General features: G+C 38.3%; 1 long non-coding RNA gene and 1 pseudogene across 1 annotated transcript in view; both read left to right on the top strand.

Annotated features, from left to right (window-relative positions):
- The window catches only part of LOC144252914 (uncharacterized), a 3,444-nt gene extending 176 nt beyond the window's left edge, over positions 1-3,268 (top strand). The window contains exons 2-3 of the long non-coding RNA XR_013343079.1: positions 2,242-2,376; positions 3,225-3,268. This is a non-coding gene — a long non-coding RNA (uncharacterized LOC144252914). The remainder of the gene's footprint in view (positions 1-2,241; positions 2,377-3,224) is intronic.
- Positions 3,269-11,575: 8,307 nt separating this feature from the next.
- On the top strand, positions 11,576-59,620 carry LOC144252903 (transport and Golgi organization protein 1 homolog; annotated as a pseudogene).
- Positions 59,621-72,089: the final 12,469 nt, after the last annotated feature.

Consider the following 72,089-nt stretch of genomic DNA (forward strand, 5'->3'; position numbering starts at 1 on the left):
TCAAAAATTGTTACCCAGAGATTTAACCAGTGGTTAGAACTGTAGAATTTCTTGCCAAAGATTTAATAGTAATACTAACTTTAAATATTTTTCAAAGATTTGGATAATTTAAAAAGATTTAAACATATGCAGTTTCATTATGCCTACTTTAACAATAAACTTGGTAAATTCTTTTTGTTATTTAGTGATGAAAATTTATATCATGGAATAGGATAATTGCTTCAAAATTTATGTGTCATTTAAAATTAAATTAATTATTTAAGTCTATATAACATCTTACAAAGGACTGAAACAGATTTCTAATTATTTGAATAAAAGCAGTTTTAGAATTTGTTAACAGTTGGAGATTTTTTAATTATATGTTTTTATATTTTTACTGACTCTAAAAACCCTGAAGGACTTAAAAAAAAGCCTGTGAAGGTAAAAAGATTATTTATGATAATTGTTTGTGAACCCATTCAATACGTTTTTATTGGGCCCCTCCCAGATGTTTCAGACAGAGGGAGTCGGCATTGACAGTGTCCAACCTGCTCTGATGAAACTTACAGTACAGATATCCTATGTTAAGTTATGTTAAGGGAAATAATTTCCAAGGCTATGTGGATCTGTTCCTAGAATAAGAAAGGAGATTAAAACAGCATATTTGGGATGGGGTGGAAGCTCAATGGAAGAGTGCTTGCCTAGCATGTGTGAGGCACTAGGTTCAATTCTCAGCACCACATATAAATAAATAAAATAAAGATCCATTGACAACTAAAAATATTTTTAAAAAATATTTTTAAAAAAGGCGAATAACTAGTGATTGACAGGACAGCACTTCATGCTCTGTAATCTCAAATTCATATCTTAAAATAAATGTGGCTCTCATGTGTGTTTTACTATAGTGGATTGTCGCGACCCCTTGCCCGCAAGGAAGACGCAACTCAGGAATCTTCTTTCAGCAGTTTATTCAGGTCCTTGATACTTTTTCTTCTTTCAGCTGTTTATTCAGGCCTTTGTATTGACATGTCTTTTAGCTTCTACTGCTACTCCTACTACTACTTCTACTGCTACTCCTACTGCCACTACTACTACTGCTACTACTACTGCCACTACTACTACTCCCGTGTGCCCCAGCCTTAATAAAGCAGATAAAGCCCCAATGCACAACTGCCACGTGGACTTTTCTCATAGGGTGCCAAGTCACAGCGTGCCAAATCATTCTGATAAGGAGTTGTTTGTCACAGACTACAGGGGAAACCAGCGCCATCTTGTAATGGCGGCCACAGTTCACAGAAACGGCTCACCACAGTGGATAACCAGGTTAATATGAGAATTGTTCTTTTCCATCATATTTTGGGGGAAAGTTGCCCTATATTTTGGTTCATTGGCTAGAAACCATCAGGAATCTTTTGTTAATCTGTGACTAAACTCTACAGTTTACCTTTTGAGTCTGTATTGTTAGGAACAGTGAGGAGTATATTGTTTAGATTAGTATTTTCTGTTCTCTGAATGGTGTACACATGTATGGCAAGGATGACGAGACTTTATCTTAATGTCTTACCTCTGTCATCTTTGTGGAACTTTTGTAACTTAAGGCTATTGCCATGTAACTAAAATCTGAATTCACAGTATAATGTTTGTGTACATATGTTTTCAACTTGTAAAGTGTTTATCACTTTATTTGAGTATATTATGTCAATTTTGTTTTTATTTTTTATGTTTTTCCTTTTATTTAATATTGTACTCTGTCAATAATTTTTTTCTGGTTACATTTAAGTACATGTGAAGTAGGAGTATTTAACGATTGAAATATGTATTTCTTGCATAAAATTAATGTTTGTTTCAGCACAGGATGACAGTTGTTAAAATCTGATTGTTTGGGTACATAGGTCCTGTGTCTAATTGTTGTAGTCCCAGACAATTTACTTATTTAGTGATGTTTGGTATTCTTCTTACATTGTTAAAACTCCAAAATATTATTGGTATAGACTGAAAAAGTAAGCAAAGCTTTGCACTGTATAGAATAAAATGAATCAAACTTTCCTCTCATGGGCAGTGGCAGAGGAATGAAGATAATGAGGCAGTACTGTGCTGAGAAAGGAATATGATGAATAAAGCATAGTTTGAGTATTTATTTAAATACTTATTATCATTTATAAAGTGTTATTGTGAACTTAACATCGTAAGTTTTAAACTAAAAAAGCTGTAGATTTGCACTAGTGAAATAAAATTTCTTTTTCTTTTTTTTTCTTTTTGCAGGATTTTGCTAATATAATGAAAATGCTAAGAAGCTTAATTCAAGATGGTTACACAGCCTTATTGGAGCAGCGTTGCCGAAGTGCTGCGCAGGCCTTTACAGAGTTGCTAAATGGTTTAGATCCTCAAAAAATAAAGGTAAAATTGCCAAATCATAGCTTGTTTATCAATACCAGTGCACTTCAGATGAATTTAGAAAAAATCAAGGCTTTAACTCGAAGTTATATACCTTATACCTGGGCTGGGAGCAGGTGAATCTCCTCCAGGTTGTGGGGCAGGGCACAGGTGATGATCCCAATTCAGAGTTTGTGATTACATTCAATGTATGATCCATACTTATGTTCTCTTTTTGACCATTGTTTGGGTTATCAGAACCTTCTGGCCTTTCCTTTTATGAAAAGGAGTCTTTTAATAAAGCAAAAATTTGGACTAACTTTTAGGTTGCATTTTTTTTTATCCAGCAAGAAGGAATTAACTAGATAAATGAGTAGCTTAAGCAAGATTGTGAAAGAGCAGATATCTTACTTAATCTGTTACTAACACATGCAAAAGCACATGATTTTAATTAAAAATTATTCTAATTTATTATGAACTATGCCTTAAACAACTGACACATCGATTCTGTGTGTTATTTTTTTAAAATTTTTTTTAGTTGTAGTTGGACACAATACCTTTATTTTATTTATTTATTTTATGCGGTGCTGAGGATGGAACCCAGGGCCTCGCTCATGCTAGGCGAGCACTCTACCGCTGAGCCACAACCCCAGCACTGATTTTGTGTTTTAAATACTTGATATGAATATAACAGTTTTGTATTTGCAAAATATATTTTCTAATTCTATTTGATCTTTAATTCAATCATACTGATGAATGATGTTATTACACTTGTTTAGTGATGCTATTACACTGTTGTGGCTAGAAGGTTAATGTGATGTAAACTGGCAGATTTATGTTTAGATTTTTAACTAAAGCCTTTTTATTGACAGCAATTGAACCTGGCCATGATTAACTATGTATTAGTAGTATATGGATTTGCCATTTCTCTGCTTGGAATAGGACAGCCTGAGGTAAGATTGTAACACAGAGAACTAACAAATAAAATAGGATATTGGTTTTGTAAGATATATAAAAACTGTTTTTTCCATTTTGGCTCATTTCCTTCTGTGTACTTTCTTGAAAGGCTGAAATAGCTAAATTTAAATAGTTTGTGCTTTTTTTTTTCTTTTTTTTTAAAGAAAACTTTGTATTCCTATTAGAAAAAATAATGCTTGCAATACTGGGATTCTACATCTTACTTACATAAAAAATAAAGAATCTAATATATCATGGTAGGCAAATTGCAAAAACATAAATTTGAAGGAAAAGAGCAGATTGGAGAACACAAACATTGTGATAACACTCGTGTATCATTTCATATAGAACAATATTAAATATTGTTTATGGATATCTCTGCATTTTGTAAAACTGAGAAAAAAATATCATGGACTACCCGTTTATCATATTTAAGATGACAACATTTATTGATAAAAGAGAGAATGGGCCTGAGGAAGTTAGAAAGGAGATCTCAACTTTGTGTTATGCTGTTTTATTAGAAAACTGAAGTGAACATGACCATGCTTAATAGCTCTTAGTTCTGGGTGATGAGTAGTTTGGTGTTTGGTTAATTCTTAAGTGGAGGATTCAGATAATAACATATTGTCTGCATGTAGGTGTGAGCTCTAGTGGTCCCCATTACTCATGCTCTTCTTTTACTTTCCTGGGATGCTTACTTACCTGTGCTATTCAGTGTTATAACCTTGTTTGAGGTTCTCTAGAATGATTTCAAGTATTATAACATATCCTTTCTGCCAACTTGGATGCTAAACTTACCTGATGAAATGAAAGTTCAACTCTAAATTGCTACCTAGTTAAGATCAACCTTGACGTTCATGTTTTACTCACTTCTGAGAATCTACAGTGCCTGAGGTTCATTTTCCTTGTTCTTGATGTGACAGATGGAATGCCTTCTATTAATGCCTGTCTAATTCTGTTTTATAATATATCAATGGAAACAGGACTTCATGATTTTAATTCTATCTTCACAGAATAATAAATTTCATGCTTTCCCTTATTGGAATTGAAGAAATAGTTTGTTATACTCATGATTTACTGTAAAATAGTCAATTTTTTAAAAAAAACTATGAATATGGTAGAATTTATGCATTTAAAAGATTTTCATCAGCATAGACCCTTAAGGAAGTCATGAGTTGACCACAGTCCAGCCCTTGTTTCAGACATTCTTGGAATGCCTCTAAAGGGCTTTTTTTTTTGAGGGGGGGCTATTTTTAAGATAGCTTTTGTCTAAGAGAGCAGTACTTAGTAGGATGTAGATTACAATGTGTGTGCATGTGTGTATTTGTATTTGTGTGTTTTTTTTATCATGAATTTACATCTTATAGTATTAGCCAGCATAGGCCATCACTTTGTGTGTACAAAGAAACGTTTATATAGTTGGCTGTCTTATATTTTTGGCAAGGTTGGATTTGTTGAATTCCTGGGTTTCCATATGTTCATCTGATTAGCTATAGGAAATTTGTATAACTTCTAAGAAAATGAAATGCAGACAGTGTAATTTTTCCATAAGAATTTTTTAATATGCAGTTTTTTTAATATTACACGAAAGGAATCAACTTTGAGGTGAAGTCTGTTTTAACATTTTTCTTCTTGCATAAGTGATTATTGTTCTCACCTTTATTAAAGGAATTATCTGAAGCTTAAAACCAGTTTAAAAGGATTATTGAACACTACCCCAATGAGGGACTTGATTGCTTGGCCTATTGTGGAATTGGAAAAGTATATTTAAAAAAAAAAACAGGTTAGTAGAAATGACATTAATTTCCAGGCTGATAAATAGTCTTAATGTAATGATGATCCTTTTTCTGGAATTATTTTGTTACCTTATGTGTGGCACACTATTATGATTGGATTTACTTTGAGGAGCTGACATCTTAGTATCAATATTAAGTATTAAAGCAAGATCAATCAGTGCAATTCTTGATGATTCTTAATTTTGTAATTCATAAGAAAGTGAGTAATATTTAACATGAAGAATTTAATATCCATTTGTACATTTCATCTATAAATGGTGACTGAATTGATATAAATTAGTACTTTAAAATATGGTTTATACATTTTGATGTTAAGCACCTATTTCCAAAAAAATTGTATGAAAGTGTTTTTAATAAAAGGTACATGTTAACATGATGTTAAATACATCATAAGTTAAGCATAAAAACCTTTCTAAATTTCTATTATAGTAGAAATCTTTATTCCAGGTTCAAAATACAACTTTTCTCTAAATGTTGCATTGTTCTTAGTCTTGTCTCCCCAGATTGTCTGTATGACCCTTAGGGAACAGTATTGTGTCTTGGGCTTTAAAAAAAGAAATCTGTGTTTCCAACCACTTGCATTCAATATACATAGGTTACATTATAAAGAAATAATTGTTCACTGATTGAAATATCTCTTATAATTTTTAATTTTCCTCATATTTTCTTCTAACATTTTAGGGAAAGTTTTATGAGATTCTTGGGAACCCAATCTTAGAGTGTGCCTGGAACCTCTTTGTAGATTTTTAAAGATTAAAGAAAATTCTTTTACTTCATGAAGTTACTTTTGAATCGGTCTGTAAGGATCAAGTAGTTACAAGGGAAATAGGATTTAGCAATCACCTTTATAGTAATAGCAAATGAAATTAATTTCAAAGTGTAGTGTAAATTGTTAGGACATACTTGTTTAATGCAACGGTGATATGCTGGTATTCACAAGGTCCAGGAAAGAAACATAAATGTGTAAAATCATGGAAATGTGGTAAACTGAAAAGTCTTTGCCATGTTGAAAGGCATTTACATTTTAATTCCTAAGTAATATGATGTGGGTAAAAGTCTAATAGCTGTTTTTTGGCATTGTAATGTACCATTTGTATCCTGCTATTGATAATTGTCTTATGGTGGATGGTAGTCTAGCTTTCCTACATATAAATATTTTTTTTCAATTTTTTGTCAGTGAGTTATTGGCTTTTTTTAAAACTTTATTTTTATTTGTTTATTTTTATATGGTGCTGAGGATCGAACCTAGTGCCTCACATGTGCAAGGCAAGCACTCTACTACCACTGAGCTACAACCCCAGCCCTACATATGAATCTTTACATATGTATAGGCAAAAATAAGTTTTTAAATTAGAAAATAGTTTCAAGATTAGAGAAAGCAGGGAATCTCTTTTTTTAGTCTAAAGAGAATAAAGCCCTCATTAACTTCATAATCCAATACTTCAGTATCTTTTTTTTGAATGGAACAAAGTTGCATTTTAAAAGGACTAGCACACACCTTACCATGATAAAGCCAAAGGCCAGGACACAGTTATATTTAGTTTATTTAACTGTAATAGCAAGCGGCAATAAACTTTAGTTTTATTTAAAGGAAATTTAGTGTTCATTGAATGCTTCCATCTGATGTTTTATTGAAGGTACTCCTACCAAGAAGCTCTAGGTCTTTCGAACTCTTGTAGTAAATGAAAATATCATATCACATCTTCAGTATCTTTTTTTTTCCTAATTCTGATTTTAGATTCCTAGAAGCTCTCAATCATTTTGAGAAAGCAAAAACTTTGATTTGTCGTCTTCCAGGAGTGTTAACTTGGCCCACCAGTAATGTGATTATTGAAGAGTCTCAGCCAGAGAAAATAAAGGTAACAGTTTGTTTTTGAGAATGTTCCCTGATAGCTATATTAAGTGATGCAGGTGTTGAAAGACAGACAGTAGTACTCTCCTCAAAGTCCCTGACATGCATTCTCCCTTGAAAGAGAAACAATGACTTTCAATGCACGTTTCCTAGGTACTAGTGACACACCTTCCATTCATCATTACATTTTCCTTACAGCAGCCTTGAGAATTGTGTAGTATGATCATTTCCATTTTACAATTTAGATAGGTGAAGTGATGAGCTCATGGTTAAGCATCATGGAAGTGGTAGAGCTGGAACTTGAGTTCAGGCATTCTGACATTATAGCATGTGTTATTAAGCAGGATGCTGTACTGGTTGTACTTAGAGGAAGGTACAGTATTACTGTTTTATTATATTAATATCATTATTGAGATGGTACCTGAGTTTATGAATTGAATTATGAATTTAGTGTCATTTCTGGAGCCATATGGATGCTTTACCAATTCTAGAAAAACTAATAAATTTTGTCCCATATACCAGAACTTGCTTTTGTATGAAGCTTTTAAAAGTACAGGGGCCAACTTTTACAACTTAATAGTAAAAAGACAAATAATCAAATTTACAAGTATATAATAGACATATCTGCAAAGAAAATATAGTGATAACCCATTAGTACAATATTGTTAACCATTAAGGAAATGCAAATAAAAACACAGTGAGATACTGGTTCACACTCTGAGGATATGCATTGATATTAAGTGTTGGCAAGGTTATGGAAATATTATAACATTCATACTTTGCTGGTTGTAATGTAAAATGGTGCAGCTGCTTTGGGACAACAAGACTGGCAATTCCTCAAATAGTTAAACATAGGGTTACCATGTGACACAGCATTTCCACTCCTAGATTTGTACAAAAAAAGGAAAACATGTTCTCCCCAAAACTTGTACATGAATGTTTATAGCAGCACAATTCATAATAGCCCCAAAGGGGGAACAACCCAAATATCCACTGATGAATAGATAAACAATAAGTACTGATATATGATACAACATGCATGAATCTTGCCAACACTGTACGAAATAAAAGAAGCCAGACACAAAGGTCACATGCTGTATGATTCTGTATATATGAAATATCCAGAATAGGCAAATCTGTATACAAAGACAGAAAATAGATTGTCTAGGTCTGGGCATTAGGGGAAAAAGATGAGGAACTGCTAATGGTATTGAGTTCCTTGTTGGATGATGAAAATGAGCTAAATTTAGATTGGTGATGGTTGTACAACATTTTGGATATATTAAAAGCCACTGAACTGTACTCTTATGTAAGTTTTATTATATTTATATCAACAAAGCTGATACAGAAAAATAAAGCACAGAGATTATTAGATTTTCCTCTCATTATACCATATTGGGATGGAGATATACAAGTTATTGACAACAAAAAACCAGTACTGAAAGCATGGTGTTAGTCTCTTGGGGGCTTCTAATTCTCTAGAGTATTAACAAATACATGTGGCAGAGATAGATGAATGGGAGTGTTAGGATTTTAGGTCAAGTTACATTGAGAAAGAGATGAATCATAGGATTTTCAGGCTTGCCCTAAGGCTTATTTTATCTTAATTGTTTGATTTCTCTTAATTCTTTCCTTTTTTTTTTCCTGGTTTCTGGGCAGTGAACCCAGAGATATTTTACCACTGAGCCATTCCCAGCCCTTTTTGTGTATTATCTTGAGACAGGTTCTTGCTAAATTGCTTAGGGCCTAAGATGATAAGACTAGCCTTGAACTTGTGATTCTCCTGCCCCAACCTCCTAAATCACTGGGATTACAGGCATGCGCCATTATACCCAGCTTCCCTCTTGATTCTTAAAGGAGATTTCTAAAAACTATAAATTACAAAACCAGTTTTGATGATAACAGAGGACAAGATTTTGATTCTGACTGAAATTCTAAAAACAAGAATTTTTTTCATTTCTCTTTGTTTACATATCTTTGTATCAGCTTCCTTTTAAAAGGAAAATCTTTAAAAGTTGTATACATATAATTTGTCCTGGGTAAAAACATTCATTTCTATGCTGAAAATGTTTTGATGGCAAGAGGAATCACAAGCATTTTTTATTGACAAATCAGTTTTGTGATACTATCAGATTTGCTTATTTTGCTTTAGATGCTGTTAGAGAAATTTGTTGAAGAATGCAGGTTCCCTCCAGTGCCAGATGCTATTTGTTGCTATCAGAAGTGTTGTGGATATTCCAAAATCCAGATATACATATATGATCCAGACATTAAGGTAAAAAATGAAATGTAAAATGGAACAGTAACTTGCAAAGTCATGCCTTAAAAATGAATCCAGAATAAATTCTGTAATTGGAGGCACCCAAGTTGTCACCTTGCCTGCCCCTTACCCTGGATTTTTTTAGGTCATCTCACATGGGAAGCCAGGGCCACTGAAATAAATGTTTAGGGCTGGAGTGGTGACCATAGATGACAGGCTAGCTAATTTCATTTCCTCCTCTAGCCATGTTTCATGTAACTGCCTCTTCCTTAGGAACATAGGAAACAAAGTGAGATTGTTACCTATGATTTGTTGGATTTCTAATGCCTTGTAAAAATTGAGTCCAAGAATATAAAGGCCAGTGCAATCACTGAATTAAACCCAAAAAACTAACTTGTGCTTAATTAAGTGATTAAGTTTTTGGTTTATTCAAGAAGATAACTGTCCTACTCTTAGATTAGTAGATCAGATGAAATGTTTGTTAAGATATTTGATATTCTGTAAAGGATAATGCAGATGTCAGCTGTGGAAATGAAGATTTTTGCCAAGTTCTGTATCTATAGAACTCAGCATTTTGTAGTACAGAGTATTTTATCCCTCTTCAAGGAGATAGATTATCTAGTTATATCTGCCAAGTGAATGCAACAGTTCTTTTTATCTTAATATGTGTGCTATGAGGGAATGAGTAAGTGTATGTGCATAGACATCTTTAAAATGTGAATTAAAATGTTTTGAAATCCAGGGTTTTATACGAATCAGCTGTTGCCAGTATTGTAAAATAGAATTTCACATGAACTGCTGGAAGAAGTTAAAAACAACCACCTTTAATGATAAAATTGACAAGGTAAGCCGCAATAAAGATTGTCTGGATTTTTAAAATATGTATATTGAATGTTTAAAAAAACATTCAATATACATATTTAAAAAGTCTTCAAGTGAATATAAATCCCTTCTTGAGGATTCTAGACTTCATTAGAAAGTTTTAAGTTATGATTTTAACAATAAAGTGGAAAATGAGTTTTTAAATTTTATACAAGTATGAAGGGAGTAACTTTAGAGGCCTTTAAAAAATTATTTAACTTTTGTATTGTGATGTTATAATCAGAAATAAAAATTTAATTTTTTCTTGTTTTAAAATACAAATCTTAAATTATGCACTGACAATTTAGCTCATCATTGATTGAAAGCGTTGATGTAGAATTAAGGTTCCAACATTTTAGTTTTTTACCAAAATTGGTTAAGGTAATTTGTCCTAATAAATTAACTTAAATTTTATACTGCCATTTCTCAGGGGTTTATTCTTATTATCAATATAATGATTAGTTTTAATCCATTAGTTAGAATACTTTGGAAGAGGGCACAATTTTACAGTCTTACTTTCTTGTTACAATGTTTATTTCTGATCTATATAATCTGTGGACTTAAAAAAAAGCCTTTTTTAATACTATATAGCCCTATGCAAACCATTATCCCTAGTGGGAAAAAATGTGATTATATTAGGTGTCTTTTAGCAGTTGGAATTATTTAAGTTTGGTAGAAACTAATTTTCACATAGATAGCTAGAGATATAACTGTAACCCTGGAGCCACTTCTACTGTCTGTTTACTTACATTGAGTGTTGTAAGCTATGTACTCTCCATTAGTTGTCTTAACCATTTTCAGAATTCTAAATACCTTCTATTAATTAGTCAGCTTTCACTATGATATGCTGAAGTAATATACAACCAAAATATTTTGTGGCTAACAATGAGAAGGTCTTTTCTTGGTTATATTACTTGTCCTGAAGTTTTGTAGTTGTTGGCCAGGGTTGAGCTGCAGCTGGGTCTATTCTCTGTGGCCATGTTCTTTATTTCCAAATCCAAGTTGTACTTTTTTGGAACATGTTTCTGTAACAGAGGGAAAAGAACAATAGCCAGTTCACACTGTGTTTCCTAGAGTGCTCATTTAGACCTGGTGTATGCTATGGCAGTTTGACTTCCTTTACCACAAAGCAAGTCACAGGGACAGGTCTGCCTCATACGTGTGGATACAGTCTTATAAGAAGGCTCTGAAATGGCAGCAATCAGGCACTTTCATTGCCTCCCTAAAGGAAATTTCATAGTATGTTTTGAATGTACTTTGTGGTTAAAATAGTACATGTGTTGGGGCTGGGATTGTGCCTCAGTGGTAGAGTACCCACCTAGCATGTGTAAGACACTGGGTTCGATCCTCAGCACCACACAAAAATAAATAAATAAATAAAATAAAGGTATTGTGTCCATCTACAGCTAAAAACGAAGTTTAAAAAAATGGTATACATGCATAGATTTATCCCTCCTACACATAACATTCTTCTTCTTTTAAATCAAATAGGATTTTCTACAAGGAGTTTGTCTTACCCCTGACTGTGAAGGTATCATTTCTAAGATTATCATCTTCAGCAGTGGTGGTCAAGTTAAATGTGAAGTAAGTACCTAATAAAGGAGAAATTTTATTAAGTTTGTAACCAAAATGTTTACACCTGTTAAAATGTTTTAAGGTTGAGGAAGTTGTGTGATTTGAATCTTGTCTTTTGTAAGAAAAAAAAGTTATATCATTTAAGAAAATAAATATTAGGACATGCATTGCAGTGAAGCATTTTCACATTCTTTTATTTCCTCCTAGGAAAAGCACACTTTTTATATTTTGGTTTTACTCTTTTTGATAACTTCCATTTTATTAATACCCCAAAAGGGGTAGTGGTGGAGGTGTGGGTTTTAGAGAAGGGGAAGAGTGCCTTGAGGGATTACCTTTAACTTCACCATCTGAATGTGGCAGGAGTGGGTAATTATAATATATATAATTTATTGGATCTTCTGCTTACCCTTAATTATTTAAAGTTTCTTCATAAAGCGGTGTCTACTCTCTTGTTCCTCTTTTCAGTAAATTATTTTGCTAAAGCTTTCTGGGCTTTTGTCTGGGTCAAAACATCATCACTGTTCTATCAAATTGAACATTGTGTGTGCTTCTGAAATATTTGTTATTTGTGGTTTTGTGCTTTATGTCATGGGAGTATGAGACAAATTTTGGATGTCTTTGTTTTATTTAAAGTTTGAACACAAGGTCATAAAAGAAAAGGTTCCTCCAAGACCTATTCTGAAACAGAAATGTTCTAGGTAAGATTTTTAACAATCAATCAGTAGTTTTTATATTGTCTCTTAGTCTATAACTCTGTTAAATCCAGATTTCTAAATTGTGCTATTTAAAAAAATTGGCTGTGCACACATATATAAATAAGTATTTTAAAAATTATTTTTATGGATATTTAAAACAGAACTAGCTTTAGAATGATTAAATACTGAAAATTAGAAAAAGTCACTATTTAGTGGTTGAACTTGTAAGTAAAATTATAACATTTCATGTTGTGAAATTACTTATCAACAGATTTGGCATTTAACAAAAATTATATAGTTAGCTTTTGGCTTTTAATTTCAAAAGCATTTTTGCTTTTTTATGTTTCTCCACCAAACGTTTTGAACCAATGACTATTTCTTACCTTGAAATACTTAGTGTATTGTCAAAATTATTCACCTCTGTTTCTTTCTGTTCAGATCAAATAATTCCAATCCTTTTTTCTTTTTGGTCCTGCTTCTTGTTTTTCATCCTAAAAAGTGATTTTTTTTCTTATAATTTGTGACCATGAAAACCAAAAGAAAAGATGTATAGAATTATTTGTTGAAAAAGAATCAGTGTAACCAAATCAACCAAATTCTCATATTGTTATTGGGGTGAAAATAATATTTTATCATGGGATCTTGCTTGCAGAGTACGTGCACTATTCTTATTTACCCTACACAGCAATTTATATACATTATATATGTGGAAATAATTTATATATGTTATATACATGGAAGTAATTTATATACATTATGTACATGGAAATAACATCTATACAAATTATACATAGCTTTCTTAATTAAAAGTCACAGCCTATTGCTTGGAGAATGTTTTCTATAGTAGGCAACAGAAAGTAGTTCATTGAGCAATTAACAAAGGTAAATTATCACTAATTGTAAATGTTTATCAGCCTAGTGAAGCTAAGACTGAAAGAAGACAAAAAATTGAAAAGAAAGATCCAAAAACAAGAAGCAAAAAAATTAGCACAAGAAAGAATGGAAGAGGACTTAAGAGAAAGTAATCCACCAAAAAAACGAAGAACAGAAAGATATGCAGAAGTCCAAACATGATAAGAATAGTATGCATTTGCTTAACCGTACAAATACAGAATTATAAGGCTCATATTATTATTTAATTGAAGTATAGATTTCAGTTAGTATTTTCATACTATCACTAAAATATAGAATTAAGTTAGCATCTTTGTCTTCTATTATTCTTAGATAGTGAAGGGATTGGTGTGAAGAATATCATTTTAGAAGCAGTACACAGTGATTCACATGCTGTCCTGCTGCTAACTCTAGGCAAACTGTGTCTGTTTCCTCTTCTTCAAACTGAATTGGAACATAATATCTGACCTGCATATTGTATGTTTGACAGTGCATTGTACAGTCTGCTATGTGAATTTAAGTTCCAAAATTTTGAACTGTAAATTAACTACTAGTTGTCTGGAATAGTTCAAATAAAGAGGCAGTTCATAAAAGGTATCATAGAGATTGCCTTGCCCAGCTTGTATTTTCATTCTCTAATAACATGGGGATGTCTCATAGGTGATTTTACTATTCCTGTATACATCTTAACCAGTATATTTATTTTTAGTTTTAAGTTGAAGTAAGTTTTCTCAGTTTTCTACATTGTGCCTGGATTTCCAAAATGAAATAGTTACCACTTGCTGACTTTTTTTTATCTAATATACCAGTACTGTTTTACAGATTGATCATAATTATCTTTGCTACTGAAAAATGTATTTTAACTTTGTGAATGTATTTTAACTTTGCATGTTTAAGAACTAAAAATATTTTGGAGTTGATGAGATTGGGTTGGGATTGTTGAGGGAAAAAAACTATTTTAGAGGAAATAAAATTTTAGATGCTATTACATGAATGGTGTGAAATGAAGAGAATATAGAAGTATTGTTAAATATTTATATTCCTAATTTAAAGTTTCTTGAGTTGTCTATGTAAAATAAAGCAATCAATCTTAATTGTATCTTATGATTTAATATGTTACGTTATTTCTTTATAAGTTATGCCATTGCAAATTAGTATAATTTATCACTTTAACCTTTGTTATTTATTCCTAGAAACTGTAGACAGTAGTCAGAATTGTCAGTTCATTGATGACAGAATGCTGCAGTGCATAAAGCAGTATGCTGACAAGATTAAATCGGGTATACTGAACCCTTCCAAGCTTCTCAAAGAATTGCTCTCTTGGAAAGTTCTGAGCACAGAAGACTATACAACGTGTTTTTCTAGCAGAAATTTCCTCAATGAAGCAGTGGACTATGTCATTCGTCACTTGATTCAAGAAAAGAATAAAGACAAGGGTATTTCTTCATGTTTTGAGTGAGCTTAAAGAAGTGGAACCCAAATTAGCTACCTGGATCCAGAAACTTAATAGCTTTGGTATGTCCCTTTATATTCTAGTCTGGTAGGAAGGATAAATGTAGGTCTCTGATTTCTTTTTATCTTCCTATCTTATCGTTTATGATATTTTAAATGTGGAATACACGTGTATGGTGAAAAATACTACCATCCACACATCATTTTTAGGTTATTCTATAGAAGGGAACGGTATGTTTTTTAAAAAGATCTAAACAAAATAAAAATCAGTCAGTAGGGAAATCTAGACTTGTATTATACTAAACATTTGTGAGTACTAGACACTACCCTGTGTAACCAACACACCCTCGAACCTAGGAGCTATTGAGTACCTTCTGGGATTGTGCACCTCAATAGCCTTGTTGAGAAAGATTAAGATTCTGTGAAGAAAAATTAGGACAAGCAGATGGGACTCATTGTTTAGGAGCACGTCAGGCAAATCTATGTTGAAGGATAAGAAGAAATGCACTGCCGCGTCCCCTCACCAGCAAAGGAAACACGACACAGGATTCTTCCTTCAGCAGTTTATTCAGGCCTTTGTTTAGACATGTCTTTTAGCTTGTTTCTCTCTCGAACACTCCTCCCGTGTGCCCCAGCCTTAATAAAGCAGATAAAGCCCCAATGCACAACTGCCACGTGGACTTTTCTCATAGGGTGCCAAGTCACAGCGTGCTAACTCATTCTGATAAGGAGTTGTTTGTCACAGACTACAGGGGAAACCAGCGCCATCTTGTAATGGAGGCCACAGTTCACAGAAACGGCTCACCACAATGTACCCTGGGGTTCAAGTAGCAGACATGTAAACAAAGCTATTTTGTCAGTTCTACCTTTGGTTAAACAATCCCTGCTAAAGGAAACCACATAAGCAGTAATAAATACCTAGAGCAAAGGACCCATCAGGTTGTGTAAAGCCAAATCATAGAATAAGGAGAAATAACAAAGAATTTTAATTTTAAACCATTAAGTTTATTACACAGTGAACTAAAACACACAGTGCATCTGTTTCTACCTGATGGATCATCTCCTTTTATCCTGAAGAGGTTCTTTTAGCATTGTTAATAGTAAAAATCTATTGGTATTGAATTTTCTTACTTTTTATTTATTTGAAAATGTCTATTCTGCTTTCGGTTTTGAAGAGTATTTATCCTGGATTAGCAGTTTTTGTCTTCTAGCACCTTAAACCTTTCCATTAACTTTAACCTCTCATTTCTGATAAGAAGTCAGCTATCATTTTAGTCATTTTTACCAATGCATAACACACCACTTTTTTCTAATTGCCTTCAAGACCTTTTTCCTCCTAATTGATTATTTACAGTTGACTCCGATGCATCTAGATGTGATGAACTGATTTGTGTTTATTTAATTACAATTATCATGCTGATGACTCTACATATTAATTCTCCACCTATAGTCCCCTAGGTGCTAATTTTAAAAACATGAGTTTTCATTAAAAATAAGAAAAGAAACCCCTCCATATGCATTTCAATAATTCAAATTGTATCATAATTTGACTATTAAGACAAGGGAAAATCAATGCAACTAATTCAGATTTAAATTCAAGATTACACAGTGCAAAATAGGAAATAGTCTTGGAAAGGGAAGTAGAAAAATGTAAGATCCCTCTTAGAGGTCAGAAAAAATAAATTCAAAAATGTGATTTTTTTTAAAGGTAGTGTTAACTTGAAGTGGAAAACAAAAAGCAAAAAACCTTTGAAGCAAATTCAGTTGTGTTTACAAGGGCCTTTGAGTTTCTTTGATGTTTTAGTGATTGTGGTTTTTAAAATGTTGATTTGTGGAGGATGGGCACAGGGGATTGAATCTAGGTGCTTAACCACTGATCCACATCACCAGCCCTTTTTTACATTTTTTTTTATTTTGAGATAGGAAATCCATAAATTACTTAAGGCCTTGCTAAATTGCTGAGGGTGACTCTGAACTCAAGATCCTCCTGCCTCAGCCTCCAGAGCCACTGGGATCACAGTGTGCATCATGAAGCCTGGCCTTAAATGTTGATTTTATAATCCTTTCTTTTTAGCTGATAAGAGAAATTACAAAATACAGAATACTTGCAAACTACAAAATATAGGATACTTACAACTAAAGGTGCTTTGTTCAATGATCAGAGTTTAACTAACGTTTCAACCAGTGACTCTCAAACTGGGAGAGTGATACTAGTCTTATCAAGAGAAGTTTAGAAATTCCTGGGGGCATTTTGTTGTTGTTTCACCATGACTGAGGAAACTACTAACATTTTTTGGCCAGGCCCATAGATAGTATATAACCTTCAGCTAGTAGGAACAGTCCAAACCAAAGTACCAATAGAGTTCTATCAAGAAACCCTGGTGCAAAGAAGTAATCTACCAAGGAAAACACAGTTGCAGTTAAGTAAGAGAACAGAGCAGGTGCCGGGTGCAGTGCTGCATGCCTGTAATCCCAGTGGCTCTGGAGGCTGAGGCAGGAGGATCGTGAGTTCAAAGCCAGCCTCAGCAAAAGTAAGGCCCTAAACAATTCAGTGAGACCTTATCTCTAAATAAAATACAAAATAGGGCTGGAGATGTGACTCAGTGGTCTAGAGCCCTTGAGTTCAATCCCTGTTACCAAAGAAAAATAGACCACCCAGGTGACTTGTTTGTACCAGTAGGTCTACCTAAAACGAAAAGGGATTTTATGCAGTCAAATTGTTTTATTATCCATTTAAATATAATTCTTTATTTCTTTATGTTTGTCAAGAAGTAAATATATTTAAGATAACAACGAAAAATAATAAAAGAATGACAAGTGTAGGAACCTAATGATGACTTACACTTTTTGATTACAGACTTGAGATTCATCTGAAATGACAATGCAATCCCTAGCTATTGCAACAGAAATCTTAACCTCTGAGTGAAAAAAAAAAAGAGGGATGTTGAGATACCTTCAATCATCTTTTCTCACTTCTGCGTAAGTACCAACAGAGGTTGGCCAAAAATATTTTAAAACCTAAAACATACTATTAAAGTTGGCTTTTCTTTAAAATAAGTGCAAGTATATGATATGGCCTAGTGTTAATTTACAATCCCTACTTTCTTATGCTGCGACTGTCTTTAAATGTGCCCAGTTTGAACTGAGATGTGCCATAAGTCAGATATCAAAGACTTATTATGAAGAATGTAAAATAACAGTTATGTTTTTATTTTGATTACAAGTTAAAAGGATGACATTTTGAATATATTGAATTATGTAAAATGTATTATTAAATGAAGCTCATCTGTCCTATTTTTTAAAATATAACTTCTAGAAAATTTAATTTACATGTAGAGTTAATATTATATTTCTATTGGTGGTTCTAAGGGATCAGTGAGAAATAAGAGAAAGATCATGTTCAGATTCTCTATTTCATCATTTGCATTTGATGTCATTCACTGATCCTCTTATGTATTCCAAACCATTTCAAATTTCATGTGGATTTGGGTAAGACTGAGCTTTCATACTAATCACAGAGAACTTACTTTCCCATATATGTTTGTTCAGTGTCCCCCACTGAGTATACTCTTCATAATAGTGTTTATGGTCCTGTTTCTAATTTTACACTGCATGCATCAGTTAAAATGCTGAAGATTCAGGAGGGTTTGCTTTGCTTCAGTGTATGCTCTGGAAGACTATATGTTATCGCGAAGAACATATTTTCTCCTCCACTCTCCCTGTCTCCTCCAAGAGGTGCATGTGATCTTCCAAGCACACTTTGGGAGGATGTTATCAGCCTTACTTTGTTTCAGTGAGAAGAGAACAGTTTCCAGAGTAGGCACTATCTAAAAATGTCTCCTTAGTGATGAAAGCATTTATTGCCAAGACTTTTGTTGCTTTGTCAATTGTCTATATTGGCTGTAACCGCCAGGGTTTTGCTGTTTAATTATTTAAACCACATAAATGGGCAATCTTTCATATATTATTTCATTTTCTTCTTAAAAAATGAATTATAAAATTTTAACTTTGACCCATATTTGTATAGATGAAATATCTGAGACTCAGAAAAGTTAATGATTTCCCTATAGTCACACAATTAGACTTCTGACTCTTACTACAATCTTTTTGGCTATATTCCTTACTTCTGCTGCTGTTCTGGTAAGGAAGTAATTTATATTTCTGAAAACTAAATGGATAAAGCTCAACAGAGCACTGTGGAAATTGAGATGTGCAGGCCACAAGTCCCCAATATCTGTTCTGCATTTATTTCAACACACCAAATATTTGACCTCCGTGAAAAGAATGCCAAGGTAAATTAGGCAGAACCAGAAACAGGAACTCATATACATGCCATATATTAGTGGCAATTTCAGATGTTTGAGTTTCTTTCTTTGTACAGTTGAAAGTGGAATAATATTTGTCAGGGCTAGACAAACAGTAGATGCTGGCAGAAGACCTTGCCTTGTATATGACTCACTTCCATTAGTACAGTACACTTCAACATGACTTTTTAATTGTGGGGAGTGCCTCAGCCCTACTGGTCATGCCCAGCCTAAACCTCCATCTTCCCTGGATTTAAGGACAAGATACTTGTTTAAATTCCACTTAAGTTATATGATCCCTTTACTTAAAGTCTAATATTATATGCATTTTTATTGTATTAAGTCTAAATCTTTATGCTTGATTTTCAAGGAATTTCATAATCTGACCTAAGCACACAAATATGTCATCCTTTATAGAATCCTTTCCTCTTAGCAAAATGAGGTGTCCTTACTTTCTTTAAACATACTTCTTTCTGCTGAGTCTTTCTTATGCTGTTTAATTCACTTGCCTTTTATTCTCTTTTTAGAATCTGAATCCTATGTACTTATCCAGGTCTAGCTCAAATCCCAAGACTCATCTTTTACTTTTAACTCTTTAGTGTTTACAATTTGTACCAAAATACATTTTAGCATTTATTTTGTGGCAGGGTAGGGCCCTTGCCACCCTCCCACTACACTAACTTTTACCAAGGAGGAAACTGGTATTACCAAGAAAGACCTGTTTATTTTTTAGGAGTTCCCATTCTCGAGATTATAATGAGGATCTAGAGTCACCTCCACCCTTGGAGATAGATCCAAGATTGGGGTCCTTCGGCACAGGTGTAAAGGTTGATCCATTGCCTAAACCTCTTACACTGGCACAGAAGACGATGTACACACACACACACACACACACACACACACATACACATACACACACACACACACACACATACACGCCAAAACTCAGAAAGGAAGGAAGGAAGGAAGGGAGGGAGGGAAGGAGGGAGGGCAGGGAAAGAAGGAAGGAGACCCTTTGAAATCCATTGAGAAATGATACTGTTCTGGTCAACCTGACAGAAAATGGATATTTGTTGTCATTTTCTGACTTACCATATTGTGACCAAGCATAGTGCTTTTATTTTTATTATTTTTTTACTAAGACCTTTACTAGGATTCACCTGGTTTATAACTTTTTCATTTAAATATAACTGAATCTGCTGGAAGGTGGTGGCAGAGTCTGTAATCCCAGATATTCAGGAGGCTGAGGCTGGAGGATCGAAAGTTTGAGGTAAACTTGGGGAACTGAGCCAGACTCTGTTTCAAAATAAAAACTAATCTGGGCATGGTGGCACACACCTGTAATCCCAGCAGCTCAGAATGCTGAAACAGGAGAATTGGGATTTCAAAGCCAACCTTAGCAACTTAACGAGGCCCTGAGTAACTCATTGGTACCTATCTCTAAATAAAATACAAAAGAGGGCTGGGGATGTGGCTCAGTGGTTGAGTTCCCAAGAGTTCCATCTCTGATAGCAAAAAAAAAAAATTAATAATAAATGAATAAATAAAATAAAAAGGGCTGGGGATGTAGCTCAGCAGTGGAGCACCCCTGGATATTTGTACTAGGGAATACAAAAAAAAAAAAAAGAATTTTCAATGCATATTACTTTTTGTCTAGTTTATTTCATTCAGAATCTCTCTGTTTTTGCTATTATCAATAGTTCTTTATTCTTGCTAAGTATGTTTCCAAAATTTATTATCTATTTTCCTATTGATATACATTGGGGATTTTTTTAAGTAAACCAGGTTATATTTATACAGTGGAAAATTATTAAGCAATGAAAATAAGAAGTAAATTCACATTCAACAACTTGGATAAATCTTATAAAAATACATATGGAGCTAAAAAAGCCGCATACCAAAGAACACATGTGTATGATTACACTATATAAAGTAACAAAACAGGCAAAACTAATCCTTGTTATTAGAAGTTAAAATAGTGCCTAACTCTGGGGGAGCGGAGGGAATAATTAGGGGAGCAATGAGAAAGGGCTCATGAAGGTGCATTTGATGTCCAATTTCTTGACCTGGGTTAGGGTTCAGTGGATATGTTTACTTTGTGATAATTCATTGTGCTATACGTGATTTTCTTTTGTCTGTTATATTTAATAAAAGAGAAGCTCTATTAACAGTAAAAAAAATCAATCTCTACATTCATGTAATAGTTAGTAATCCAATGCCTACTATATGGTTAATATGAGTATAAGGGTTCTGATGCATGTAAGACAGACATGTTCCCACAGTCCAACACTGGGTATTTTTTGACTATTACAAATAAAACCACCATGAATAGTTGTGCACAAGTCCCAGTGTGGATGTATGCTTTTATTTCTCTGGAGTAAATATCTCGGCAGATGTGATTTAATTTTTAAAGCAACTGCCAAACAGTTTTCTAACAGTTTGTGCCATTGTTTATACTACATGTTATAGTCTGTAGTTCTAAGAGAGATACCATAGTCTTCATCTTTGTCAACATTTGTTATGATCAGTCTTAAATTTTGTCTATCTTACTGTATGTGTAATAACATTGCAGTTTTGATTTACATTTCAACTTATGTTGGATATCCTTTCATGTGCACATTCACCATATTTGTATCTACTTTGGTGAAGAAAAAAAATCTTCTGCCCATCTTTTCAAATTGGGTGATTTTTCTTATTAATAAGTTGTAAGAATCATTTGTATATCCTAGATATCATTCTCTTGAGAGATATATGTTTTGCCAATACTTTGTCCTAGTCGGTCAGCTTACCTTTCCATTTCCATAACAATGAATATAGAATAGACAAAGTTTGTTGTTGTTGTTGTTGTTGTTGTTGGTACTGGGGATTGAACTCAGGGACATACCACCACTGAGCCACATCCCCAGTCCTATTTAGTATTTTATTTAGAGACAGGGTCTCACTGAGTTGCTTAGTGCCTCACTTTTGCTGAGGCTGGCTTTGAACTTGCAATCCCCCTGCCTCAGCCTCTTGAGCCACTGGTATTACAGGTATGCACCACCACGCCCAGCATGAGACAAAGTTTTTAAGTCTGATTTATTTCTGAGAGGAGAGAGAGAAAAAAAGAGAGCATGAGGCAGAAAGAGCTAGTTAGTTTTAAAAGTCTCTGCCAAGCAGCTTTTTATATTTTCTTCCAGAAGTTGTATAGGTTTAGCTGCTACATTTAGGTCTGTAGTCTATTCCTACCAGGAGTGTGTGAGGGCTCCCATTGATCCACATCCTTGCCAACTTATTATTATCTTTTTGATTATAACCATCTTAATAGATGTGAAGTAGTATCTCACTGAGGTTGTACATTTCCCTAATGGTGCTGGGTATCCTTTCATTTGCTTATTTGCTTTTGCATATTATCTTTGGAGAAATGCCTATCCTAATTTCTTGCCATTTGTCTTTTCATATTGAACAATAAGAATTGCTTGTATATTCTAGGTAGTTATATTCTAACTACATGAATTGTAAACATTTTCTTCTATGATTGTGTTTTCACTTTCTTCGATGGTAGCCTTTAAAAGTTTTAAATTTGATGAAGTTCATTACTTTATTATTTTTTTCTTTTGGTACTTGGGCATTTGGTGTCTTAACTACAAAGTCATTGTCTACTCCAAGATTTACCTATGCTTTCTTACATTTAGTTTTGGTTCTTACATATATATGTGTTGTCCATTTTGAATTCTTACATTTATGTCTGTGGTCCATTTTGAGGTAATTTTTATGTGGGGTAGGGTTTAACTTAATTCTTTTGCATTAAAGACTACATCATTTTGAAATATATTTTCATTTGGAATGCAATTCTAGGATGTCAGTGTTTTTTTTTTTTTTTTTCTTTCAGAACTTGAAAATGTTGATGTACTATTTTCTGGTTTGCATGGTTCTTGAATGAATTTTGACATTTTACTTTCACTCCTTTGTACATAATGGTATCTGTTTTCTGTAGATGCTTTTCAATTTTTTTCTTAGCACTGGTTTTAAGCATTTAGTGTATATTTGTGTCATCCTTATCATTTTTCTTATTCATTGAGCTTTTTGAATCTGAGTGTTCATCAGATATAGAACATTTTTATTTATTATTTCTTCAAATGTGTTTTTCCCATCTCTTTTAGGAACTACCATAACATATATATTGGACTTGTTGAAGCTGTGCATACTGATGCTTTGTTAATTTCAGTCTCTTTCTCCGTGTTTGATTTTGGAGTCTTTATCACTGCATATTCAGTTTGCTGATATTGACTTCTTCAATGTCTTTATCACTGCATATTCAGTTTGCTGATATTGACTTCTTCAATGTCGAATCTGCTGTTAATCTCATTCAGTGTAATTTTCACCTTAGCCATTGTTTTATCTGATTTTATCTAATTTTGTCTGTTGTGTCTTCCATAAATGTTTAACACTATTCTCTGGCACATCATTTACAATAGATGAGGTTCTTCCTGGTAACAGCAGCGTTAGGCCTACTGAATGCTCCTAGGCAAGTGCCTTCACAAATTTCCAATGGTATATGTTATTATGCTGCCAATTATTTGTTTCAGATATGTTTTTCTTGTCTCATTTAGATTGTACTCTGACATTAGGAACCCTTCATATCTTAGAATTTTATGTCCCCTCCACCCAAACTGGTCACATTTACCTTTAACAATTACTCAACCCTTACCCCGTAAGAATTCCCTTTGAGGTATTAAAGAATAATGCACTTGAGATTATTTATCTCCATGCCAGTAATCACCACCACATTCTATCCTGTTCCTTTTCTGAAGGTTTTTAATATAACCTTATATTAAACATCATGTTAAATATCAATGCCACATATTTAAATGCTATGAGTAAAAGTGAATTCTGATTCATCCACTAATTGTATGTATCCTGGTAGAAAGAACTACCACTACCTTATTGTGGCCAGTTGAGAAATTTTCTTCTCATTATCCACCAGACTAGTTAATATGTCTTTAAGGCAATAAGTTTAAAAAATAATACTGATAAATCAAAATATTGAAAACTCTACAAACTAAGCAGCTAGTTCTTCAGTAACAGGAAGCACTGACTATGCATATAAAAGTATATCTGATTATGAGTCAAAGTAAATATCAAGAAGATAATATGCAATTAGATAATTTTGCTCTTCTGATTTTTCCACCAATGAATTATCATTAATTTCTATTCTACAATAAGAAAAATTCTACAACATACCATACTCTATAATAAGAAAAATAAGAAAAAAGTAAAACTAGTTTTAAAAGATCTACTTAAATATTCCAGTATCATGTAACCAAACAACTACTCTCCACACAAGTATGTTTTTATTCAACAACAGACACATTCAGGGTACATTCCTGGAGTTGAGGATGCATGCTGCTGAGAGGTGGACCTTAAATGCCTTGTTCTCATAGCTTATTTCCTCTCAGTACTATTTATATATGGGGGCTTAATAGTTAATATATGTGTTTAATAGTGTAGTATATTTATAATATTATTGGAACCATGAGTTTATCCAACAAATCATTTGTTAACTCTCTCATACATTCTAGGCATTTCCCTAGTCACCGATGTAACAGTAGTGAACAAAACAACTAATTTCCTGCTCCTGTTGGAAATTGTGTTTGAGGTTGGGTCAGAGCAGTCAAGTAGATAAACAAATGTAAGGCAAGTGGTAAGAGAAGTCTAAAGTGGTAAGGCAAGTCTGAAGAGAAAGAAAGGCAGGGTAATGGGCTTGATAGTCATGGCAAGAGGCTCTATTTTGTGTAGGGTGGCCAGGGAAGGCCTTTATCACATGAAATGCCACTGTTAGAGAGACATGATAAAGTGAGGGGGTAGTTAGCTAGTCAGATGATTTGGGGAGTTAAGGTTGAGGCAAAGTTGCAAGTGTAAATGCTCTGAAGCAGGGGTGGGATTGGTGTATTTAAATGGAACTAACAGACAAGAGAAGAATGTTAGGAAATGGGGAGAAAAGGATGAGGGGAGTCACATTGAATAAGAACAGTCCATACTAAGGCAGGGCAGTCCATAATAAAGTCATGGCTTTTTTTCCTGATAACAGAGATTGAACCCCCAGGGGCACTTAAACAATGAGCAACACCCACAGTCCTTTTTAAAATATTTTATTTAGAGATAGGGTCTAACTGAGTTCCTTAGGGACTCACTACATTTCTGAGGCTGGCTTTGAACTCAGGATCCTCCTGACAGCCTCCTGAGCTGCTGGGATTACAGATGAGTATGACCAGGCCTGGCTAAAGTCATTGCCTTTTATTTGGAAATGGGAAGCTATAGGAAGATTTTGAGCAGAGAGACACGATCAAATTTATATTTAAGAATATCACTCTAGTTGCCATCAGGACAATAGATATTGGGGAAAATGAGGGCAGAAGCAAGGACAGAAGAAGGCTATGGGAATCATTAAGGTGACTTATGATGTGGGTTTGGCCTGTATATTGGCTTAGCAGTTGCAGAGGTGTGGTCAGATTCTGGGCATGTTTCAAATGCTTATTTGGAAAGAAGGAAGTCAGAAAAATAAATAAATAAAATGCTATATAATTTATATCAAATTCTAGAAAATGCAAAACAATCTATAACGACAGGAGATGTTTGGAGACAGCCCAGAAAAGGAGAGGGGAGGGATTACAAAGAAGGATGAAATACTCTTTTGATTTTGGTGTTAGTCTCATAGGTATATTCATGTCAAAACTTATCAATTTGTACACCTTAAATGTGCAATTTATTGTAGGTCAACTATATCTCAATAAAATTGTAAAAATAAAGACATAATATTGTCTAATGGAATGGAGTTGGAATGTGAGAGAAAAGAGATCAAAGATGGTTTGTAAGTTTTGGGCTTTGAGCACCTGGATAATGGGAATAAATTGTCATTCTTATTTCTGAGATAGGGAAGACTGAAAGGAGCAGATTTTGAGAGAAAAATGAGTTCAGTTTTCAACATGTTGTTAGAGATGCCTAGTAGATACATTTTATAACATAATAAATACATGGTAGAAAAGAAATGAAGAATGACTCAGATAGACAGTTTCTCTCTATGATCCACTGGTTCTCCAGAAAGCGCAGAAGTACACTGGACCAATGGGGACCTCTCATGGCCCCTGTAGACAAATGTTTGTGCACACCTTTTTTCCATCGTTTTCTTTATTTAACATTATGAACATGGTGGACTAGATTTTTTTCTCTAAATTTTAAAGATTCAGTTAATTTGGGGAAACAACTGATGGGTTCATTGTTGGAGGTTGATGAATAACCTTAGCAGAGACTATAGTAACAAGCCCTTGGTCACAGACAAACGAGAATGGCTCCACCCAGGATGGGAGCATTACAGACACTCTTCCTTGGGCTGGCTAGCTTGTGCCTTCCCCCTGTTAACTGTACATATCAGTAATTCAGCTATATTATGATTTAAATCAGATTTTTCTCCTCTTGTCAGAAAGTACAACAATTGCTTGTTAGTTGATAGGTTGTGATGAAAAGGAGTCTACTCCTTTGGCTTGAAACTTAGCTCCATTACTCACTGGATGTGTGACTGCCTCAATTTACTCTAAAATAAGGATTGGAATAGGACCTACTACTACTGTAAGGTACTATTGTTATGAAGATTAAATTAATTGATATGTATAAAACCTTCAGAATAACAACTGGACATAAAGAAAGCGTTCAAGAAATGTTAGCTACTAGCTTTCTTCTCTGACAATCAGTTTTGTCAGTTGGTTCCCACTACGTTGTGGACATTTTTGGACCAGGACCAGATATCTTGTCTTTTGATTTTCATCCACTCCCACACCATGCTAGGACTTTGTCCAGCGTCTGGCATGAATGGTAGCACAAAATGAAAGTTAAAAATATGCTGTTGAATTAAATGATTTCTTCCCTTATGGATAAAGATAAGAATCTTAAGATCTTAGCCCAAAGACTAATGTCCATCTCTCTGCCCCCATCTGTCCCTGCCTTAAAAAATAAAGCAGGCCACTGTCTCCAGTTTACACCCTCACTCACAGTTCCATTCACCTTCCCCTTTCCTAATCAGAGGGATCTTGGGGTGGGGCTTCAAGGAACCTCTAGGAGTTTGAAGGGGAGGGAGCCTGGAACCATAGATTAGCTGTGACAAGTCATGGGTGGGATTTGGTAGTTCAGAAAAGGAGGTACCAGACCAGGAATGAGGGATGGGAGTGATGGTGGAGTGGGCTAGTTCAGGATGGACCAGAAATGAGACATTGAGGAAAGCCAGAAAGGGCCAGTTGGCGGAGGGGGGGGGATGGGTGGGTGATAACTAGAATCATGCGGAGGGTCGCTTGTGAGGGCACAGAAGCAAAGGCAGGTGATTGGACGAGAAGGAGAGTCCTAGTTGCCAAGGCAGCGACTAGAGGAGAAGGTCTTCAGTTGAGGAGAAGGTCTCCACTAGAGAAGGACGGAGCTCCAGCTCCGTGCAGTTCTCCAGTAGAGTCTGTGGATCGACCCCCAGATATCCCTGCTGACGGGTCACCCGGGAAAGGCTTAAGCCTTCCCGGGCACCACCCCTCCGTGCTTTGCTACCCTCCGGCCCCCTGAGCCCCGCCTCCGGCGCCTCCGGCTGCAAACTACTCCACCGTGTCACCGGCTCCCCGAGGTGACCACAACATGGTTGTGGCGCCACTGCTGCTCTTCTGGCTGTTCATGGTGCTCTTCTGTCTGTTCGTGCTGTGGCCGGCCTGGCGAGTGCCGGGCCAACCGGACCTGATCACCGGCCAGCGCTTGTCGAAGCACAAACTCTGTGCAGATGAGGAATGCAGCAGTGAGTGCGCAGGCGGTCGGGCCCACCCGGGTCTCCTCGGGGGCTCCGATCCCCTGGTCCCCAGCCCCGTGGGCTGGGCTAGGGGGTCCCAGGATGACGGGTGGGGCGCAGGAGTGATAGAGCCTCGGGACCCTGCTGTGTGTCCCCTCCAGCTCTGCCGGAGCCCCAGCCAGCCCACTCAGGTTGGGGGGGGCTTCCACTCCCACTAGTTGCCAGCGTTTTATTTTTCTCTACTGACTGAGGCGGGGGTTGGAAAACAGGATTCCCCAGGGACAGCTCTCAGTTTCTTCCCTTCCAGGATTCGCCTAGGATCTCAGTGGGTGATCTGGTTGTGTGCTGCGCGCCCGGGGCTCCCCACGCTGTAGCAGAGCGCTTTTCTGCCCCCTCCACAGGGACCTGGGCTGGTGTGGTATAAGGGCAGATGCTCTCCAGGGCTCGGTGGCCCTAATCCCAGCGGCAGGTTGATGGTGGGGCTCCTTGGGAAAGGCTCACTGGCCCCTTCGTCCTTTTGCTGCACTGGGGATTGGGCTGGTTTTGCCTTTTAACAGGGACTAGAGTTTAGGCTTGGGAAGAGCACTGAGTCCAGGCATGCAATGTGTTCCAAGGTCTCGGCCCCGACTCTGCTTCAGTCCTGTCATTTCTGTGCATAGAAGCCTCCCTTCATATTTGAGGTAGGGTAGCAGGTGGGCCAATAATCTTTTGCTTTTGAAAGAGGCCAAGCATCTGCACCGGCCACCTGGGAACTGCAGCCTCTTCTGTGTGCAGGAAGCTGACAGAATTGCTTCCTAGTCCTGGATTGGAGGTGGGTGGTGGGAAGGATGTAGCCATTCAGATTCAGATGAAGAGGTTTGTTGCAATAACAATAATAAATACTCCAAGATTTTATAAGCCAATTCAGTTTTAGACTCAGTCGCTAGTGTTGTTGGAACCTCTTTCCTCTATATATTTACTGGCCCAGAATACTTCTTATGGCCTCCCGCTTGGTTTCTAGTAACCTTGCAACTTGATGACCGTGTTGTCCATAAATTGTAAGCAGTACATATTTTAAAATATTCATGCTAAAAAGGCCAAGAAGTTTACCATTGAGCTCTTTATGCCTAAATTGGTGTTACCAAAAACAAATTTTATAATTTGAATTGTTTCTTCCACTCCAATAAAGAAAAAAGATGTCTCCAATATATGTTAAGCAGTTCCTAGAGGTAACCCTAAGGCTGGAGTAAATAAACACTCAGAGAAGCAAAGCAGCTGCCATGATATTTCCTTTCAGTTTTGCTATTCTTTGCTATCGAGCGCTATCCTACGTGGGCTACCTGGACAATCTCATCACTGATGCTTACTCAGTACTAAGACATGGTGTTGGTAAGGTTCAGTGGGGTAACATAACTTGAGAAATGGCCTGTGTCCAAACAGATGTGACCAAACACAACAGGTGGGTCTGTGTTGTGTTGTAGGAAGTAGTGAGGTGTGTATGTCAGGTGTCCTTGTGTGCCTTCCAAATAAGTGCTCCAAAAAAAAAGAACTAAATAGGTGCTCCATAGTATGCATTATGATGTCACCTAATATATTGCTGATATGTAAATCCTCTATGACCTAAGGGGGAACAAGAGAAACATTGCCATTTCCACTTGTGATGAGAATTCCCCACCTTAGAGTGTCTCTCACCTTCAACTAGGCCTCTTAATTATATATGAATTAGGATGCTGATAGTTCTGAAAATAGTCCTATTTTAGCTTCAAAAAAACAAGTTACCCTCTCCAAATCTGTGTTTGTTCCTCAGACATACATTTTTATAAAACACACATTCTTGTGTATTTTATTGCTAATTGGCTTTTAGAAAAAGTGTTATTTCCATTTCTTTGTGCTTTTTACATACATCTATTGTCCATTTCGTCTTAAATCAGAAACTGTGTATTTGGTCAACCAAAAGAAAAATGTTGCTTCTACCAGTTTCTAGATCAATTGTGATTCTAGTCCTGCATTTTAAGCATGAAGGTATTGCCTGACCTTTTCTCGTGGTTAAACTTGTTCCTTGTCAGATAGGATACCCACTTTTGATTTTGTTTATTAAACAAAATACGAATGAGGATGTTTTGAAACAATCTTAATGTTGGATATAGTCAACAATATTTGCTCAGAGAAAATACATTTCCTGGTAATTTACCCAGATCCTGAACACAGAGACAGCAACTCTGCTGCAAATGAAACTGACAGTGTTTATGGCTGCATGGTAGCACTTGCAGCCACTTAAAGGTAATGTCTTTTAGCAGTTAGTTCAAGTTAATTAACCCCTTGGGGGTTCCTGGATATTCTAACCTCTTCCCTATTACCTCTGCATGAAGCCATACTTAAGCCTGTCCGTGTCTACATTTGGATTTACATATTTGCAAAATGAAGCTTTTTATGATTATGAAACAGAAAAAAATTGAGGCCTGCAAGAACCAGGAGTTTCACTGAAACCAGCCATGGTTGGTGGTAGCCACTTTGCTTTTTATTTCTCAGCACAGAGAAAAATAGAGAAGCTTCCTTTTCCCTTGTCTAATTGCAGGGAATATTGTATTTTATAGCAATAAAATCTCTAAGGATTTTAGATACTTTGAGCAGGTGAATTAAAAATGATTCCAGAGAGTACTGGAAAAACTTGATTTTTGTTCATATTGGGATTCATATTTCCTGATTAGTCAATATGGACTGTGAAAAATCAAATCCTAATGTTTTTCTTTTTTCAATGTTTATATACAGTGTTAATGTATCGAGGTGAAGCTCTTGAAGATTTCATAGGACCAGATTGTCGTTTTGTGAATTTTAAAAAAGGTGACCCTGTATATGTCTACTATAAACTTGCAGAGGTATCACCAGAACTTTGGGCCGGAAGTGTAAGTAAAAGTTTGACAGGTGTTATATTCTTACTTTTGATGGGTTTTTTAGCAGTGTAGATTTAAATGACTGATTTCTTGGGGTCTTTGTAGAGTTAACCTGACCTCTTTGCCAGGCCCTGTGCTCCTAACACGCCTTAGGCCTGGCACAGCATAGAATGTCAGGAGACTTTCTGAAACAGAACTGAACTGGTTGTGGTTGCTACCCCTCACATCAAGTTCCAGAAGGCTCTACACATCATAAAGGTTGTCATGGTGAAAACCTGACAATTCTTAGCTTTGCTGCTTCGAAAGGGAAGGATTCATGGACATTAGAGTTAATCCTGTAAATAAGTCTGAGATAGTAACTCAGGCATGCATATTTAAAGTTGATTTTTTGTGTATTTTACCTAATCATTTGTGCTGTTTTTACTCTAAAAAAGCAGAATATTATGTTCATTATGTGCTTTTTCCCCCCCTTTTTTTTTTCTTTTTTGCAACTTCTGGGTCATCCATTTCCTGCTTTTCCTATATTCTATGCCTGAAGGTTCCCCCAGGGGTTCTACTTCCAGCCAGTTGTATGGATCTTCTGATGAAAGACATGACATTGTTTATATCATGCTTTGATATTTTAAATGGGGAGATTCACTAGGAGTGACCTCATTGAGAGGCTTATGAGTATTGTCCTTTTCGTTTAAAAAATGTGATATATGGATTGTTTACTTAAAATAGTAGCAAGGGTCTTTGATGACTGTAGGAATGTTCCAGTTTAGAGACATTCCGGGTTGCATCCTTGAAAGTTCTCACCCTAAATAAAACACCACACAGCAGATAATAAGAGTATCCCTATGGGAAAACTAGTTTCATTTTGCTGCCATTTCTGATTCTTAGGGAATGATCTTGAAACATGGTGCCTCTAGGTACAAACTTTATATTTAGACAGAGTCCCAGTTGCAGTACTCCATATAAAGAACCATCTGTTGTTTCTTTCAAGTATACCAAATAGGATTGGTAACCTTTAAACTTGGAACTGTTTTTCCATGTACCTAAGTGGCATTTTTCATATAGTAGTCGCCTTTCTCCCCTTCTTTGAGCTTTTGGATAAATGGGCTTGATTTACATTTTCTCCTGTCACATTGTAGCCTGTTAACTATATTCATCCCTAGGACTCTTGTCATTCTGGGTGGCAGCACTCATCCTGTCTTCCTGAGGAGCCCTGCTTTCAGCACCTGACCAGAAAGGATCTTTGCCGACTGATGAGTGTTTGGGTGGCACTTTGTTTGCATTGCTCCTGTGGCATTCATTTGTCTTCTTTGCCTTCAGTCAGGTTGTGTTTTATCTTAGCTCCCTATAAAGTGAAAAACTCAGTTAGGAAAGGACCCCTGTCTAATCCATCTTCCTTTTGAATATTTCCTTTCAGGGCAGTGGCACTTAAGTGCATTTGTTCTGATAGTAGCTTATGCAGAATTTGTTCTCTTGTGGCAGTTCTTTGCTCCCCACCCACAAATCAAATCAACAGCACCTTGGCAGGGATGATGTATGGAAGCAAAATTAGATACAAAAATTATTTCCAGTCATGAGCCTCCATGATTCTGCATCATTTTTTTTTCATATCACAAGAAATGGGATACCACCCAGTGTGTAATTATGGAGCTTTATATAATCTATGGTCTCAACTGACACAGATTAAGAAGAGATAAATGTGTTTCCTTTCTCCATACATCTCTGGTTTCTTTCCCTTTTCCAAATTTAACCTTAATAGAATTTTCATCACAAGGGAAAAGTGTATTTCCCCTCAGACTCTCCTCTCATGTCATGAGTGTTATACTTAAGAAATTAAAAACTCTTTAGTTTTCAAAATGATTCTCCTTTCGAGTTTTTAGTTTTCATTCTGCAATGTTGTTGGTTTTCTAGAGTCTCAGACTTTATCTGCAGTGATGAAGCTTTTAATTGCTCCGTCTTATCTAATCTTCATGGCAGTATTCTACCACTAATTCTGGCTCTCAGATGGTTTCTAGATGTAACAAGAACATTCATGAATGGGGATATTTTAGAGGTAGTGATAAGATGTCTTTTTTAATTTTCTTTTTTGGGCATTTGATTTGCCTATCAGTTTCCTTTAATTATTGGCAAGAATTTTCTGTTCCTTTTAGTCAGTAGTTAGTAATAAGAGTGTCTTTCTCAAGGGGAACTTTATATACCTTTTGTACACTTTATGTAACTTCATATAATTTAGCTGTTGGTGCTGAAAATAAATGGGGTTCTTTTCTGCAGAGGATTTATTTTGGGTGAAACTGAAGCTTGATATGTGGTTTCATATGCATTATATTGTAATTTTATTTTCTCCCCAAGTACTTGTAAAAGTAGATTTGGAAAAAGCTAGGAAAGCATATACTATCAATACATTTGCTATAGTGGTAATACATTTTAGAGATTTTGTATTGTTTTTACTTATTAATTTTTATGACTGTTGTGTATTGGTTAAGAAAGACATAAATATTGGTTTATGAGCAATGCTACAAAATGTACAGGTAAATTCTTGCTAGAGGGTATTTGGAATTGCATTTATAACCAGCTTTGATTTACATTTATAATATACAATAATCTCCTATGCAGATCTTTTATTTACTTCAGAAGTCTTAACTTTATATGCTCTGTGTTGAGAATTAAGCTAAATGTAAATAAGAAAACTTCAGTGGTTGGAAATGTTTTAACTGTTCCGTACTTCATTTTTATTTGGAATAATAATCTCAGTGTAATTTTTATAGCAACTTTCTTTCTTGGTTATGCCATATACCTATCTCTTATGTGTATATTTCCTGCCACTTCTGATAAATCTCTTATTTATATTCCTTGTACAGAATTTATTTGATATTTGTCTCTTTTGCACTATAGGTTGGCCGTATTTTTGGATTCTTTCCAAAAGATTTCATCAAGGTAGTTCGTGAATATACTAAAGAAGAGCTACAAATTCCAACAGATGTAAGTTATGGATTTCTTTTTTGTTCTCAATTGTAAACTGGCTTATAAATCCATCAGTTATATTCAGTTAACTGCTTCTGAAAGTTTTATAATGTGTTTGGGGGGCAATCTAACATTTGTGTATCAGATTTTCATTTGAAATCAGACTACCTGTAAAAAAAAAAGTTTGAAAGGCATTCAAGGGTGATTATATTATAATCTGAGAGTTGTCTAATATATTGAAACAGATATTCTTGTAGAAGGCTGTTTACTCAACTATAGGGCTTTTCTCTTCTGTTTTATATGTGAAAAATAAATGATTTAATATATTTGCCCTTGGCTATTAAATTTAAGGGGTAAATAATTTCATTTTACAGGCAAAACTCATTGGACAGTTATTAGACATTTTAAGTACATTTAGGTTAAATTAATAAACTCTAACTTTTATACTAGGCTAGAAATATGTACTTACAAAGGTTTTCTTATTCTTAGTCATATATGGGTTCATAGTCATGTTATAGATGTGGAAAAGGGGACCTGAGCGTTTCAGGTGATGTTCAGTCTCAGATCTTTTAAGGCCCCAACTGCTTCCTTTATACAACATTCCTGTATGGTGCTCTGACTTAAATGGATTTTGTGACTGAAAGGACTTCCTGTTCTAGAATTCTCACTTCAGCTGATTATTTTCTAGAGTTTTAAATTGTATAGTAATTGATGCCCACCAACACTGAAACATCTTTGGACAGCTCTTTGTAGAATATGCAAGCTGCTAGGCTAGGACAGTTCTTAGATTAGATGGGCTGAATGGATAAAGTCATCCTGTTTGTTGTTGCTGTTCCTAAAATTTCTTCATAATCTCAGGGGTCATAAAATCACTTCTGTTGCTTGTTGGACTTCATTGTTGGTAAAGAGAGTTCTTGGGATTTAAGCTGTGACAGCAGTTCACTGATTACAGAGAACTCATTTGTTTTGAACTCTGCCTTCTCATTATATTTCCCATTACATGCATCCCTCATGGCTTAGAAATGCATGTGATGAGGAGAGGAAATCACTCATCCCTACTACATTGAACTGCCTCCCCCACCCCCGGAACCCCTGCAGAATATTATGAAGATTTAATTAGGAGATGGAAATTTAAAAAAAAAATCCATTCATACTATGGCTCCTTTTATATCAATTTGCTTACTAGTGGCAAGAAGGAAGACTAGATAAATATATAGATAGTCCTGAGAGAGATCTTAGTGACTGTGAAACCCTGATGAAGAGAAAGGTGTATACCTTGTTGAATCTTGTTTTCAGTTTGTTCTTGTGGTAATAATAATGTGAGGAGCCTCCTTAATATCATTCTTCATTCCATCAAATGTACTTGTATCTCAGTAAGATACTTTAAAACTGATTCATCTTTCTCAATGCTGCAGGATCTTCCAGCTTCTCCTGAGCAAATGATTAAGAGTTAAATTTCTGAAAGATAGGTGTAGATATTAAGAGCTGGAGGATCCTATAAGTGATCCCTTGCCTTTCCCTACTTACGTTCAGAGCAAATTGAGAGAGACCCAAGAGTCAGGCAGTTGGAGACCAAGTTGTCACCATTTTTACTCATTATGCTTTTTAAAGAATATGACCCATGTTAAAAAAAGAAAGAAAGAAAGAAAGACTAAACTTTCTAACACTGTAGTCTAGAAAAAGACAGATTTACTCAGCCATAGATGGAGTTAGCCAATGGGGGTTGGAGAAAGGTAATCTGGTTGACCCCAAAGATTCTTTAGAACCAATCCTGAATTTGGGAGCGTGGATGAGTTTTCTTTTGTGACACTTTGTTATTGACACACTAATGGTTTTCTTTTCCTTACAGGAGACAGATTTTGTGTGTTTTGATGTTGGAATAGATGATTTTGATAATTATAACGTAAAAGAACTTCTAGGATTTTTGGAATTGTATGATTCTGCAAATGAAGATTCTGAGAAAGCTATAGAAAAAGTGGAACAATTTCCTGAAGTCTCCCAGGATGTTGAACCTGAACCTAAACCAGTAGAAGCGAACTCACAACAAATTGAAAGTGCATTCTCAGAAAACACTTTGGATCTGGAGGAACAATTTTTGGCTCCGAAGAACCATCCTCATGCAGATAGTCAAACAGATAATGCTCAGGGTGAACAAACCTCATTTGAGCTTTTTGAAGAAATACTACCAGATAAATTGAAAGTGCCAGAAAGTGAAAAAAACAAAACCAGCAACATTTCTCAGAAAGATTAAATGAGAAACTAATGCACAAAAGTAGACCTGTTAACAGTACACATTTTATGTTAAAATTATAAAAGGGCTTTATTAAACATAATTTCTTAATCATAAAATACCTGTACTAGATCATGTGCGTGTGGAGTGACTAGCATAACCTTTTTTTTTTAGTATTTAATCTCTTTTTATGTGGTGCTGAGGATCGAACCCAGTGCCTTACCTGTACTAGGCAAGTGCTCTACCACTCAACCCTAGCCCTAGAATAACTTTTAATGGATAGCTTGCCTGAATTCCCCTCCCCAGCATTTATCTTTCGTGGATACCATGCTATTTCCAGTCTCTTGGGGGAGAGGTCACTTATTCTGGTTTTACTCCACTGGGTTCTAAGGTCCTTACATTCATATTAATCAAGGATGGAACCAGGATGACAAGCCTTGTAATGTAGTGCTTGACACATAGAAGCCTTTCAATTAAATATTTGTCAAACTGACAATGAGCCAATATCCTGATAAAAGCTTTGTTTCCTGGTTTCATATTTGATCATCTCTATCCATTGTTTTTCAAAATGAAATATTTCAACTGAGAGTATATGATAAGAATTCCAGAAGGACATAAAGCCATTGGAAAATTTACTTCCCAAGAGTGCTAATTTTACCTGATAATTGGGGGAAGAAAACAGTTGTACATTTAATCAAAGCAGATATATTTTGGATAAGAATGCAAAGTGCAAGTGAATGTTCAGGGTAGAATATGAAGCTGTAAAGAGATAATCTTTGCTCTGGATCCTATTGGTCTATGTCCTGAGCTCAGGAAGGAGATAGGTTCACCATTTGGCTCCTAGGTCACTTTGAACATATTTGAAAGGCACATTAAGCAAGCTAGACTTATGGAATTCCATTCTCTATACTGGTTCGTTGAGACCAGCACACTTGTAGATGAAAGAGTTCCTGTTATTTCTGAGCAGAATAGACATTTCACACTTTTGTTCTGGACCAGAATTCTCTTCTCCACATTTATTCATGTGGGTGTATGTTGGTTTGCCAAGGGAAGGTAAGTTATTGAAGCCTCTATCATAAATGTATTTGTTTATGAAATACTTTGGATTAAAGGCTTCTTTATAAATTTGACTGTATAGTTCAGTCATCCTTTAAATGGGATGAAAACAATTAACCCTCCCGTATCCTTGCCCAGTTGTTCTCGTGGGCGCATGCCAGGACATGGAGGGCAGTGTTGAGGTATCTGGAGCTGTGTGCTGAGGGGGAGTGCTGATCATTGGGCTTAAGTGGGGGTAGATAGTGTCATCCATCTGGCTCAATGCATTCTTCTCCCTTGTAGAGATGCAGACACCCCATGAAGATGATTTTCCTAAAGAGAACACAAATCGTCTTAATAGAAATCTTCATGAAGAGCCTCCCCTCCTGAGTCATCATTTTAATATGAACCATCCTGAAGAGCCCAGCCACTTGAGTCAACCTGTGACTGAGGACATGGGTGTTTCAGAAGTGTCTAAGATCCCAAATACTGAGAAAGTAGACCCAGGTAAAGCTTGCCAATTTTTCTCTACAAAGCAGAGGCATTATCATAATGAAGGCTTTCAAGGACATTTGTTGCCAAAGGTACGAAATAGAGCAGAGCGTGATATAGGTACATGTGAGTTCAAAAAAAAATCTCTTAAGTGAGAGAAAAGCAAGAATAAAGATGAACAGAAATCAAAAATAGGCCAGAGACTGTAACTGACCTAAAAGCAAATGTTTAGCTATGACTAGCTTGTGTAAACCATTTACAACTAAAATATTATTCTTCAAAGGCCTTATGCTCTAAAACTGTAGTTTTCAACCAGACCAACAGCACCAGAAACTCTGGGGGTGGGACCCACAATCTGTGTTTAGCAGGCCTTCCAGGAAAGTCTGGCCTGGTACAAGTTAGCTTGAATAATCACTGTTCATAGTCTCATAAATTCTGTGTTTTTTCTCTTTTCTTCTAAATGGAATATAATATAGCTCAAGTCCTGTTTTGACTTGCTTCCTGGACATGGTAATTAAACTTTTTCAAATGCAGTCAATGGTCCAGATCTTTATACTATATACTTACAGGAAACAGTACAGAACTGCAATCCATTTTAGATTTACACTTATGAATACTTCATCATAGTGCACAGTATCCAGTGGGAGATGAGAAACAATTTTTCAAAAAAAATCCCCAATAATGGCATCAACAGAATTCTACTTTTGTGTTGCTCACTCTCATTTTATCAGTAAATTAGATGATGACTAATTGTTTTATTTTATCCATCCAGTATGGTGCTATGAAGCCGTAATTACTGTATTTTGTGTTTTTAAAGGTTCTGGTCTGTAAGCATAGCTATAAGCATTATCCTGCACCAGTGCAGGGCTTGGCAGCACTGATCTGAACCCCCCCACCATTTGCACACACAGAGTGTAGGAGAACTCATAGTAGGGGGGGGATTCAGTTAATGTGAGAAGGAATAACATATCAGTTCTCCCATTTTCCAGAAGACATTGCATCCATATATGAACACTACTGACTTCTGAACTGTCTTTAACTCCATAAGGTTCTGAAAATGAATCACGCACCATTAAGATTTGTTATTTTCATGCTCCAAAACTTTCAAGATTAGGGATAACTTGGCTTACAAAATTAAGAATGAATTATTTCCCTGGCCTTTTAGGTTCCACCACAAAATGATGTCAATGACCTTTAATAGGTAAAATCTTCCCAAATGTCATTTAATGTGTCTCAGGTGCTGAGATGCTGAGCCAATGGGGCAGACTTCACCAGCAGTCAAATTCATAGACCAATAGTGAATGGAGGGTCTGGGGTTGTAGCTCAGTGGTAGAGCGCTTGTCTAACATATGAGGCACTGGGTTTGATTCTCTGCACTGCATACAAATAAATAAAATAAAGGTCCATCAAAAACTAAATAAAAATTAGGCAAAAGCTTAAAAATATAGTAGTGAATAGAATCTCAGGGTTGAGAAAGACCTTAGAGGCAACTGGTCCAACTTCTTAATAACTGCATGTTGGACTCCTGCTGTTTTATCAAACATACCCCAGGCTCATGTAACTCATACTGAAATTCCACCCCTACAAGCTCTCAGGTCTAACTGGAATTCTACCTCATTCACAGAGCCTCAATGCAGGTCTGTACCCAATTCCCTTTAGTCTCTCTTGGTATTACTGTGTTCTTTTTAAATAGCTGTCATCTGTCCATTCAATAAATAATTGTTGAGTATCTCTGCCAGGTGCCAGATACTGTGTTAAGCCTTGGCTCATTCCACCTGCAAATCTGCAAACCAAGATTCCCTCTCTTTCAGCTTTCCTAAAATTTTAAACACAAGTTTCACCAGCACTAAATCCATGTTTTTTGAATGTGACCCTGTCTATATATCTCTGGTTTAAAAATTTTCCTTGAGTAAATATTGTTCTGGTAGCAGTTGTATGGCCATGGAAGTAGTGGAGAGTAGACTGGAGATTGTTCATTTTATAATTGAAGGGTCTGACAGCTCTAATTAGGATTTTGAAGTTTTCTTCTCTGTGTTAATTGTCTTTAGGAGAGCCACATATTCCAGGCACTGTGACTCATATATTTAGTGAAATACTCAATGAATATTGAAACTGAAGAGAGACAATTCTTATTCTATAGCATAAAATAAAATAGCCATTTCCCCTTTCAATTTTAGAGCTACTTATAACAGAAGGTACTCCTGTTGATGCTGCTGATACAGAAAACCAACTAGAGATAAATGTGGAAGAGCCAGAAGATGCCACCCTTTTGGACAGCATACTTTTCTTGTTACATTCATTCTTGCTTTATTTGTCTAAGATGGTAAGTTTGACATAGTTTCTTCAATTAGAATGTTGATTATTTATTAGTTTTTAAGTGGCTTCTGGTCATGAAGTGAAGAACTTAAAATGTCTTTATGAAAATGACTCCTGACCCTTTGAGTAGATAGCTCCTGGAACAAAAGCCATAGGGGTGTGGCTTTAATGGCTACTTGGTTTAGCACATGAGGAAGATTTGCTGTCTACCAAGGCTGGACATTTGCACACCTGTAAAAACTTGGTTCTTCCCCTCAGAACCTTTCATTCTGGCAGGGAGATAACAGCATTCACTTGAAACACAGTAAGATAATGGCAGAAAGAGAGGTATTTATTTGATGGTAGAACATTATTGTCCATAAATGCATTTATTATGGTTGGAAGGGTGAACAATAAGGTCAGAAAGTAGTTGAGATGTGTTTGAAGCACAGGCAAAGGGCAAACAGGAGTCTGACATGTGGTTTGTTGTTGATTAGACAGGCTGGGGTGGAGGACGGTGGGGGAAGCTGGCAGTCAGAAGAAATGTGTTCAGAGAAATGGAAACATGAAGAAAAGGATATTCTCGGAGGGCAGGAGAATGTGAATAGTTGGTGTTGTAAAGTGTGAAGTTGGAGGGGGATGGGCCTGTTGGAGAGGCCAGCAAATCTTAAAGGAAGTCATGAGCCAAAGTAGCATTAGACCATTAATAGTGGGGATCCTTAGAAAGTTTTAAGAATGAAAGGAATTAGGTTAGATCTGTTTCTTAGAAAGAGTCACTTAAGGCTGATCTTTCTAAAGAAAATCATGATCCAAACAAGACATTTAATCTGTCTAGAAGCTTATCTAAGCATTTTAGGACTTACCTCCCCCCCATTGGTATTTGTTGATATTGGACTTTTAGAATTTAATTATAGGAATGAGAAAGCTTTTAGAGGTTGGAGAATTTAATTATAGGAATTATAGGAATGAGAAAGCTTTTAGAGGTTGGAGAATTTAATTATAGGAATTATAGGAATGAGAAAGCTTTTAGAGGTTGGAGGGCCATTGTGACAGTAATCCTCCTCAACTGAAGTTGTTTCCTGTAGGTTGTGTTATTTCAAGGCTTGTGTAATAAATATGATGTTGTTGTTTTCCTTGTAAAATGTATAGATTTTGAAGCCAGGTAGATCTGATTTCAAATCCCAAGGTTATCATTTAGAAGTTTGGGCAAATAACTAAACTTTTGAAAAAAGTTCTCCTCATCTGAAAAATGTAGATAATGCTTACTCCAATCATAAGAATTAAATGATTTGACAAGGTAAAATGTCTGGTGAGGTGTCTGGCACTTTGAAGGGTTTTACCCCCACACACCCCCTAATTCTCATGTAGGCAGTCAGAAGGTGTTTATATAAGAGTGGAATGGAAGTAAGATTTAAAATCTTATACATATATCATCATTGTTTTTATTTGTTGCCATAAAATTAATTAGTTCTTTCATATAGTTAAGTTTTTGTCTTAAATGAATTTTTTAAATTCTAAAAACCAGGTTATCAGAGAAAGGAATGATCCAGAGGGATTCTAGCCAGGTGTTAGACAATGTGATGTTACAAACTGGAAATGTATGCTCAATTTAAAGTATTTAGATTCGGGCTGGGGTTGTGGTTCAGTGGTAGAGCGCTTGCCTAGCATACATGAGGCACTGGGTTCGATCCTCAGCACCATATAAAAACAAAACAATGTGTCCACCCTAAAACTAAAGATACATAAATAAATATTTTTTTAAAAGTATTTAGATTCATTATACTTGAAAACACTGCAAGAGAACAAAAAATATGAGACTGCCAGTATCCTCTCTCTTGAAGAAGCTATTGGAAAATATTGAGGAGGTGGTTTTCTGATGAGGAGGTTGGTTTAGAATTGCCATGATTCTTTGTGACTGTTTTGTTATAAATTTAAGGTTTCCCATTTTTTCTAATTTGTCTGTTTCAGCTGTTTACTACATTGCCTGATGATACTCAACCTGGGCCTGATTTTTATGGACTACCATGGAAGCCTGTAGTTTTCACTGTTTTCTTTGGGATTGTATCCTTTCTCATTTTCTTTTGGAGAACTGTTGTTGTTGTGAGTAAATTGACCTACTTATACCTTAGCACATAAGCACAAGGATTATTTTATATAGTCACTGCCCCCCCCCCTTTTTTTTTCTTTTTCAGTTGCTAAAACACAAATTAGTGGTTTAAGTCAAACTAACCTTATAAAATAATTTAGTGTGGGTGCAGTTGGTAGAACTGGTAATTCTTACAGCCATCCTAACCAGTAGTTTCATATGTATCAGAAGTCTTAAAAGTGGGATAAAAGATGGGATAGGTTAGATAAATATCCTTTTATGTAGCATATATGTCTAGTAGTCTATCTTAAAGAAATAACTATGCTTTGAAGATTTTGGTAATGTTTTTCAATGGAACAGTGTATTAGATTGAAGACTTAGCACAACATAATTTATTTAGGGGTTATTGTATGTTTGATTAATGGAATAGTAGGCAGATTTATTTATTTCAAAGCTTTGAGGTACAGAAAATGCTCACAATTAAATGTGAAGTGGGGAAAAAAGCAGAAACTAAGATTTAAATGTTGATGAACTGTATGTTAATATAAACACATATAAACAGGGGGAAATGCTGCAAAGAAATACAGTAAAATGAGAAAAAGGAGATGAGATAATTTTTCCAGTCTTTTATATAAATTTTCCCAGATTTTATGATTTGATCATATGTTCAGAAAATACCTTTATATTTGGAAGTATAGATTATGTGTTGTCCAAAAATCCATTAAATGTTTTGTTCATTAAGTTTTTTTTTTCCTGAGCAGAATTAGTCTATGTCTGTGTATGTGTGTACATATATGTATAAGTGTGTGTGTGTGTGTGTATAGGCTTATACATACTTATGTTTGTACTGTAGGTTATTCTGTTTCATAGTTATTTAACATAATTGGAAGAAAATTATTTTAGGTAAATGGACTTTGCATATGAAAATCCTAACATTTAAAGAGGCCAAAAGCATTGGATACAAATCTTTTCAAATCTGAGTGTTCTTTTTCTGATTTCTTAATTATTTCAGACATATCGTTGTTAAGATAAGTTTCCTCTCCTTGTACAATTGAGAGTAAAATCTCTTAAAAAGTATTCCCTTCTTAAATAGAAGAATCGTTTGCCTGGATTCCTGTGAGGAATTTTCTAATCTCATTGAACTTTGTCTCAGCTAAAAGGAAAAAGGAAATAGAAGGATAAAGAGAAGGGAAAAACATGAAACCATTTTATATTTCTCTCTCTTGTTTCTTTCATTTCAAGAACTGCGGTACCTGTTTCTCTTTTCACTAGGTTATGTGGGATCTGGTTCCTAACTTGTTGCTCCTCAGTTTCAGCATTTGACTTTGGAACTTTAGTCCCTACCTTAGATGACTGCTTTTACGCTACTTCCCATTTTCCTCTGTTGTCATTTTGAGTAAAAGGTTAGCAAGGCTATGACATTAAAGAAATGTTCATTTATTTCTGTGTTGGAGTTTTCTGAATGCAATTTCCTATTACGAAGATCCCATGGATGATCCATGGACACATCTGAGTATCCCATCACCATTAATAACATAAGTTTGAAAGGACAAGTAATATGCTAAGTTACAAAGAAATTTAGTGATGTTTTAAAAAAAATTCTGCTTAGGTTTTATTATCAGGCAGTTTATTGCTGTCTTTTGGAAATGATTGTTTTTGTCCTTTCCAGAATATGTTAATTGTCATTTCTCTTGTTGCTTGTGCATTTTCTTCTAGCAGTCTTCCCTTTCAGATTTCTTGCTATATATTTAGTGGTTTGCAGAAATAAGATGATGTAGCCTCTTAGTTTCTAAATTCAGCCAATAGCCAAATTTAAATTGGAGTTCTAAGATGTTTTCTGGTGAGTGAAAGTGGCATATTTTAGTACAAAGATTATGCCTTTAATATTGTTTCCTCAGATTCCTTTTGAATAGTCATTGTTTCTAGACTTTATCCTGGTTATTTAGAATTGTCAAGTAAATGATTTTGAAGACACACACACACACACACACACACACACACACATATACACACACACATCTTTACTGTGAAATAAGGTACATATCTTAGTGTTTTTATGTCAGAGGCTATTTATGAAATCTCACTACCAATTAAATTTAAAAGGCTTGTTAACTTGTTAACTTTACTTATTTTTAATCCTATAAATTATTATCCTGAACCAGAATGTTATTAAATTCTCACTTGGTTATGATTCTGACTGTTGTTTTAGGAATGCTGTTTCTATTGAGCATATGTTTGACATCAAATTTAATCTTTTTTCTCTCTTCTAGGTAAAAGATAGAGAATATCAAGGTAAATTTTTAGGTTTCTTAAACTTGTAATAACCCTTTGTATTGGTGTTTGTTGTGTGTTTTATGTATGTTAGAAATAGATACAGTGACTTTTAATGTCTATTATCTTTTTTACCTCCTGAAAATTTTACTATTCCTAGGTTGCTAGCATGGATAATAGAGTAGATGATGATGGTTCCAACTCTGAGATAGGAGATAAAGAGGAGGAACAAATTGTGGATAGGGAGATGATGATAAGTTTTAATTTGGGGCAGATTAACTTTGAATATTGATGTAATGCAGATGTATTACATTTGAAGAGTATTTCTATGCTAATTATTTAATCATGCATTAAGTAATTGAGTAGATAATTTAAAGAATGGTAATGTGAATCAGTATGTTTTCATTTCTGTTTTTCTTTGCAAAGAATGGAATGATTCCATTTTCTGAAAAGAAAGTGTTTTGAGAAGGGAGGAATATCAAGCTACAACACTTTACTGTATTTCCCATCTGTGAAATAAGCTTAAATTGAAATATCATTTTGGATGGGAGGGGTACCTGTGATTGAACTCTGGGGCACTCTACTGAGCCACATCCCCAACCCCCTATATTTAGAGACCAAGTCTCACTTAGTTGCTTAGTGTCTCGCTCTTGCTGAGGCTGGCTTTGAACTTGGGATCCTTCTAGCTCAGCCTCCTGAGCCACTGGGATTACAGGTGTGTACCACTGCACCCAGCAAAATATCATTGTTCTTATATTTTTCTTAAATTTTAATAATTTTTATACTCTTATTGCTAATAAGCATAGATTGCTTTTTAAAAGCATAATAGTTATGCTAAGAAGTATTTCCTCATAGTACCATATAACATGTCTTTGCTTTTAGTAGATTGAGTAATTGAATTTCATTTAGTGATTGTAATAATCTTGTGTATTTCCCCCTTTTAGTCATTGAACAGCAAATTTCCAAAAAGATGAACAATTTCATGAAAGAAAATGAAGAACTAATGCAGAAATTGTCAAATTATGAACAGAAGGTATAATATTTTTTTTTGTTTCTTTCTCCCTTGGTTCTAGCATGAATCATTTCTACCTGTTTTAATTTTAAAATCGTATTTTAAAATTTTTGTTTCATTATTTCCTACAAATCATCCAAATTGTAAACAGTCATATGTATTAAGTACTGCTTTCTTCTGGAAAGGGTCACTTGTCTGGAAGTAACTTGTATAGTAGCACTATAATTTGTGTATCTTAATTCTGAATGCTTTATTTACATAGATGAAGGAATCAAAGAAACAGGTCCAAGAGACCATGAAAAAAAATATGATTCTTTCTGATGAAGCAACTAAATATAAGGTAAAAATCCCTACTTTGGGGGGAATTACATTCTAAACTCAAAAGTAAATGTAATGAGTGAGTAATATTGACACCTTTTTTTCCAGGATAAAGTGAAGCTTCTTGAAAAAGATAAAGAACTTCTGGATGAGAAAGCTAAAAGTCTTCTTGTTACGTTAGCATCTGAGAGAGAACAGAATGCTAAGAATCAGGACTTGGTAAGAGTTTCGCTGCTAAGTGTTACTGCAATTTGGCTTTTGAAATATTTTGTTAAATTGGTTAAGTTGAACTTAGTCCAGCTGTTAACTAAAGTAAGATTAGGAGTCAAGGAAGTCGAACCCACTTCTGCCCATTTTGTGGAACTTTTAAGTACTGATACAACAAATTATTTTTATGGGCCTAGGAAATATTTTTATTCTCAACCTTGGATAATTTTCATATTGCTTTGCTCTGCCCTTGGAAACATGCAGAACAAGTAAAAAACTATTGTCCAGTTGAACAGTATTTGTTTACTTTTTACTTGAAAGAGTAATGAATTAATCAATTTTCTGTACTTAAAAAAAGTTTACTTACATATTTCATTTTCAATTTCTATAAGTTTCTGTAATTACATAAAAGTTGCAAAAGATAGTAGAGAGTGTGTTCTGAAATATCCTACCCCCAAGTAAGCTTGATCACCCAGCTGAGGTAGTATTTATCAGATTTCTCCACTGTAAAAATTCTTTCCAATCCTTGTCATGTTGTATTCTTTGGAAGTTACCATGCACAGCCCACAGTTAAAGTATGAAGAGTTACAAGCCCAGGATGCAGCTCATGGTAGAGCACTTGCCTAGCATGCATGAGGCCCAGGATTCAATCCCAGGCATTGCAAACAAAGATTGCAGAGTTATGTCCACTTCCTTAAGGAGCGAGTATCTTTATAAATTTTTTGGAATTCTTCTGTATGTGAGATTAGTCTATTCTTCCTTAAATTTTATCATTTTTTACTTCAGATAAGAAAATTTTAAAAATGATCTTGGGAAATTTTTTTCTCTATCACTAGAAAAAAAATTACTAATTTGAACTGGTTTACTTGAAACAATAATTAATTATAGTTAATTTTCTATGCTTTAAAACATTTTATTATTGCATTATGATTTTCTATACTTTGACCTTTTTTTCTGGTTATCTCACAAACAGTAAGGTTGTGGATGCCATGAAATATTTATGACTTCATTTTCCCTCATCTCTTTCAGTTCTTGATTTTTTGCTTAGTCCAAATCTGGATCCCCCTGCATTTACCGGAAATGTAATGGGATGGCTTGACAAAAATTTTGTTGTGTTTATCTTTTTTAGTATATATATGTGTGTACACACACACACACACATATATATATATATATATATATATATATATATCAGTATTTCTACTGAAATCCTAATGCATATTTTGTGTTCTGTTTTCCCCTGGCAGATAATGGAAAATAAGAAATCTATAGAGAAGCTTAAAGATGTCATTTCAGTGAATAATGCTGAACTTTCAGAGGTAAAGCTGCCAACTCTTGCTATCGGATATTAATACTACATCTTAATTTGTTGCGGACCAAAAATTTGAGGTGTGCTAAAATGTGCAAAAAATGAGAACTATATGATGTCTGGTTTGGGAAAGTATAACTTTGTTTTTTCTTTGGAATTAATTCACTAACTGTAGTGTTTTGCATTAGCTTCAAATTATCCTTACTGAAACTAAGCTTCATGAAGCGAAGGTGAAGTTGGAATGCAGGAAGCTTCAGAAAGAAAATACCATGCTTAAGAAGGAGAAAGAGCAGGTAAAGAAAATTTGATGTCATACATAATGTAAACTAGAGAAGTGAATATCATTATCTTGTATCTTTCTTGGATCTGTTTCTGAGGTAAGGAATATTCATGTAGGACCTTTTCTAGATATGCAAAGTTTAAACAATGCTCCCCAAATTGAGTGCATATATATGTTCTCCATCTGTTTTGGATTTTTGGATTATTGCTTTTCTTATCAAATATCAATCAGTTATTAACTTGCATAGCCTCAAAGAAACTTTTTAAACCAGAAAATTAAGTATTTTATGATCCTGTTTTGAGTAGTTACTGATTCACCGGCCAAGGGAAGATTACATGATAAGGAATCTAAATTTAGGAGACAGTCATATGTGCCCAGCCATTCCTGCTGGAGGTAAATTATTTGAATTGACAGCAATTTTCTGGGGAATGCAATAAAACAGGGTCAACTTCCTGATAGCTCTGATGTTCTTACTGCAGCTGTGAGAGTTGGGGCCACTCTGCCCTCTTCCTTAACCAAGGTCTCAAACCCCTCGATTGACGGAGTCCACCGAGGAGTATGGCTCTCTATTTCTTTGTCTAAGTCTTGTAGTCCTAATGTATCCAGTGCAGAAACCCCTACCTAACCCATATGAATTCATGTGTTTTGACTTTTCAGTTGCAGCAGGAAGTCAAAGACTGGAGTACATCACATGCTGAGCTCAGTGAACAAATCAAATCATTTGAGAAGTCCCAGAAAGATTTACAAGTAGCTCTTAGTTACAAAGATGATACTAATAAAGTAAGTTTATACTCCAAATACATGTTTCATCTCATGAATTCTCCTGAAATCTTCTGAATTAAAATCGAGAGTCTTCCAACCTTTTGCTTCTTTTCTAGGCTTTGACTAATTACATCACACAGTTGAATCGGTTATAATGTGAATCTGAATCTGAGGATCAAAGTACAGATGAGTCAGATGAATTAACCAATGGAGAGGTAGCAGGTGAGATCAGTCTCTGGGAAGTTGAATCCTTTTTTGCTTTCCTGTCTTTAATTAAGTATACAGATGCCACTTTTCAGCTGGCTGAATTTCTTCTTAAGCTTCAGGGTTGTAGACACATCACTGGATCTATAGATATGTCTGTTGCATTGGCAGAGGTGGGTTGCTGGGGTATAATGTACCAATAGGCATGTGAAGAACACTGACTTTTTCTATCCCATTGAAAACTAGTAAGTACACTGCAGCTACAATAGTCACATCCTATACCTCTAAGTATTGAACATTGTACAGTAAGAGAAATTTATTTCTTAACTTATGCAGATGATACTTGATTTTGATACTCATCATCTCTATGGCTCTGTGGTTTTAAGGTCCACAGTCAGTCTTAAGAGTCCGGAGGCAGTTGGAACCATAAACTAAGGCTGTGAGAACAGAGGCTAGAGACTATCAGAAAGCTAGAGAGGGAGTGTAACAGTGTTTACTGATGAGGAAAATATTTCCAAATGTTTTCTCCCAAGTTGGATATTGCTTACATAGCAAGTATTTCAAACCACACCTGGTAGTAGATTCAGGGAGAAAATGTAGGATTGAATCTTTCTAAACAAGACACTTACTTACTTGCCCAGGTGAAGATAGATCTGAGAGAGAAGAAAAGCTTTTATCTTACAAGAATAGCAGAGATAACATTTTAGTTGTGCAAACTAGAAATTCACCTTTTTTTTTGTTTTTAAGACAGACATAGTACTTCTATTTATTTTTATGCTGAAGATCAAACTCAGTGCCTCACACATGCTAGGTGAGCACTCTACCACTGAGCCACAACCCCAACCTGAAATTCACCTCTCTTTTTTTTTAAATCTAAGCTTGCAATTCTCTTAAAAGTCATTAGTCTAATCAGTTTAATTATTTAATTGATTTTTTTTTCTTCCGGTGTTTGAACACGATCATTCTTTAGTTTGGGGAAGTTAGGAGAATATAGAGTTAAAAGTAAGGAAAGAAAAAGCTAAAGTCTTTTGTTTTTTAGGTGATCTGAACGAGAAGATCAAAGATCAAATTAAGCAGATGATGGATGTCTCTCGGGTATAGTTCTTTGTAAGAGTCCCATAGTGCCTGTGAATTCTTCCTGTGCCTCACTTTTAAGAATACCTCTCTTTTCTGCAATCTTTAGACACAAACTACAATATCAGTAGTTGAAGAGGATCTAAAACTTTTACAACTTGAGCTAAGAGCCTCGAAGTCCACAAAATGTAATCTAGAAGGTGGGTTCTTCTTGAGAAGAAATTACCATGTTGGAAAGACTTAAAATTTTATTAGAAAGATAAAGAATGGCTTCTTGCTTTCATGCTTCTTACTTTTCTTGGCACTACTCCCTCAAACAAGTTCTTAAGTCCTTGTACACATATAGAGATAAGCTGTTTTATCCTTTACAGACCAAATAAAGAAATTAGAAAGTGACTGCAATTCACTACGGTCTTCTAAAGTTGGACTGGAAGAGGAATGCAAAACTCTTAGGCAGAAAGTGGAGATTTTAAATGAACTCTACCAGCAAAATGAGGTGGCATTACAAAAGTAAGATTTTCATTGTTTGTTATTGTTATCACTGTGTGAACTAACAGATAATTTTATCTTTTCTTAAGATTATTTACAATTTCTTCTAGTTGTAATAAGTAGAGATTTGTCTTTTTTCCTTTGTGTTTTGTTTCCTATAAGTTGCATTTTTCTTTCCATCGTCAGTCTTAAGAGTCCTGAGGTAGTTGGAACCATAAACTAAGGCTGTGAGGACATCGTAATCAATTGTCAAATTCATATGAAGGCAGGAAGTGGTAAACTGGTATTAACAGTCACTGATGTGGAAATACCTCTCAAAGATCTAGACCCTTTCTATGATCCCACTATTTATTTTAATTACCTTTCATTGTGATCAGTTATGTAATTCTAATGTTTTGAACTTGTATCTCTAACTCTGGACCTTTAAAAATACTGAGTGATTTGGAATGACATGTTTTAGTAGAATAAAAACTTCAAAAAGGAATAATATTTACTTATTGATGGTACAAGTTTTGGACTTGAATATCTCAGATGTTCACACTAAAAATTGAACTGTGGCAAGGACCTTAGGAGTTATGATTACAGAAGTACTTGTTTGTAGTATATATTTATATATTAATCTTCTCAGTGTGGAGCTAGTTATTTTTTGAAAGTTCATTTGAAGTTTTTAATCCACAAAAATACTTGAATTCTCTAAAAATAGGTTTTTTGTGTCAGATTTTATTTATTTGCACCTGATTTTACTCTTTAGCATTTATATATATATTCTTTTATATAATATATATAATATATATATAATGTATTATATATATATATTCTTTTATATAATATATTCTTATTAATTTTCTCTATAGCCACTTGAGTGGACTTTCTAAAATATAAGTCTGTCCATGTCAATATGTGCCTGTGGTTTATGAAGAATTTGCTTTCTATTTGATGACCTGTTCTTTTTTTTCTTCCTTGTATCTTTTTAATAGTTTAAATATTTTTAATTATTTTCCTCATCCCCTGTATAAGCTTGATGTAATCCTAAATTATAATGGAATTATAATTATATAATTATAATTATAATTTTATTCATCTTCTCATAATTTAAAGGCCATGGTATATATTCTGGATTTAATAAAAACCTGACATAGATTAATAGGTTTATTATTTTTTTATGGGCTTTAAGTAGCTCCTGAATCAGATAACTGTTGTGGCATTGTATGTTAGTACTTCATATACTGTGAACTCCACAAAACATTCATTCAATTTATACACATATTTAAAGTTTCTGTAGTTCTGCATTCTACACTGTTGGTTTCTTATTTGAAATTATTTTCATTCTATTTGAACATTGTCCTTTAATGATAGATTTGATTAGTGTATCAAAGTAGTACAAGGATAAATAGAGAATAGTATTTTATCCACTAAATATTGCTACCTTTATAATCTGTATTAGGTTGACATGAACTTCATGATTAGAGTTAAAACCAGTTTCCATTTTTTAAAGGTTCTTTCTTTTGGCTACTGAATTTTGACTGTTACTTAGTTTTAGCAATTTAAAAATATCCAATTAATTACCATCTGTTTTAAATTTTTTCTTTAAGGAATCCATTATCATTGTTGTTTGGTCTTATCCCTCCCCTAGTTCCTGTAGTCATTTCTCTGTTTTTTTAACAGTTGTATTGGGAAGTGCCTAGGTGTAGTTTTCCCCACCCCACCCACTTTTTCTCTTGCAGTTATGTTGCTTGGGACCATTACACATTTCTTGAATTTTCGAGTCTTTTTCTAAATGTTGATTTTACCTCATTCTCTCGTCTGATTATAATAATGCATATTAGAATTTGATTTCCCATGCCTCCTACATTCTGGATTTACTTCTTCTGGATATTTTCTTCTGACCTATCTTAAAAGTGCTAGGATTTATTTTACTTCCCAAATCTGCTGCTAAAATCATTCATTGAGTTTAGGATTTTAAAAAGTTCAGGGTTTAAAATATTATTTTAGTTGTAGAGGGACATAATATTTTATTTTATTTTTTAATAGGATTTTTTAAGAGAGAAAGAGAGAATTTTAATATTTATTTTTTAGTTTTTGGTGGACACAACATCTTTGTTTGTATGTGGTACTGAGGATTGAACCCGGGCTGCACGCATGCCAGGCGAGCGCACTACCGCTTGAGCCACATCCCCAGCCCAACACAATATTTTATTTATTTTATGTGGTGTTGAGGACTGATCCCAGTGCCCCACACATGTGGGGCACGTGCTTCACCACTGAGCCACAACCCCAGTCCTATTTCAGTACTACAGCTCAAACCCAGGACATTGAGCCATGTGCTCTACTATTGAGCTACCTCCCCAGACTCCTTGCTCTTTCTCATAAGGGACTAGTGTCTTACTGCTTTCCAAGCTATCTTTAATCTCATCATTCTGCCTCTGCCTCTTGAGTATCTTCTACTGTAGGTAGGTCACCACACCCAACCTTTTCTTGGTTTTATAGTTTCTAATCCTTTGACAAAATTCATAATCTTTTTTTTCCTCTTTTGTGGTGGTGGGTTTGAACTCAGAGTCTTGTGCATGCAAGGCAGCACTCTACCAACTAAGCTATATTCCCAGCCCTGAAATTCATAATCTTGACTTTACTTTTTTGACTGTATAAAGCACATGTGCAGATAACCCCATTAGGTGGTTTTCTTTTCTGTGGGATTTTTTCTCACAGAATTTTGTCTTATGGAGTGCCTGGTCAGTTTTGATTGGCTAACATTGTTGTGATAATTATAGATGAAATTTGAGGACTAAGATGAAGTTATCTTCTTATAGAAAAGTGTTGAGGTTACTTGAGTAAGATTGTCACTTTAAACTTAGTCAGCAATTAAGATAATTCAAAAATGACTTGTCTTTTCAATGTTTCAGTATTATTCCTTTTGGATTTTTTGCCTGTTCATCACTTAAGTGTGCAGTATTTTCTAATCTAAACTCAAAGGCTAGGGCTTTTATTAAGGGTCCCTTTATTTGTAGCCCCAAACACTTCTTTTTTTCCTCTAAGCCCAAGAATTGGATGAAGGCTTAGTTCAGAATCATTATATCTTTGTGTTATCTTCAATATGTGGGTAAACCTAGGAGAAAAGTACCTTAAAGTGCCAACCTTACTTGTAATTCTGAGATTCCTTTTTCTAATGGATCTTGGCCACATCCATATATCTCCACTGCCTTTTTAGCTTGGATCCCTTCAAACACAATTTTATATTCTTATAAAGATATTTTGATTTTTCTTAGTGCTCCTCAGACTAACTCTTTGATAATTGGAAACAAAATTCTCTCTGTCCTTCAAGATTTAGTTTTCTCCATATTCCTTCTTAAGCCAGTGGGGAAAATTATTATATTCCTTTAGGCATCATTTATACCTGAAACAGTGAACTCTTTTATTCTTTAGCATCTTACAAGGTAACTAGTATATTATAGCCACTCATAAAATACTTGCTGAAGAATTAAATGAGAAGCTATATAAGAATATATAATCCCCTTTTTCTATTTGGTATCAATAATCCTTTTTTACTATAGTTCTTCTGATTTATGGAAAATTAAGTTTCAAGTTAATTATCTTTTGAATTGGAACTATGGCTAAAGAGGGTAGTACAAGGATAGCAGAAAATAGTATTTTTTAAATCATTAAATGTGTCTACCTTTGTCTCAGTAGATGAACATCTTGAGTTTCATGATCAGAGTTAAAACTTGTCAGTAGATAATACTCTGATTGTGGGTCAGTTTGGCTTCTTTTTCTGGTTGACAGACATTATCAAAACTCAGATTGGTCTTTTTGCTTAATTACAATTCTTTTGAAATAGATATCTAAAGTGTTAAAAATGTTCTGTGGTTAATTGCATAGCTAAAAGACATATTCTAGAAGATTTTATGTTAGGTTGATCAGTCCTGATCTTCCAAATTGAAGTAAAGTGAGTTTTTATTATCTTACACACAGGAGACTTGCCCTTGGGGCACATGTTGTTTTCACATTTATTTTATTTACTGGTAAGTAGAGAATTAAGAGGAGAAGTTAGAAAATTTAAGTGATTTGCCAGAGTTTGATTTACGAAATTGCAGGTTTGAATTTCTATTTTATGTGCCTAAGCATTTTATAGAATTGTGGGAAGTGATATTCACAAAGAGAAACTTTTGATTTGATAACTGGCTTTATTTTAGGAAACTAAGCCAAGAAGAATATGAGAGACTAGAAAAAGAGCAGCGGCTATCAGCTGCAGATGAAAAGGTGGTTTCCTCTGTACAGGAAGTTAAAAATTACAAGTGAGTTCAGTTTCTAAAGGAGGGTGTCAATGTCTAATGAACTAGTGTTAGCTTTCTTTTTAATCTTTTTTTACATTATGTAGATAGAAGAAAATAGCATGTAAGTATAAATAACGAGAGGATATGAATAAATTCAATTCACACAGGAGAAAAAAATAAATTTCAACTTAACAAATGAAAAATGTTAACAAAAATTTACTTATACCTAATGGGCAAGACCATAGGGAACTTGGTCAATGCAAACAGTTCTGGGGGGTTTGTATGTTGTAGTAATTCTTTAAGAAATCAGTTTGCTGTGTGATTTATCAAGACCCACAAAAGTGTGGCATTTGATAGACCTATGGATATAATTTGAAAAAAAGAAAAAAGTTTTAAGGAGGAAGATATTTCTAACAGAATTACTTGAGAACACACTGATGAACAGTTAAGGAAATTGTAAGTTATCATTCAGAATCTCTAGCAATTAAATGATAAAGAAGTTATTAGTATTAGGTTCTTATTTTATCTATCTATTTATTTATTTATTTATTTTTGATGCTTTACTACTAAGCTACATCCTTAGACCTTTTTTTTTAACTTTGAGACAGGGTCTCAGTTGCATAGGTTCCCACTTAATTGCTGAGACTGACCTCGAACTTATGATCCTCCTGCCTCAGCTTCCCAATCATTGGGATTACTGGCATGTGGCATTGCACCTTGCCTGTAGTATTAGTTTTGATCACACTGGATTCATATAACTATAGAAATGTTTTTCTTATGTATGATAAAGTCTTTAAAAGTATAGCTGATGGAATAAAGGGAAAATGGTCAGAATGTTTCAAATGTTATTCAATTGTTGTAATTCTTAGGCGGAGAATTGAAGAGATGGAAGAAGAATTACAGAAAGCGGAGCGCTCATTTAAAAACCAGGTAGTAATTAATACAGTCCTGTAGTTGCAGAATTCTTTGATATCTAATACAGACAATTATAGGCTATTATAATGAGTCCCTAAAAACATATTTTTTAATATGTTGTCTTTTTCAGATTGCTATGCATGAGAAGAAAGCTCATGATAATTGGGTAAGATTTTTTCCCCCTTTTCTTTATTTTGTGCATAGCCTACCGCAACTGAATTTGAATATTTTCTCTTTAATAGCTCAAAGCTCGTTCTGCAGAAAGAGCTGTAGCTGAAGAGAAAAGGGAAGCTGCTAATTTGAGACAGAAGTATGTGATTTTGATATCTTACTATATGTTTTATAGTGTTTTAAGGTTATGCTAGATATTATCTATGAAGGAATAGATTGCAGTTTCATAATTCAGCCCATTCTTTCTCAATATTCAAGTCTATTGGAAATGACCCAAAAGATGGCAGTGTGGCAAGATGAACCCGTGATTGTAAAACCTATGCCGGGAAGACCAAATTTACAAAATCCTCCTCGGAGAGGTAGGGGGCACTTTGTAAAAGGTGCTATTTTATTTCTTGGTGCAGAATGTATGTAAATTACTTTTTACTTCTGTGTGTAATGGTTATGAAATAATCTGAATGATTTGCTAAAGCGGGAGGTGAGGGTTGGTGTCAGCGAGAAGGCTGCCTTAAAGTAGTAACATGGCATTGTTGTCTTTAGGTCCACTGAGCCATAATGGCTCTTTTGGTCCATCCCCCGTGAGTGGTGGAGAATGTTCCCCTCCACTGACAGCAGAGCCAGCTGAGAGACCTCCTTCTGCTACTCTTAATCAAAAAGCTATGCCTAGAAACGGATTTGGTGAGCATTCACATGTTGCTTTATAGTAAACTACTTCAAGGTTTTGGTTTTTTTTTCCCTTTTGAATATTCTAATGAAAACATAGAATTTGGGCCTGTACAATATATAGAACATAATTTCTTACTTTATCTTAGTGAATGTTTTCTGTAAAATCTGTTCTAGAATAGAAAACATTTTTTTTTTTTCCTGGAGGTCCCTGTATTGTTTTTTTCTTTTAAATTTTACACTGTGAAGTGTAAACCTTTATCTTTAAATTAAATCTCTATGGTGTTCCTTTCCCAAATATTATAAAAGTAGCCTTAAACTTTATGTAGCATACATATTTCCAACATGAAATACTGAGTCTTATTTCCAATTCTAAATAGGACTGTAGTCTTGGTAAGATTGGAAGTCAGGTTATACAGACTAAAGAAAAGCCAGCCTACACATACTTCAAGTCTATAGCTTAAAGTTTAGGACCAGTACTTATTAATCTGCTGTTCTATCAACCCAAGGCAGTTCTTTATTTTACTTAAGTCTCTTCATAAATTGTGATTTACATATTGGGCAACCCATTTTTTTTTAAAAAATATTTTTAATTGTAGATGGACATGATATCTTTATTTATTTTTTAAATGTGTGCTGAGAATCAAACCCAGTGCCTCACACATGCTAGGCAAACACTCTACAACTGAGCTATGACCCCAACCCCTGGGAAACCCATTTTTCATGTTGCTTTCTAGTTATTGTTGAATCCTGACCTGACCTGTCCACCAGTGATTTATTTCTTCTGAAAAATACATACAAGGGCTCTGGTCTTTCTTTCCCAAGGGTCAATGGATGGACCTTTACCTCGTACTGGTCTTCTGAGGCATCTGGGAAACCCGTTGCCTCTGGTAAAGGGACCAAGTAACTTCAAAGAATCTGTAATTGTGGATGGATGATTTTTATTCTTTTCATGTTAGAATTAAGTCTGAATCCATTCTTTGATCTCTAACAGACCCAGGATGTGGTCCAGCTCACATGAATAGCAGTTCCAGAAGTTCTTCTCCAGCTAAGGTGACGAATGAGGGTGAGGTAAGTTCTGTAGTTACTGTGAATCATGTGGTCATGCAGGAACATGTAGCTTTCCTACAGTACTTGCTCTTTGCTTTATCCTTCTTTGTGTTCTATTTGTACTATCCCTTTTGTTTCTTAAAAAGCAAACTGTTCCCCAAGAACCTGAGACCCCCTCAGTCTCCACAATTACTTCTTTGACTGAGCATCCAGTTGGAGTAAGTACTTAGAGGTTGAGAACTGAATTGGGTTTTATTCTGTGCATTTCTGGGAAGGATATTCAGAGCATGACACTGATCTTGTTTGCTTTAAACTGCATGCAATATTGAGCTTACTTTTCTCATTAACTTGGGAATGTTGCTTAAGTGTGTACAACTATAATGAACTATAGAATGTGAAAAGTTATCACTCTAACTTTATATGGTGTTTTGTGTTGAATGTTCAACACAAAACACCATATAAAGTAAAAGTAAAGGCAAAGTAAATTCATTATAAATTATATAATTCATCATTTTTATTTTTGTTTGGAAGAATGTTATTTAAGAATTCCTTCATTTGTGCAAACCCTATTTTGAGTGATTTGAATTAGATTGGTATCAGATTTTCTGAAAGTGAAATACTGTTTCAGTGAAACAATGATCATCTGAAATGACCTCTTGAGCCAGTCCCAAGAAATGGTCTCATTTGTTCACATAAGTGTATTCTCTTGTAACTGTGTTGCTATTATATCCGGTAGGTCTTCTGCAGCTCTATAATAAAATAAATTTTTAATTGTTTAGTTTCAAACCCACTACTCATAGGAAATGATAAATCAATATCTCAAGTGGTGTACAGTATATAGCACTGTGATGGAAAATACTTCTCAAGTTCCAGTGTATATATATTCCAGGAATATACATCTCTAGAGAAATCTAAGGGCACCTTAGATAAGACCCCAAACCCCTTTGTAGTAGAAGATTTAAAAGAGAGCAAAGACCCATTGTTAGAGAGGAGTAGAGGTGGGAAAAGCATGGCTTGGAGGCAAACCTGGGATTGAGTTCCTTTAATATGCAGTGTGGCCTTCAACAAATTATGATATTCCATTTGCTTTTGTTCCCTCTTATTTAAAATAAGACAGTCTACTTAAAGATCTCAGAGGTTGAATAATATATGAAAGACTGACTGAAGATACTCTGGGTAGAGAATGGATTTTTCATTTTATTCTGTTCATTCTTAATATGGAAGTAATGAGCTATTGTGATGAAAGGGAAGTGATGGGGAGGGGGGACTCCCTTTGAAATAGATTGTAGTGAATACAGCATGACATACTTGTCAGAAATCACCTCTGTTAATAACCTCTGCCAGTCCTCTTGCCTTTCCCTTTCCTGTGCAGATATAATCAGTAACAAACTGCTCCCTCTTGTGGCATCCTTCCAACTTCTGTAAGCTGTCGGTGGGAATACACAGGAGGGGTGGGTAGTTTTGTTGCACTGATGGTGTTCTCTGGACAGGTGCCTGTTTTGGGTTTTAGCTTTTATCGGTGTTGATACTTTGTCTTAATACATAGGAATTTTAAAACTTTTAACTGCTTTCAAATCCTAAATTGCAGGTTCATATGGCTATGAAAGGGCCCCCTCCTTTCTCAGGGGTACCCTTCATGGGACCCCCGATGGGACTGCCTCCACCACCTCCCATTCGGTATGGACCACCACTTCAGCTCGGTGGGCCTTTTGGGCCTCAGCCAATTCCTCCACCATTTGGTATGATGATCTGAACAGTAGTGATTGACTTATAAATCACATTCATCTTTCATTTCTATTGCTTGCTAAAACAGTTGGTTGCTATCTCAGGTCTTTACAATGAAAGGATAAAGCTGAGTACATTTTAACTTTTCCTCCAGTTTTCTGGAACATATGGGACAGTACATAATCTTATACTGAGATAGGCAATAGCTATCTCTCATAGACAAGGATAAGGGGCTATATACAGAAAAGCCAGAAATATTACTTCTGCAGATGTTTGTTGAAACTCTGTTGATATGCACTGCAATAGATGGAAAGGTGGATGAGACACATGCCATAACTTAAAATTTTGTCACAGATATGAAAATCCTATAACATAAAGTTTGTAATCGCCCATAATGGAAGCATAAGCAGTAGGTTATAGAATATAGAAAAGTCAAACCCTCCTTATCTTGAGAAAAGTCAGAGGGAAGTGTTAAAGAGGAGGATTTAACAGTGACCTAATAAATATTGCTGATTTAATTAGGTGGCTGTGGAAGGCCTTTTCCAGGAGGGCATGCACCTTGATTCTGATGGCATGTGTAAAGTCCATGCTGAAATACTTCATGAATTTTTAATGGATACAGTAATAAATAGTGGAATTTCCTTTTATCAAAATTTCTTATCTTGTCATGGTAATATAGTACTTCCAAATATAAATGGAGCTCTTGTGAGATAGAAATAATTCTGCAATTATATAGTAGGGAAAGAAAAAAGACAAGCCTGGAGCTAGGTAGAGCCATGTTTAAATCCTTAATATGTTGCTTCATGGCTGGTTGGTCAAAGGCTATAACTAAACTTGTTCCATCTCAGTTTGCCTCATCTGGCAAGTCAGGATGTTCACCAGACTTCCTTTTTATTTTCCAGGTCCTGGTATGCGTCCACCAATAGGCTTCAGAGAATATGCACCATGTGTTCCACCTGGAAAATGGGATTTGCCTTTTGACCCTCGTGATTTTTTTCCAGGACCCGCACCAGCACCATTTAGACCTTTAGGCTCATTTGGCCCAAGAGAGTACTTCATTCCTGGTGCCCCATTACCACTTCCAACTCATGGTCCCCAAGACTATGGGCCACCACCTGCTGCAAAAGACTTAATGCCTTCAGGCTTATACACCTAATTCTCAGATTAGTGAGGGCTGTTCACAGGCCTTAAAACAGGGCCCATAAAGTTAACCTCTGACACTTAGTCAGAAAATGGACTATAAACTATTCATCAAGTTAAAGGATTATTGGCTTCAAAATATAAAAGTTCATTTTAAATGGTTTATGTTTTTAGAATGAAGCTGCCTTGGTGCAGTATACATTTTGAGCCAAAATATTTTCCCCCTAAATATCCCCCACTTAAGCTAGAGTATCCTTCCAATTTTAAAATGTGCAATAAGGAATACCTTTGTTTTAGTTAATGTAGCATATACAATTGCTAAATGATTTAGAATGTCATAATTATGGACATTTCCTGTGGAAATGCTTTAAGAACATGTATTTCCATTATCCTATTTTTAGTGTATTCCAGTTGATAACAGAGAAATGGTGTTTTATAAGCTTGATTTTTTTCTCTTTCAATATCTGGTCGCAGAGACTGTTACGCTAAAAATGTTTACTCAAAGATCATAAACTTCATTTTCCTTCTTGCTGAAGTTCTTTGTTGTAATAGTTCATAAAAAATGTTTATTAATATTTCCCAAGTGTCTGTTGATTCATTGGATCGTCATGAGACTTTGTGCCATTGGGGAAGTGTGGTGAGCCGTTTCTGTGAACTGTGGCCGCCATTACAAGATGGCGCTGGTTTCCCCTGTAGTCTATGACAAACAACTCCTTATCAGAATGAGTTGGCACGCTGTGACTTGGCACCCTATGAGAAAAGTCCACGTGGCAGTTGTGCATTGGGGCTTTATCTGCTTTATTAAGGCTGGGGCACACGGGAGTAGTAGTAGTGGCAGTAGTAGTAGCAGTAGTAGTAGTGGCAGTAGGAGTAGCAGTAGAAGTAGTAGTAGGAGTAGCAGTAGAAGCTAAAAGACATGTCAATACAAAGGCCTGAATAAACAGCTGAAAGAAGAAAAAGTATCAAGGACCTGAATAAACTGCTGAGAGAAGATTCCCGAGTTGCGTCTTCCTTGCGGGCAAGGGGTCGCGACAGGGAAGCATGTCAACTCACTCTCAGAATCCACCCCTAGGCCTCAGAAGCAGCAGGGTCAGGCCTGCTTGAGGTTCTCCACTCAGCCCAGCTTTCCAAGACCCCTGTGTCTCTGCCTGCAGGAGCTTGGGGACCAGCGGCTAGGGCCTGTGGGCTGCCCACTGCTGCCCTGCAGCTTGGGAAGTGGTAGCACGGCTCTGCTCTCCTGCTGCCTCCTGCCACAGTCTAGAGAGCTCTCTGAGCCATCCTTACACCTGGGAGCCACTGCCCATCTTGGGGGGAGACTGACCCCATGCAAGATGTAAATAGCAACATTCTCAAATACCTGGGGAGGGCCGAGGGGCCTGGCGGGAGGGGCTGCAGGGTAAGGCCAGGAAGGGACACTGCTGTGAGGCGGGTGCAGGGAAGGGAGAGAGGAGGGAGGGTGCTGGGGGACTGGGTAGGGCAGAACTGGTAGGGCCAACACCTGGAGGGCCAGAGCCTGTGTCCCCACTCCCAGCTGAGGGGCAGAGGGTGCTGGGCTTGGGGCGAGGAGGGACCACCACGAACCCAGCTTAGGTGTATTCTGAGGGCGAGGTCGGCACAGAAGCTGCCTGACACAGCCAATGCCCGGGGAATTGGGGGAGGTGAAGACAGGATCCTCTGGCCCTCTGTGGAGCCAACTCCCAAGTTCAATGCCTGCCTGCCCAGATGGGTGTTTCTGAGGGGACAAAGATGGCTTAACTAAAGGTCTGGAGACAATGGATGTCCCATGAGATCCACTCTGAAGTGCAAGATTCAGCTGGCTCCAGTGGACTCCTGCTGTTGACCTGCACCCCTGGGAGCAGTCTACCAGCTGCCTACAGTGGTGCCTCTGGGGACAGGTTGCCCGTTCTGGCAGGGACCTCCCACCAGGGAACATGAGAGCCTGTGGTGCCCTGGCTTCCCCCTGTCCCCAGGAGCTGGTGTCTCCTGGGTGCCTGAGTCAACACCCATCTCAATCCTGTCCCACTGTCCTGGCCATGAGGATATTTCATCTCTGGTGGCCACTGCTGTGACTCCTGGACTGTCCTGTTGGCACCAAGCCTACTTCCCAGAAAGCAGTGGGTGTACAAGAGACACCAACAGGACCACGGGGACGCCCGGCCCACAACCCATGTGAGATGGAGGCTGAGATGGTGGGGCCTTTCCAGGACCCCCCCCACTGCCGTTCTCTCCAGGAACAACCTCCAGCATGCCCAAGGCCGTCCACCCACTTCCACGGCCACAGGGACTGGCCTGCGTGGAACATGCCTGGCTGGAAACCTGCTGTGGGCTCCTGGGGAAAGCATCATGTCCCACTGAGCAGCTGGGACTCCTCGGTGGGCAGTGAGGTGACTGCTGCTGTGTGGAGGGGCAGGGGCCGCAAAAACGGGGGTGGGGGTGAGTTACCATTCGCTGAGCGCCATCCTCCTGTCGTAGACACGGATGGAACAGTCACCAAGGCCAGCCACAATGAGCGAGCGGTGGGAGTCGCAGGACAGACTTGTCACGCAGCTGTCGGCACCCGTGGGGATGTCCTGGCCCAGACAGAGAGGGCTGAGATGGGGCACCGCTACCCCAAGCCCACATGGGCCTCACCTCCCTCCCTGGGGACTGCGGCCTTTGCCTCCACCTGCCAGAGGCCATCGCAGGCTGAGGAGCTCAGATGGGAGGGAAGGGCAGGGGCACATGGAACTCGGTGCAGCCAGATCTGCCTGAACACCTGCCCTGCACCTGCGCACTGGCCAGGGCAGGCCGAGCTCCAGCAGCATCCTGGAGGCACCCAGGGCCACCTGGCTATTGGCCAATTAAACTTCCCAACACCATCTCCCTCTTTCCTGAAGAGAGACAAAGTACACTTTGGCAAGGAGAACTCCTATTAGCTAACCCTGAGGACTCCTGATCAGTCGAGGGAAGAGCGGAAGCGTGGACCCTGCTTCCCCTGGTGGCTGCACATACCAGGAGGACTGGTGAACGCCAGCAGGGGGAGCTGCAGGCAGCAGATGGGCCTGTGGGGGCAGGGAGGGACGCGTGCTTTCCAACCCCAGTGGGGACGCTGCGGGAAATCTGCACATGTGGACTCTGTGTGAGGGGCAGGCCTTTGCAAGAGCCCCCCCACTTCTACCTGCACCTTGAGGCAACAAAATACATAGGAAGGCACCAGGACCACAGCTCTGGGCGAAGGCAGCTGAGAGTGGGGGAGGAGGTGGGTGGCCAGGGACACTCTGGCTCTGGAGGCCCTTACACTCCACAGGGAGACGGATCTGAGCATTAGGGTCTCCATGCTTTGCCCTTGAGGAGTGGGCACCTGTCAAGCTCCCCAGCAGGAGCACAACGAAAGTTGTTTGGTGCCATCATGGGATCTCCGAGCACAGTAATTGTGAGAGGAGGTGACCTCAGGCTGCAGCTCTCCCGGGCGTCACCACAGTGCCTAACAGTGGTGAGGTCCAGCCTCATGTCCAGCTCCTGTCACTCCTCCTTCCTGGCTCAGTTCTGTAGCAATGTGGAGCAAGCAGCCTTCTTGCCACCAAGGGGCCAATGTCTCTCCATCGGTAGGGAGGACAGGAGAGGGTGGGGAGGTCTCTGCCCTGTGCCTCTCCAGGGACTCTAGAGAAGGGTGTCCTGGGCTAGAGCCCTCAGGTGCATCCCTGAGGTAGCTGTGGTCTTGCCTCTGCTCCTAAAGCAGTGGGCACAGCTGGATTTTAGCAGGCGGCCTGTATGGCCCTCTCACAGGTGTCTTAGGCAAAACCAGTGCAGATCCCTTTCTTTATTAAAACTAAAAAGAAAAGATGCTTTAAGCGGTGGGGCTGTGGCTTGGTGGCAGAGCGCATGCTCAGCACTTGAGAAGCCCCGGGTTCACTCTCAAAAAAAAAGCTTTGAAAAGCACACGAATAGTTAATCTTCTAATTTAAAATATTTCACCCCGCTGATTTCTGATACTCCCTAATCTGCCAGATAAGACAATATTTAAAAATGATCAGGATTAGCTTAGACTTAATTATGCTGCAGCGCAGGGTCAGGTGCATGATTAATGTGCAGCCAAGGTGGTGATCAGCTCCGAGGCTGGGAGTCTGTTCTCGCCAGCAGCAGGCGCCATCTTGCCCATCTGCTTCCCTGGAAGGCTGAGACGGGCACAGACCGAGCTTGCTCTGGAGATCTGGGTCTGGGTTATTTGAGCAAGGGATCTGTTCTGTGCAGGGGGAGCGAAGAGCCTGGGGGAAGGGGCTGCACAGGGACCAGAGGTGCTTGTGGGTCCCACCATGGTTACCTGCACCTTCGTTTCACGGTCGGTGTCCCAGATCCGGACAATCCGCACATCCCCTGAGCTCATGAGGAGGCCAGTTTCTTGCTCCCAGTCCACCACCATCCCAGCTCCTGGGGAGGCAAGCAGGACACGGGGTCAGTCCCTGGGGCTACTCCAGGCAGCCACTCAGTCAGCGGCTCCAAGGAGCACTGCCACCCCTCCCACCATTGGGCAGGTCCCCACCTCCTCCTGAACCCAGGCTGGGGCTCCCAGGGCAACGAGCTCAGGCTGCTGCGGTGGTGGCAGCCTGCCCTGGAACCCTCCACACTGAGGCATCTGCGAGAGGGAAGAGTACTGGGGCCCAGCCACTTGGGAGGCTGAGGTGGGAGCACCAAGTTCAAGACTGGCCTGGGCAATGCAGAGGAGCCCCGGTTAAAAATAGGAAGGAAAGAAATGAGGGTGTCCTTTTCTGTCTGGAACTGGACAGGGAGTTATACACTCGCATCATAGTTTCTACTTAATACAAAAATATTTTGTGTGTGTGGTGCCGGGCATGGAATCCAGGGCCTTCCACATGCCAGGTGAGTGCCCCACTGCTGACCGACGTCCCCAGCCCCACACGGCTTTAACTGTGTAATTATAAAGGTTTTGAGCATACACGAAGGAACACGGTGGAAATAAACCCTTATAACCCGCCACCCAGATCTGAAAGTCCCCAGCAGTTTGTTTTTTGGGGGGTGGGGCTGGGGGGGCCCAGGGCCTCGTGAGTGTGGCACCCGACTGCCCAGCTGCGCGCCTGCCCCAGGAGTTGCACTGCGGCCACATGTGCGCGTGCCCCTGGGCTGCAAAACCTGCCTCCTCCACACGGAGCAGCACAGCGCTGCACGGGAGTCTGACCTCCCCCACTTGCTCTTCCCTCTGAGGGTCTTCCGACCCGGTCCAGAGAGGCAGCTGCCATTCAGACGTCTGTGAGGCACTCCACCGACAGTCATATTAGCTATTCCCTGGTGGAAACCACATCTCAGGCCACATCTAAGTGTGTCCTCTCGCGCAGTAAGCAGCCCCGGAGGGGAGCTGTGGGGCCACGTGCTCTGCACCACATACTTTCTCCAGCTGTGGTCGCCTTATAACAAAAGGGAGGGAAACTGAAGAGGAAGTGTCCATGCAATCTGGCCGGTGTGGTCGGCTGCCTGGGCACCAGGCAGGCTAAGGTCCAGGATGAGGGTCTGTGGGGACTGGCACCTGGTGAATGCTGAGAGAAGCAAGGAACCCAGAGCACATGAGTCACCCTCTTTGGACCAGAGACTTCTCCCAGGACGCAGCTCAGCCTGGGTCCCGGCTGTCCTGTGGTGCCACCACCTCATCCTCCTGTGCCCTGGGCCTTCCAGCTGCTCCTACCGCCTGCTTCCAACCAAGGCACCATAGCCTCGTGTAGCCTGGGCCCCACCCTCTGGCCACTGTCCTCTTTTCTTCAAATAGCCTCTGTGGAAAAGGAGAACACAGGTAGGAGAGCCACAACATTGCTGGGACCTGGATGTCCCTGGAGGGAGGGCATACCTGTCCCCACGTGGAAGTCATGTGACAAGGTACCAACCACATAGCATGGGGTGGGGGCAGGTGGGCTTGATGGCACCTTGTGCAAGGCCAGAGCCCCACGTCTAGGTACACCTGGACAGCCAGTTTGCAACTTGAGAGACCCAGCTGAGTAGAGATGTGGAAGTCCTCTAGGACAGTGCTGATGTCTGTCCATCTGCCCTACAGAGGGAAGCAAGCCCTAGGTCCTGGGCAGCCAAGCCTGCAGCGTGGAGGTCTTGGTGGAGCAGAGGAAGGGATTCTGGAGGGGAGGCTGCTGTGCCCAGGTGTGTGTAGCTCGCTGAGCAGGAGCCATGGGGGCACCATGCGCCAGTTCAAAGTGTGCTTGTGCCCTGCTCACCCTGAGTACTGGACTGGGAGACACTGCACTCCCCAGAAGGCAGAGGTCCGATCCCTGCTTGACGAATCCTGGACACAGGCCTTGGATGTGTGTCCTGATACACAGCCTGACCAAAGAGCTAATTCTTTCCTTAAAACAGGGAGACAAGGCAGGACAGAGCAGAGAGCGTGGAAGTCAGACCAGCCACCCGCATCCCAGGCCTGGTAGTGGAGAGCCAAGCCTCGCCCTGCGCTGCCCTGGAGCACAGCTGTAGATTTGGTGCCTGCCAGCCAGTGGCTAGGCGCCCAGCTTTGTGGCCAGCCCAGAACTGACCTCTGCGGCTTGGGGAGCTCTGCCTCTGGCTTGTGCCTCTGCATGGCCACCTGCCCCAGCCTTGGGGCTGCTGCTCTGTATACCTCCTTGGTTGCTCCAGTTAATGAATAGTAACCACTGACCAAAGGCTCAGGTCAACGTTCACAGGCCGAGGCTGGACCATCACACTGCTCTCGGGGCCAAGGTGGTGGGACAGTCTCGCCCTGGCAGCCTCACGCTCCACCCTGGGAACGGACCGGGGCCCTCCCTGACTGACAGGGTGTGGAGGATGGTCTGGTTCTGCCTGTGTCTTCTCAGAGACCACTGCTGTCCTGTGGCACAGCTTCTCACGTACGTGGGAGGGTGTAACCAACCACTGGGACAATGTAGCGAGGACACCCCCGGCCCCACACAGAGGAGGGCCTCTGGTCTTTCTTTAGGGTTTCAGAGACGGTAGTTGTGTTGCTCTTTCCCTGACACCTGCCCCAGCCCTGTGGTCTAGTTTAGTTTTCTCTGGGGAGATCGGACACTGAGTCTCCATATAAAACTTTTACAGAGGTCAAGGTTGAGTTTTCTCAACCATCTTGAGTTTTCTCACTCATCTTCCCTTTATCTTGAACTTTTAATGTAAGAATTCTTACAAAACACTAAGATGTGAGTCCAGAAGGTTCCCTGGCACATCCCTCCAACACCCTGTAGGCCCTGAGGAGTGAGGTTCTACTTGCTTATAATTTGTCTCAATAGCAAGGTCCAGAGAGAAGGGGCTCATTTTGATGTTCTCTGCAGGAGAGAAGGGCAGGGACAGAACTGAGAGAACCAGGAGAGGCCCCACACAGACAGGGGCTGGGAAGAGGACTCAGATGGGGCTGTGGAAATCACAGGCAGGAGGAGGAGCAGCCAGTGGTGGGCCACAGTAACCTCACCTGGTGTCACCAGGGTCAGAGGGCTGTGCTCACAGGTGGCCATTCCAAGATGCACAGAGGGCTCTGGAAACTCAGGCCTGGAAAGGCTGACCTGGTGGTCCTCCCAAACTGCTGGATGGTGCAAAACCACGCCCAGAGCTGCTTTGGTGGCTGCCGATCTCACCAGCCTGGGCAGCCCACCACACTGGTCCTCAAGAACATGTGACATTTGCTGCTCAGGGCCAGTTAACCACAGTGTGTTTCCAAGCCACATTCAGCTTCACACCAGGACAGGTGTGACCAGAGCTCAGGGCCATACCCAAGACTCAAAGGCACTCAGAACCCTGGGCCTGTAAGCCTCATGGCTATCAGGAGAGGCCACCTACTAATGAACTGGGGACTCTGATGTGAATGGGTGGCTGGTAGGGAGCTGGTCCAGAGGCCTTGGAACAGTGACCCCTGCAGCTCTGGACTTCCTCCCCAAAGAGCCCAGACCCACCTCGTGTGGTGGGCAGCATGTCTGATAGCCCCTGCCATGCAGTCACCATCTCTGGGTTCTTCTCCAAGTCAGCAAAGTTCTTCCACACCCTGATGGCGCCATCATCTGAGAAGGAGAGAGGGGGACATGATCCTCTGCCCTGTGCTGGCCTCGCCTGCACCCCACATGGGGGTCAGATCCCTGTCCTGGACATCATGCTCCACCATGCCCAACAGTGGGCCCTGCACAGGGCAGCCAGGCGCTCTGGACACCTGTCCCCATGCTCTCGCAGTGTGGGACTCCGTGCTCACTTCCTGTCGGGCAACTGGGGAAGCTGGCAGCAGGGCAATGGGACCTGTGGTCTCTGGGCATCTGGAAGCCACAGAGCTTCTCTGGAGCCGGCTTGGGATCCCTGCAGGGGAGCTCTGTGGCCTCCAGCTTGTCCCCGGGGTGGGAAGGAGGACTTGGTGGAAGCTGGGAGATGGGTCGGGCCTCACCTTCTCTGTTCTTCCCCTTGAGTACTTCAGTTGCTCATCTTGTTCAGACCCATTCTCTCCAAAACCTTTAGGCCTGCACCTTGTCCCCACCTGCCTCGGTGCTCTGCGCACACACCAGCCTGAAGTTGGAAGGGAGGGTGGCCCAAGGGGCTCTCACACAGACACAGAAGGCCCTCTGCCTTGCAGGTGCCCTCAGCATCCTCCAGCAGACAGGCAGGGGGTCAGCTGTGTGTGGTGAGCCTCCCTCCCCAGGACCCACTCTTTGGCCTCAGTACTGAAGGTTGGCCTCCTCCACCTGTGTGCCTGGCTCTCAAGGCCACCTTGCAGTGAGAGCCCTGCTCTGTGACTCCCCACAGGGGTCCACTCTTAAGGAGCCCTCCAGCCTTCTTGCCTTTGGTGATAAGAGATGCTCATGTCTGAATTGTGCAGCCCCTCGGCTGGGCCTTGCTGGGCCCTGCCCACGGTGCCGACGCCTACAGGGAAGGACTGGCTTTGGACATGGGCTTCCTTCTACCAGGCTGAGATGGCTCTTCTTGGAGGAGCAGCTGCTAAGGGACATTTCCTCATGGTCAGGTCAGTCACAGGGAACCCATAAACACTTCAAAAGAGATGTCACTGACAAGCAGCAGCCTCGGGAGCTCAGATGCTCAGGTCCGGGACCAGGACAAGACAGGGCGGAGCAGCCCAGGGCGGGTGAGCCTAGATGCCTGTCTCCTCCCTCCGCTACTGACACCTTCCTACCCACACAGCTTGACCTTGGCTTCTCGTTAGCAAGAAGGCATCACGGAGTCAAATTTTTCTTTTCTTTTTTTTTTTTTTAGTTGTAGATGGACACAATACTTTCATTTTACTTATTTATGTATTTTTGTGGTGCTGGGGATCAAACCCAGTGCCTCAGACGTGCTAGGTAAGCATTCTACCACTGAGCTCTAACGCTAGCCCCCATGGAGTCAAATTTAAAGTGCCAAATGAAATGACAGCCAGGGGACTGGGGTTGTGGCTCAGCAGTGGAGTGTTTGCCTAGCACGTGTGAGGCCCTGGGTTGATCCCCAGCAGCACATAACAATAATAAATAAAATAAAGGCATGTGTCCAACTATACCTATAAAATAAATATTAAAAAAAAAAAAGAAATGGCACCAGCCTAGGGTAACTAGCTTGGAGAACTACTGCTCTACAGTAAGAGTAGGATGATGATGTTTCAGGCCAAAATAAAAACCAAGAAAATCTCCAGTGTGAGATCCACGGCCACCGCTACCTGATGGGCACCCTTCCAGAGAAGCCTAACTTGCAAAGGAAGGGGGCATGCAGCCCTGGGCCATCATAGCCAGGCAGTGAGCTGCCACCCACTGCGTCTCCCAGGAAGGCCAGGGGGCAGAGGCTGGTGGTGGGATGTATAGGTTTCTGCATGAACTTCTTAGGTTCCTCTGTGGGTTGCTGGGGTGTGCTCCTAACTTTATGAGAAGCAGCCAAATGTCCCCCAAGTGCCTACACACCCGTGTTAGCCAAGAAGGGGCACGCCAGTGGCTTCCCATCCCTGGCTAGTCCAATCTTGCCTTGAGTGCAGGTCGGTTCTGCGGTGGTCCTCCGTGTGATCATCTGCCACTTGTGTGTCTCACCTGGGCAAGGACCATGCAAGTCTTTCACCACCATTCTTTAACTGGGCTGCATTTTCCCAGTTGTGGGATTCTGAGAGTTCTTATGCATACCACATGCAAGTCTGTGTCAGACGTATGCTTGGCAGTTTTCAGTCATTGCCTGTCTTTCCTTTTCTCAATGGTATGTTTCAAAGCTAGTGTTTGATTTTGATGCAGTTCAATGTGCCACTAGATCGTGTGGCTTATGCCTCCTGTATCTTAATGCAAAGTCAGGAAGGTTCTCTTGTTCCTTCTAGAGGTTCTAAGGTCAGGAGTCTTGCAGTTGGGGTGTTCACTTTGTGTAGCTGGTGTGCAGGGGTGAAGTGTTGAGCGAAGCCCTTTCTTGGGACATAGCACTGCTTGCTGAAAACTTCATTGAACGGCACTGTTTTCACACATTCCTTGAGAGTCAACTGAACATGTCTGTGCAGATCTACTTCTGGGCACCCAGCAACAAAATGGGACAAGTAACTTCCACTCACAATTTAGACGGCTATCCAGAGAATCATGCTGAGTGGGAACAGAGCCAGTCCCATATGTATGATATGATTCCATTTATAAGACACTCTTGATATGACAAAGCTATAGCAACAGAGGACTTCTAGTGATTTGGGGGGCTGGGAGCGGCATCTATCAGAGGGCAAGGAGGGATCTGTGTTGGTAGAACATTCTGCATGGATGCCAAAATCTGAGCTGTGATGCTACAGCAGAGTTTTTCAAGATATCAGCACTAGAGGAAACGGGGTAAAGGTATATGGGGTCTCCATCATTTTGCATACTGTAAAATCTGCAATCATCTTAAACAGTTCATTTAAAACAGAAGAGTACTCAGTCTTGCCTAACTGAAAACCTACCCTTAAATCCTTAGCTCCAGGTATCTGAGAGCCTGGATGAAATACGGACCACAACACATGGATTAACTATTACTTACAATGTTGTACTCAAGTTCATTTTTTTAAAAGTCCACTAAATTCATGTTTCTCTTTGCCCCACCCTAGGAATGGGCCCATCTGCCTTCAGAAGCTGACTGAAGCCCAGCTGGACCTAGGGATAATTGACACCTAAGGAGCTCTCGATGACGTCACCCACCACCTGCATTCACCTAGTCGTGCAGATGTTCCTGTTTGCAATGGACCATGCGCTACACAGATGGCCATGAGGAATGCAGCCAACACCACAGGAGTTTACCTTCCAGAATAACAGGGAACAGTGTCATTAGCTACTCTGCTCCAGAGACAAATTTCTCCTTCTTTGTCTCTTCCATCTAAAGACTAGCCTATTATTTTGCTTAATAATATTATCCAAATTTATGAAGACTAAGAAAACTACTTTAACCACTTTTGCAATACAAATACATTTTATAGGTACTTCAAGGATGTTCTCACAAAAGCAACTCTACCAGCATTTAGTATGTATACAGCAAAGCTCAGGAAAGTTCAGTTTCTACCCATATTTACCATACAATTCTAAAGAAGTAAGTCTCTTCATCTCCCCACTTACCTTCCACTCACCCTTGGTGACTACACCTACATCACGTGTCACAGGTCAGTTGGAAACTTCAAGCACTGATATATGTGTCAGTATTTGCTCTTTTGTCTTTTACCCTTTAGTTTTCCCATTCTCTGTATTTTAGAAAGAGATGTCAATCCAAAAGAAAAAGGTAACTGGGTGCCTGCCCAGAGAGGACCTAACACAGCACACCTAAACTGTCCCCAGGAAAAGACTGCATGCAGAGTGGACCCTCGGCTGGGGGCTGGGTGCTGGCAGCCTGGACTTCTGGGAGCTCTGACCACCTGGTGATAAGAGTGGCTCACTGGGCCTCAACCATCTGTACAAATAATATGATCATGCCTTCTGGGAGCCTAGTGTTTTGGTATCTGCCAGATAGAGAGTGCCCCCAAGACCAACACCCAACAGAAACACTGGGGTCTAATTCTCTAAAGAACCACTTGGTTGGCAACACGTCATATATGCTGCCCTAACTTGTTCCAGAGGAATTAAGCCTGTCTGGTGGAACTCCCTAGGAGAGGGCACTTGGAACTTTGTGCCTGGCATCCTACAGACCTCAGCCCACACCCCTGTTCCCTTGACTTGTTTGCTTCCGTGTTCTTTCACTGCAGTACACCTCAGCCATGAGTACCCATGGTGAGTCTAGCGCAGCCTCTGCTGAATCATCAAAGCAGGGGGAGCCTGAGGGATTCAACACAGCTCCACATCTGCACAGCCAGATGGTAACCAACTTTCTCCCTTTTTAACCCAGGGGATGCACCAGCCACCACCAATTACAGGCTGCCTGACAGACAGCACTGGGTCAAAAACATACCTTTCCACCAGTCCCAACACTCAGTGCCTGTTAGTACTTGATTACAGGCTGAGCCTTCCACTAGAGCTGATGCTCTCAGGCTAACAACTATCTATGCCGAATGCTCCTCGTCCTGAGCTCTAGCTCTTTTGCCATCCCTTATAGATTCT

Source organism: Urocitellus parryii, unplaced genomic scaffold, assembly GCF_045843805.1.
Source record: "Urocitellus parryii isolate mUroPar1 unplaced genomic scaffold, mUroPar1.hap1 Scaffold_67, whole genome shotgun sequence".
NCBI lineage: Eukaryota > Metazoa > Chordata > Mammalia > Rodentia > Sciuridae > Urocitellus > Urocitellus parryii.